Below are 72,089 nucleotides of genomic sequence, written 5' to 3' on the forward strand. Positions count from 1 at the left end.
CGTATGAAGGTATTTTTGAAAACCGACTTCGAAATTCATTTAATAATAAAATACGGTTTTGTAGCTCCTACGAATTATAATGGAGAAGAAAAAGAAGAATGTCTTTGGACGAAAAAGGAGCAGAATGATTCCGTAGCAAACAACCGAGCGGAGTATCACTTGCTGAGCGTGCAGCCACCTTAAGAAGTCAACCGCATCGGAAGCTACTCATCAGCCAAAGAACTCTAGGAGAAGTTCCTAGAACTCCATAAAGGCACATCCCAAGCCAAGCTTACCAGAAGAGACATCCTTCGGAACAAACTGACAAACATCCGTTTGGAAAAAGGTGAGAAGTTAGTCGATCTACACACGAAGGTAAAGGAATTAATTACCAGTCTTGAGAACCTCGGTGAAACGGTAACCAACCGGGACACCATATGCTATGCACTCAACGCATTTCCCAGAACTCCAAAATGGACCTCAGTTATCGACGCCTACTATATTTCAAAGGATCTGGAGGTAAGTACCTTAGAAGAATTATTTTCTACTCTTGAATTACATGAAACCAAATGTGCAGGGACAACAAAAGACTCAAGCCAGATTATGCCGTTGAACGCAACCAAGAAGGATGAACCCGAGTCAGACTCAGAAGAAGACCAAGAAGCATATATGGTAACGAATTTTAAAAAATTCTTTCGATCTAATAAATTTAATGAAATGCAGAATAAGAAAAATCCAAGAAATAAAAGAGGAGTTCATTGCTACCAGTGTCAAAAGGAATGACACTTAAAAGAAGATTGCCCAGAATTTAAGAAGGACAAAGTCAAGATACCCAAGAAGCACAAGATTCTAAAAGCCACTTGGGACGACACTTCACCATCTGGATCCGAAGTACAAGAATATGCCGGACTAGCATTGATGGCAAGCTATGAAGGGCAAAGTTCATCGAAACCCAGCATCAATGAAGGGAGAGCGACTTCAGATGACTACAGTGAAACAGGGGGGGCTTCAAGTCTGATATGTTAAGTGAGGTATGCCTTTTACCTCCTGATCAGCTTTATTTTGGTATTAAGGCTATGGAAAAATCCATGTACAAATTAGAAAATAAAAAAACCAAATTAAAAAATAAAATTTTAGAAATAAAAAGAATTTTGGTAAAATTTTGTCTAATAGAAGACTTTGATAAAATAAAATTTGAAAATAATAAATTAAAAGAAGAAATAAAAAATTTGAAAAAGTCTACCTATTCAAATATTTCTCCTTTTAAAAAATATAGAGGATTAAACTGGTACTATAGGTTTCACTAAAATCAAATCAGAAAAATATCAAAAGTCGATGTGCCTAGAAAATACTTGATTAACCTTGTAGGAAGGAACCTCTATTGGGGTCCAAAAACTTGTCTAATTTAAAAATTAAAATTAGACATAGCATTTTCATCAAGAAAATTAAACATTTAATTTCTTTATGCGGCTTTGTCTATAAAAGTAGTTGTTGCTCCAATAACCAAGAAGGTCTAGTTCCTTGCCACTGCCTAGAAGCCAAGTGTCAAAATAGGAGTTTATTTGACTAACTAAAAAAGCATTAAATTAATTTTTTTTTCTTTTAAAAAAATAATAAATATTTTAAAATATTTTTAAGTTGCACAACAAATTTTATTGTTAATTTAAAGGTTTTTTTTAATTTTTAGAAACTCTTCCAAATGCTTAACAATTTCATCTTAAAAATTCAATAGTTTCTATTAAAATGTTCTTTCCTTCAAAATTTTTCCTTAGAAATTTTTTTTTGCTTCAACACTTATAAAAATTTCTTCTGTTGAAAATATGTTTCTAACTTAGAAATTTAAACTTAGAATTTTTTAATTTTTTAAAGTTAACCTTAGACTTGTTAAGGAACCCCAAGTTTTTATGTGATCAAAGGGGGAAAAGAATGTTAAGTCTAGGGGGAGGTATAATTTCATTGAAAATTCAAATTTGCCCTTATTTGCAAACTTAAATGTTTTTACCTTATGTTTGTTTTACCCTAGCTTAACTTGGGTTGCTCACATCAAAAAGGGGGAGATTATTGGAACCCCAAGGTGTTTTAATGTAATCAAACAAGTTAAGTTATGTCCTATTTGTTTTAACCCTTGTGTCTAGGTGTGTAGGAGCTTAGGAGCACAGGAAGTCGAGCGGAAGACGCGGCTAGCAAGAAGGACGACACGAGGAGAGAGTCGATGGGCTCGGTGCATTCGAGGGATGAGGTGACCGCGGAAGAGTACACCGGTGGACGAGAAGAACGTACGCGACGTTCGAGGGACGAGAAACCAAGGAGGAAGGTAGCTCGAGGAGAAGGCGGGAATTTGGGTTCGGGTGAGCCCTATTCTGGATGGCCGAGATTACCCAAGCTAGCGGAGCCGAAACGAAAGACCCAGACCGAGACGAGCTGAACCGGAGCAAAGGTCCCGGACCGAGAAAAGTCAACCCAGTTGACTTTCCTGGTCCGGGTGCCCAGAACCATTCCGAGCGCTCGGACCCGACCTTTTGACCAGATCAAGTTTTGACTCGATCTGAATGTTAGGGGATAAAATTTATCCCTCTCAGGTTGCCCGGAACCCGTTCAGGGAGCCCCGAACAGTGCTATAAATAGAGCACTGATTTCCACAGTTCAGAACAATAACTTGTAATCCAGTTCATTCATTTCTGCTTTTTCTTTTGTGCTGTCAATGCTGTAAGAGGCTACTCCGCCCAAAGGAGATCATCAAATAGTGCGCCATATTTTCCTTGAATTAGTAATCCTCTGATTGCAAATCAAGTAAATCCTCTGTGTCTGATTTCATTTAATTAGTCTCTTTTTGTTTTGATTACAAGTTTTATCATTAGTTGAAAATCCGAGAAAGGTTGTTTTTTTTTCAGGACAACTCACCCCTCCCCTTTTGCCGACCTCCAAAGGGATCAACATACACAAGACTCATCTGGATACTGAATGAATCCATAAGACTGGATCACTTCATCAAACTGGATGTTCCAAGATCTCGAAGCTGGCTTCAGTCCATAAATGGATCGATTGAGTTTATATACAAGATGCTCTTTGCACATTGCAATGAATCTCTCTGGTTACTTCATATAGATATTTTCTTCAAGACTTTCATTAAGGAAGGCTTTCTTGACATCCATTTGCCAAACCTCATAATCCATATGAGCAGCAATAGATAAAAGAATCCGGATAGACTTAAGAATGGCTATCGGTGAAAAAGGTTTCCTCATAATCGATCCCCTCTTTCTGAGTATACCTCTTCGCAACAAGCATCACTTTAAAGGTTTCCACCTTCCCGTCTATTCCTCTTTTCCTTTTGGTGACCCATTTACATCCAATGGCTTTTACACCATTTGGTGGTTCTACAAGCTCTATGACTTGATTAGAATGCATAGATTCTATTTTAGAGTTCATTGCACTTTGCCAAGATGCTACATCTTTATCTTGGAGTACTTCATCATATGTCCAGAGATTAGCTTCATGTTCACCAGGGATCAAGTCCGAAGATTCTTCCAACAACATGAATCTTTCAGGTTGTTTAACAACCCTCCCACTATGACAAGACACTACCTGTAACTGTGCATCATTTGTGACATGTGTTGCAGTTACTTGTGGTATCTTATCTTGTACCGTTGGTACCAAAGTAGAAGTGTCTTCTCTTATTTCCTCAAGAACAATTTTACTCATGGGCTTGTGGTTCATTACATAGTCCTCTTCTAAAAAACAGGCATTGGTTCTAACAATGATCTTCTGATCTTTAGGACTATAAAACAAACCACCATTCGTTCCTCTAGGATATCCCACGAATAAGCGAACTTCTGTACATGATTCCAACTTATCAACGTCTCCTTTCAGCACATGTGCTGGACTACCCCAAATCTAAATGTGTTTCAAACTAGGCTTACGCCCATTCCATAATTCTGTGGGAGTAGATGGTACTGACTTAGAAGGTACGAAGTTCAGAATGTACGCCGACGTTTCCAGAGCATATCCCCTAAATGAATTTGGTAATTCTGAGTAACTCATCATTGATCTAACCATTTCCATAAGAGTTCTATTCCTTCATTCCGCCACATCATTCTACTGGGGAGTACCAGGTGCAGACAATTGGGATTGAATCGCGGCCTCTGATAAATAACTCCTAAACTCTCCTAAGAGCTACTCTCCACCACGATTATACCGTAGTGTCTTGATACTTTTACCATGATGTTTCTCCACATCAGCCTTGTACTCTTTGAACTTATCAAAGCACTCAGACTTACGGCGCATCAAGTAAATGTACCCATATCTCGAATAGTCATCTATAAAAGAGATAGAATATTCAAAACCACCTCTTGCTTGGATAGTCATCAGCCCACACAAATCAGAATGAACCAATTTCAACACTTCTTTGGCTCTATACCCGTTTGCTTTAAAAGGCCTCTTGGTCATTTTTTCTTCTAAGCAAGACTCGTAGGTCGGAAAGTTTTCCACTACCAATGGACCGAAAGGTCCATCGGCTATTAATCTTTGAATCCTACTTAAGTTTATATGACCCAACCTTAGATGTCAAAGACATGTTTGGTTCATTTCTGAAGGTTTCTTTCTCTTATTAGAATTAGAAGATGTGTTATTAATTTCCATGTGTTGTATCATGTGAGTTATTGGATTAAGAGTATACAAATTATCAACCAATGCACCAGAACAGATGACCACCCTATTTTTCTTGACAACCACTTTGTCATCAAAAGAAACAGAATATCCATCCATAAATAATTTAGAAATTGAAATCAAGTTCTTTCTCAAACATGGACAGGTCTTTCTAAATCAGGGAGGTACAGTTTCCTAGCTGGCTAGCTAATGTGGTCTTAGTCTCTAAGCCAGGAAACAAATGGTGGGTATGTATTGATTTCCGAAATCTCAACAAAGCTTGCCCAAAAGGTTATTATCTGTCGCCCCGGATCGATCAATTGGTAGATTCTACCGTTGGGTGTGAATACATCTCTATGTTGGATGCTTATCAGGGCTATCATCAGGTCCCCCTAGCTAAGGAGGATCAAGAAAAGGTTTGTTTTATAACATCTGAAGGTACTTATTGCTATAATGTTATGCCCTTCGGACAAAAAAATACAGGAGCGAATTTTCAAAGGCTTATGAATAAGGTCTTCCAGAGGCAGATCGGAAGAAATATGGAAGTATATGTCGATGATATATTAATTAAGTCTCTTCAAGCTATTGATCTGTGTAGGGATGTAGAGGAGACCTGCAAGACATTGAGGCAATATAGGCTCAAGCTATACCCGGGCAAATATCTATTTGGAGCAAAAGGGGGAAAGTTCCTAGGGTAGATGGTGTCCGAGAGAGGAATAGAGGCCAACCCGAGCAAAGTCAAGGCACTTCAAAACATGAAACCGCCGCACAACATGAGGGAAGCTCAAAGACTTACCGGCCGGATTATAGCCTTGTCTAGGTTCATTTCCAGGTCGGCCGATCATAGCTTCCATTTCTTTAAAATACTCCGAAAGGCGAACAAATTTCAATGGAACGAGGAATGTGATAAAGCCTTCCAGGAATTAAAAGATTACTTGTCTACCCTTCCTGTATTAGCTAAGCCTATAGTAGGAGAGACCCTCTGGGTGTATTTGTCAGCCAATGAGAACGTTGTGGGCTCTGTATTAGTTAAGCAAGAAGGGAAAGAATAACAACCTGTATATTTTTTCAGCCATTTATTAAAAGGAGCCGAGCGTAGATATACTACACTAGAGAAGTTGGCCTATGCATTAGTGTTGACTGCCCGGAGGTTGCGCCCATATTTCTTAGCACATGAAATTGTTGTATTGACCAACAGTACGCTCGGACGGGTGCTACTCAACCCAGAGGCATCAGGTCAGCTGATCAAATGGACGACTGAACATAGTGAATATGACATACAGTATCAACCCCACTCGGCCATCAAGGCACAAGCTCTAGCAGATTTCATTATAGAAGTTCAAGGTCCCGAGGAAGAAAATACTTGGAAAATTTATGTGGATGGCTCCTCAACCAAACAAAGTAGCGGAATTGGTGTCCTTCTTATATCTCCAAGGGAAGACAGACTCCAACTTTCTATCAGGTTGAATTATAGAGCCACTAACAATAAAGCAAAATATGAAGCATTGATAGCCGGATTGCAGGCCGCTCGGCATATAGGGGGCAGCTCGGGTCCTAATCTATTATGATTCTCAATTAGCAGCCCAACAATTATCAGGTAACTTTGAAATTAATAATGATAGGCTCAAGTTATATGCTGAGGCATTTGATAAGTTGAAGTCTCAGTTTCAAGAAGTGAATATACAAAAAGTTCATCGGTCTGAAAATCAAGTAGCGGATGAATTAGCTAAATTGGCCTTTGCTATAACACCATGGAATTTGGATGCCAATAGAAAGACTGTGTAATATCTTGTATTGAAAGAAACCGCGAGAAATGCATCGTGCGAAAATCATATTGTACTTACTGATGATATTCTACCAAGTGATGCGAACAAGCAAGGATATTTAAGAGGTCTCAATATACTATAGAGAGCATTATAAAAGAGCTTCTCGATGTAAAAATACGAAAATAATAATATTAATAAGGAATTTCTGGATTTTGAATTTTCGGAATTTTTGCTCGAATGCGACGAGTTGAGCGGGGATAAAGCAGATCCGAAAAGCCTATTTAAGCCTACCATTTAAGTGAAGAAAAGTTGAATTTAATCTTTCTTTATTTTGCCTTTTCTTTATTTTCTTTATCTCTCTATTTTCTTCCGAGAATCCTTTCTTCCGACGTCCTCACTTCTTATGTCGCATCTCCTTGCCCTAATCATGACCTCCTCCTCACCCGAGGCCTGGCGACCGTGACCGGAGCCTGCCACGCCACCGCCGCCACCCTGCTAGCCGAGCTTCCTCCTGCCGAGGTCGCCTAGCATCCTCTCCACCACAGCGCTCGAGGACTCGGCTCAAGTCTCTGCCCCAATCTCCAGCAACGCCGTCCCTCTGCCCTACTGTTGGCTGCCAATTTTTCCTCTTGTGCCGATCACCACCGTGCCCTTGCTAGTAGCCGGCGTCGCCCGGAGCAGCTCCGCTCCTCACTATGCCGCCTCTCCTCTATTCTTGAGCAATCCTTCGTTGTGGTGGAATTAGGTCACGGTTAAGGTAAGGCAGTGATGAGAAGGTTAGGGATTTGAGGATCTTGATTGATCTCGGATCAGTTTCCTGTTCTGTTGGTTTGATTTGTAGGTTGTTTTAGTAGTAGGATGTTAACAAATTATGTTTGATCAGTGATCTTCTTACTGGCAGCACTCAAACCAGCATCACCAGTGGGTTGGATCAAGAGCAGAGGTTTGAATCAAGGTAAGAAGTAGAGTAATTGTTACATGTTGATGAGTTAGATTCATGTATTGGATTAGGAATATATTGGATTAATCCATGTTTAGGTATGATCTTGATACCTATTGATAATTTATTCATCATTAGGTTGTGTAGAATAATTAGGTTATATGGATTTAGGTTTTGGATTTTTATCAAAAGGGTTGTTTGGGGTTAAGGTAATTAACCCTAATTAATCGTTAGAAAGGTTGAGGGAAATGGTTTAGGGTTTATCCCTAAATTTCTATTTAGGATTTATTTAGCTGTTTGTTTGTATTCTAGCTAAATAAAAATGTATATTTATTGGTGACACAGGACTTTGACGCGAGACGGGTATCTCGGAGTCAGATTTGGACTTTTCTTATCGGAGGCGGGTACTTTTGACTTATGTCATTTGATATACATAGTAGTGAATTTAACAAGTTGCATTAATTATGTCCTTTATTTGTTTCGGTTAGTCACTACCCAATATCTGATACATGATTGATTGATTGCTTGATTTGCATCTCATGTATACTTTATTTGTTTATACATGCTTATAGGGGGTAGTGATATACCATGCTTCACCATGTTCAGGACCTAGGTTTTATACCTTCTGTGTACCTTTGATTCGATAGGATTCGTTGACCTAGGGTGCACTTTTCTATATATATGGATTAGGTCAGGATGTTTTTATGGTTATTGCCATGCACCATTTGCATGATTGCATGCTGTGCGATAGTCCGCTCCATTATTGTTGAGCACATCGCCAGTTACATGGATCTGCACACACCACCACTCATGGGTTAGTGGTCGATTCAGGCAGAGTGTGTTGCAGCAGGGACTCTGTTAGGCACCGTTGGTCCGCTCATGGGTAGTGTGACACAACGTGTTATCCGGCAGGGATTCCTCCCCGTCATCGTGTACCGGGAGTTGAGAGCATTGCGCTCCCCCATTTATGATTTGGGGTAGGAGGATAGGTGTACTCCGACAGCATCCTGTCCACTCGGTTACTCATCAGGAGTAGTGACGACAGAGTGCACGGTTGTCACAGCCCTACCCACTCGGCCTCACTATTGTGTGAGATGATCGACTGGCGTCAGGGGTGACCAGGACGCATCATTGGCATCATATGCATGATTCATTTATTGCTTGTATTTGTGTTTGCTGCATTTATATGCTGCATATTGTTTGGATACCTATGTTTGACATGCATACAGGATTTTCATATCTCTCGGACTGCTTGTCTTTATACTCAGGTCCTGGTTAGTACAATATACTCCTGTTATTTCAGTTTGCATTTACCTTTATTACATCAGGAGACTGTACGCATGATTTGTGCTAGGTGTTATTTCCTTACTTTGTATATCAGTTGTACCTGCTGAGTGTTGGACTCACCCCGCCTCCATTGTTGATATTTTCAAGTTGATGCTGTCAGGAGAGAGTTCCAGTTGCTGGTCCCTGCAGACCTCGAGGATATGATTGGTTTTTCTTTTGGTTTCTTTTCTGTTCTAGACTGTTTTGAACTTGTTATGTTTTGGATTATTTTACTTATGGACATTGTATGGATTTTATTATGTCGATGGATTTGGATTTGGATTTATTCTACTATTTTGGACCGTAAGAGGTGAGTTGAGCGTGAGTTTGACGAGTAGGGTTGGATCTGGGTATTCCTCTTGTTAAGCTTGGAATGCGGTTATATATTTTTATTGTTTTATTATTCCACGCCATGTGAGTATATGTGTTATGTAGAAGTTTTCTCCGTAGTACGTGGAGAAAATTTTCTCGTGGGACTCCTCCGCCAATTTAGGGCGCTTACGATCTTTGTTTTCGTATTTTGGATATTTGGGATAACTCATACCAAGATTTGGTGATACTTGGTTGATTTGTGTGTGTTGGATTTGATTTATCGATACCAATTTATCGGGCGAAATTATATTTTGCTTTTGGTGTTACGGAGATTTTATCGGATCTGTTGTTGGTATTACGGATATTTGGGTTAACGGGTTTGCAAATCAAATTTGGGCATTTGGATTCGTTATGGTTATGTTTGATTTCCGTTTGGTTATATGGATTCGTGATGTTTCCTCGTTGATTTTGAGTCGAGGTTAAGAGACGGGGCGGCGGAACATCTCCAGACGACCATGGTATGATGTTGTTGTGATTTTGTACTTATAGTAATATACGCCAATTTAATTTAACGAGATGGGCGATCTACTCGTAACTGCGGGCGTGTTGTTGGGCGACCGTGTCACGAGGACCGTGGGATCTGGATATGCGGAGATGCCCGGTAGTAGTGCATCGGTGGGGCCCGGCTCGGCATCTTCTTGGGCCGTTGGGCTTCGGAACCGGCAATGCTTATAGAGTACCTACCTCGGTTGTCTTAGGCGTACTATCCCTCTGATGGTTCGGTACCGTGAGGTACCATTGGTACCCGTTATCTGCTCGGTGACCTGATGCCACCGCCATGGATCTCTGATGTATACTGCAGGCGCAGGCACTGTGCCCCGATTGCCCTCTGATGGCGGCGCACCATGTCCGTGCCGTTACCTCCCGTACCTTGATGCAGCCACTTTTTGTTCACTGATTACCACCGTGGCTTATGCCGGTATATCTGACGTACTTAGGAGTTCCTCCTCAGTTTATTCCTTGGTACCACTGTAGTATCATTTCTAGTGTTTGCTTGATTCTATGATAGTCGAACCACATTCCTTTGATATTGTTCTTTGCCACGAGCTAGGATTCCAACATTAGGTACAGTCGATGAAGACTCGTTTCACTCTTTCGCGGAGATCTCAATCAGTATGGCTACTGTCATGGATAGAGACTATGGAGCAGACTTTCTTCTATGGCTGAAGCCTCGAAGCTTCCGAGAGAAAGCAGAGGCAAGTGCCGGCGGGTCACTACCGTGAAGCACGCTACTGAAGCGGGTTGTAAAGCGTTCTATTATCGCATACATGTCCTGGATGGACGTGAGAGACGAGGACTGAGCAAGTTTGAGGCCGTACCGGCTCTTATACGATCGGATGGCTCAGCGGCAGGACACCGAGGTTTATGAGTTTGAGGCGGAACAACCGCCAAGAATCGCACAACGTATAATCTGAATTCCACCGTTTGGCTAAGTTTTGTCCAGAGTTAGTTGCGGAGGATAGAACTCGCATGATGCAGTTTATTCAGGGACTGGATGGTTATCTACATGTACGGCTTGCTTGAGCTTTAGGGATCGGAGAGTCTTACTCGATGCACACCTTGGATCGAGCTTTGAAGCAAACTGAATAAGGTGACAAACGACCTGACGGGAGGAAAGGCATTCGACATCGGCGCATCGGGGCGACTCGTGGCGATGTGCCGCGTGGGTGAGACATAGTGACTGAGAGTAGTCGCGCATCGACGTGTCGAGTTCTTCTGGGTATCTCGTAGGGCCGTAAATGTCAGAGTATCTAGGCGGCGGACGTCGAGAGAACGCCCTCTCGGTTTTTCTCGCAGAACTCTTCTCAGGGACGATAGCCAAGCTGTTTGATGATCCGATCACATTTAGGAGATCCCGAGAGATCACCTTATCTCACTTGCTTTCTGCCACTTGCTTGCAAGCTGGCAGAAATTGGGCAAAGCTGAGCCAATTGCTTGCAATCAAGAAGGCTCGGCCTGCTTCGGGAAGGTCCTGTCCTCAGAGGTCTAGTCGTCAGGTCTAGGGCTTCAAGATCGAGTCGATCGCAATCCCATTCGAGGGTCTCTACGTAGCGAGAGTCTCCTCTCAAGAGCAGCGCACAAGGTCTGGAGTAAATCGAGTCACCATCACCTATACAGTACCCTGGACTCGGAACAAAGTATTATCTGTCATACCCACAACAACCATATCCAACGGTTCCACCATAGCCTTATTTGTTGCCCCAGCTAATCCTCATCAGTTGACTTAGGCACGAGCCAATTAATCGCAGCAAGGATTTGACTAGACATATGCACCCTTGGAACCCAACAACCCAACCCAAATGCTGGCCAGATTTATGCCATGACTTAAGAGGAGGCACAACAAGCAGGAAGTTCGGTCATACGAGGTAAGATCTTAGTTTACAATATTCCTGCAGATATATTGATAGACACTAGCAGTTCCCATTCTTTCATATCTTGTGTATTTGTCGGTAAGATTAGAAGAATTCCAACACTTAAACTGTGTGTGTTAGTGGTAACTATACCCTCAGGAGAGGTACTGACAACTAACCAAGAAGTTAAAAGTTGCCCCTTGGACTTCAATGGCCACACTCTCACAGTAGATCTATGGATACTCGAAATTGTAGAATTTGATATAATTCTAGGCATGGATTGGCTGACCACTTACCATGCTACAGTTGATTGCCGAGCAAGAGTGGTTACCTTCCAACCTCCAGATCAACCATCATGGGAATTCATCAGAGCTAACGATGATGGAATATCTATTATTTCAGTATTACAAGCAGAAAAGTTATTGTCTCATGGATGTAAGGGATACCTATTATCATTAATAAGGGCAGATAAGGAAGGTATACCATCACTTCCGGATGTGCGTATAGTTCGAGAGTATCCTGATGTATTTCTAGATGAACTTCCAAGCTTGCCCCCACAAAGGCAGGTGGAATTCGCAATTGAGATATTTTCGAGGACGACACCAATATCAAAGGCCCCATATCGTATGGCACCAAAGGAACTAGCAGAACTAAAACTTCAACTACAAGAGTTGTTAGAAAGAGGATTCATTCGCCCTAGCACCTCAACATGGGGAGCCCCAGTGCTATTTGTTAAAAAGAAAGATGGATCACTAAGGTTATATATTGATTATCGACAATTGAATGCGGTGACCATTAAAAACAAATATCCCTTGCCACGGATAGAGGACTTGTTCAATCAGCTTAAGGACACTTGTGTATACTCTAAAATCAATCTAAGATTGGGCTATCATCAACTTAGGGTAAGGGATGTAGATGTATAGAAGACAGCCTTCCGCAAACGCGACGGATACTATGAGTTTTTGGTGATATCGTTCAGACTTACTAATGCTCCAACTACTTTTATGGACTTGATGAACTGGATATTTATAGAATATTTGGATCAATTTGTTATCATTTTTACAGATGACATACTGATATACTCAAAATCAGAAAAGGAGCATGAACTTTGAGTCGATCCTCAGAAGATCGAGGCTGTCACCAGTTGGGAGCAGCCGAAGTCAGTTCAGGAGATCCGCAGTTTTCTGGGATTGACCGGATATTACCGACGTTTTGTCGAGGGTTTTTTCACGTATTGCTATGCCGCTGACACGTCTTACCAAGAAAGGCGTGAAATTCACGTGGTCCGAGGATTGCGAGACCAGCTTTCAGGAGCTGAAGCGGAGATTAATGTCGGCTCTAGTTTTGGTTTTACCTTCTGGAGAGGACGGATTTGTACTATACACCGAGAGTAGTCTCTTATGCTTCTCGTCGGTTGAAGGAGCATGAGAAGAACTACCCATTCATGACCAGGAGTTAGCCGCCATCATTTATGCATTGAAGATTTGGCGCCATCATTTATACGGTATTACATTTGAGATTCTCACGATTATAAGAGTCTCAAATATATTTTCACTCGGAAGGAATCTGACGGAGGAGATGGATGGAGTTCTGAAGGATTACGATTGTACCATTAGCTACCACCGGGAAAGCTAATGTGGTTGCAGACTTAGAAGTCCAGAGGACTTTGGCTTGTCGAGTTTCGATTCACTTGATTGGGGTTTCTCAGTTAGATCTTGAGGGCGAGGGCGAGGCCGGGGTATTCTTGTTACCATGGTTGATCGATCACGAGGATCCAAGAGGCCCAGGGATCAGATTTGCGATTCATTAGCGATCGAGATAGCAGGCAGCGTGACCGATTTTACACGAGACGAGGAGGGTGTTATATAGACAGTTATCGTACCTCGGTACAGAGCTACTTTAGGAGGCTCACCGTTCTCGATTTGCGATCCATCCGGCGGGACCCGTATGTATCGAGACTTGAGGCGTTCCTATTGGTGGAACGAGATGAAGAAAGACATCGCAGATTTTGTAGTGAAAGCTGAACACCAGAGACCCGCAAGATTACTTCAGCGGATTCCTATTCCCGAGTGGAAGTGGGATCACATTACCATGGACTTTGTGGTAGGGTTGCCGAGGACACGACGCGATTTGGGTAATCGTTGATCGATTAGCGATCCAGAGGACCGATTCCCTGGATCGATTGGCGGATCTCTATTGTCGGAGATCATCGGACTACATGGTGTTCCGTTGAGTATTATTTCGGATAGAGATCCACCACACGTCTGCCTTGGGCACTTGACGGTTTGCCCATCCGACGGATGGGCGATCAGAGCGGACTATTCACTCTTGAGGACTTCCGAGATCATGTGTTATGGATTTTGGAGGCTTGGGAGGACCATCTGCGATGGTAGAGTTTGCCTACAACAATAGCTTTCATTCGGCTATCCAGATGGCACCGTTTGAGGCGTTGTATGGTAGACCTTGTCGGACACCCGTCCTCTGGCCCGTTGTTGGGACCTCATAGAGTTCAGCAGATGCGAGTTGGTCCATACTATCGACGGAGGATGTCGAGGCCTTGATCGGAGACGCAGGAGTTCGTTGGCGACCATGTGTTTCGAGTTTCACCCACCTAAAGGGTGAAGAGATTTGCCTCGAGATAAGCTAGCTCAGACATTGGCCCTTCGAGATCTTGGAGAGGATCGGGCGGTAGCTTACCGATCAGGCGTGCACGATGTATTTCATGTGTCCATGCTAGATATGTATCCGACCCGACGCATGTGTTGGCAGATATTTCAGTTCCGGTTCACCGACATTACATATGAGGAGGTTCCGTTGCGGAACAAGACTATCCGGCTGATTAAAGTCGGATGGCAGCATCATTCGGACGAGGAGGCTACTTGGGAGCTCGAGGATACTATCCGAGCTCGATATCCCCATCTTTTCACTTGAGGTATGTGATTTATTTACCGTTCAGCATTTATACTTAATATATGTTGTTAGTATTTGCTGATGGTAGATAATGAAATTTGGGGACCAAATTTTTATTAGTGGGGGAGAATGTAAAATATCGAAAATAGGCGAATATTAATAAGGGAATTTTTCGAAATTTTTGAGAATTTTTCGGAAATTTTTCGGAGCTCGTACGGAAGAGTTGACAGGGATAAAAACGGAGTCCGGAAAAGCATGTTTAGGCTACTCCAATTAAGTGAGGAAAAGTTGAATTTCTTAATTCCTTTTCTTTATTTATTTTGCCTTTTCTTTATTTTCTTTTCGCCGTTTCCTCTATTTCTTCTTCCCGAAACCGTTCGCGCGCCCCTTCTTCCCTGTCGCCGACTCCTTGCCCTAATCGCCGACGCCCCTCCTCACTGCCGCCGTGACGCCAAGCGCTACTGCACAGAGCCGGCGCCACCGCCGGCCACCCCGTGCCCTAGCCGAGCTTCCTCCTGCCGAGGCTGCGCCCTAGCATCCTCTCCCACCACCACAGCGACGCCGCCGAGGACTCGGCTCAAGTCTCTGCCCCGATCTCCATCAACGCCGTCCCTCTGCCCTACTGTTGGCTGCCAATTTTTCCTCTTGTGCCGATCATCACCGTGCCCTTGCTAGTAGCTGGCGTTGCCCGGAGCAGTGCCGCCCCTCACTGTGCCGCCTCTCCTCTGTTCTTGAGCAATCCTTCGTTGTGGTGGAATTAGGTCACGGTTAAGGTAAGGAAGTGATGAGAAGGTTAGGGATTTGAGGATCTTGACTGATCTCGGATCAGTTTCCTGTTCTGTTGGTTTGATTTGTAGGTTGTTTTAGTAGTAGGATGTTAACAAATTATGTTTGATCTGTGATCTTCTTACCGGCAGCACTCAAACCAGCATCACCAGTGGGTTGGATCAAGAGCAGAGGTTTGAATCAAGGTAAGAAGTAGAGTAATTGTTACATGTTGATTAGTTAGATTCATGTATTGGATTAGGAATATATTGGATTAATCCATGTTTAGGTATGATCCTGATACCTATTGATAATTTATTCATCATTAGGTTGTGTAGAATAATTAGGTTATATGGATTTAGGTTTTGGATTTTTATCAAAAGGGTTGTTTGGGGTTAAGGTAATTAACCCTAATTAACCGTTAGAAAGGTTGAGGGAAATGGTTTAGGGTTTATCCCTAAATTTCTATTCATGATTTATTTAGCTGTTTGTTTGTATTCTAGCTAAATAAAAATGTATATTTATTGGTGACACAGGACTTTGACGCGAGACGGGTATCTCGGAGTCAGATTTGAACTTTTTTTTTATCGGAGGCGGGTACTTTTGACTTATGTCATTTGATATACATAGTAGTGAATTTAACAAGTTGCATTAATTATGTCCTTTATTTGTTTCGGTTAGTCACTACCCAATATCTAATACATGATTGATTGATTGCTTGATTTGCATCCCATGTATACTTTATTTGTTTATACATGCTTATAGGGGGTAGTGATATACCATGCTTCACCATGTTCAGGATCTAGGTTTTATACCTTCTGTACCTTTGATTCGATAGGATTCGTTGACCTAGGGTGCACTTTTCTATATATATAGATTAGGTCAGGATGTTTTTATAGTTATTGTCATGCATCATTTGCATGATTGCATGCTGTGCGATAGTCCGCTCCATTATTGTTGAGCACATCGCCAGTTACATGGATCTGCACACACCACCACTCATGGGTTAGTGGTCGATTCAGGCAGAGTGTGTTGCAGCAGGGACTCTGTTAGGCACCGTTGGTCCGCTCATGGGTAGTGTGATACAACGTGTTATCCGACAGGGATTCCTCCCCGTCATCATGTACCGAGAGTTGAGAGCATTGCGCTCCCCCATTTATGATTTGGGGTAGGAGGATAGGTGTACTCCGACAGCATCCCGTCCACTCGGTCACTCATCAGGAGTAGTGACGACAGAGTACACGGTTGTCACAGCCCTACCCACTCGGCCTCACTATTGTGTGAGATGATCGACTGGCATCAGGGGTGACCAGGACGCATCATTGGCATCATATGCATGATGCATTTATTGCTTGTGTTTGTGTTTGCTGCATTTATATGCTGCATATTGTTTGGATACCTATGTTTGACATACATACAGGATTTCTATATCTCTCGGACTGCTTGTCTTTATACCCAGGTCCTGGTTAGTACAGTATACTCCTGTTATTTCAGTTTGCATTTACCTTTATTACATCAGGAGATTGTACGCATGATTAGTGCTAGGTGTTATTTCCTTACTTTGTATATCAGTTGTACCTGCTGAGTGTTGGACTCACCCCGCCTCCATTGTTGATATTTTCAGGTTGATGCTGTCAGGAGAGAGTTCCAGTTGCTGGTCCCTGCAGACCTCGAGGATATGATTGGTTTTTCTTTTGGTTTCTTTTCTGTTCTAGACTGTTTTGAACTTGTTATGTTTTGGATTATTTTACTTATGGACATTGTATGGATTTTATTATGTCGATGGATTTGGATTTGGATTTGGATTTATTCTACTACATGCCTGCCTGGACGGAAGAAGAGGTGAGTTCATCGGATTTGAGCTTTACGAGTGTAGTGGAGTAGAGTTGATTTCGAGTCAGGGTATTACCTTTCTGTTTACTTGTTATATAAACTGCGTGGAATGTGTAGTTATATTTTTTTTATTGTTTTTATTATTCCAGCCGCCTATGGCTGAGGTATATGTGTTATGTAGAAGTTTCAGATTGTCCGCCGTACAGGGGAGATGCTGCCGAAATTTTCTCGGACAGGGACTCCTCTGGGGCGTGACACCAGACCTTTGCTCAAGTGTATTGGCACAGAAGATATACAATTTATTCTACAGGAGGTTCATCAAGGCTCGTGTGGCAGTCATATAGGAGGGAGATCCTTAGCTCGTAAAATTTTATTAGCAGGACATTTCTGACCTACTCTATACGAGGATGCTAACAAATTGGTAAGAACTTGTATTTCTTGTCAGAAACATCAGAATATTCCGCATCATCCTACGCAATTATTAAGGACCTCTATAGTCTCCTGTCCCTTTGATCAGTGGGGCATGAATATAGTGGGCACATTTCCTATGGCAACTGCATAAAGAAGGTTTTTATTAGTAGCAGTAGACTATTTCTCTAAATGGGTAGAAGCGAAACCACTTGCTCGAATTACTGAAGATGCAGTTATTAAATTCCTATGGAAAAATATCATATGCAGATTCAGTATTCTTCATAAATTAGTTTCTAATAATGGAAGGCAATTTCAGGGAGACAGAATCCTAGACTGGTGCAGAAGTTATGGTATTATTCAGGAATTCACCTCCGTGGCGTATCCACAAAGTAATGGTCAAGCAGAAGTAACCAATAGAGAAATTATAAGGGGTTTAAAAACCAAACTGGATCATATTGGAGGTAGCTGGGTAGATGAATTACCCAGTGTTCTTTGGGCATATCGTACTACACCTCGAGAAGCTACAGGAATTACTCCTTTTCAATTAGTTTATGGAGGAGAAGCAGTAATTCCCATCGAAGTGGGAGTAGAATCTGATAGAAAACAGTTATAGGATGAGGACAATGCTGGTCGACGACTCATGGAGCTAGACCTGATAGAAGAAATTAGAGACAAGGCTGCAGCTCGTCTCACCTCATATCGACAACGAATGAGGTAAAATTATAACAGAAGAGTTATCCCAAGATTTTTTCAAGTAGTAGATCCAGTATGGAAGCGTGTTAAACCCATTGGGGATGTCAGCAAGTTAGCACCACAATGGGGAGGACCTTTAAAAGTGGTAAAAAAACTCGCATCGGGTTCATATTATCTCCAGGATACTGAAGGAAGAATTCTCGAGCGTCCCTGGAGTGCAAATCATTTGCAGCCTTACCGAACCTAATAAGATCATATCATTCAAGAATACATCTGAAGGAACAAATCAAAATTATTTGAAGCAATTTCCCGGCGAACTAATGACAAGTATGCTTATAGTTTATGTACTCTACTCCTCTCAATAGATACAATGCAAGACAAACATCACCGAGAAATAAATGTGGTTCAAATAGTTTGACAATTATTAGGCAAACATTTGTAATCTATTCAAGCGATCAACAATTGGGAACCTTAAGGAAGGACCTATCCAATTTCCTTAAGAAAAGCTCAGAAACATTAAACCATTACAAGGTTAGTGCAAGCATTTTAGTTTTGCATAAAAACATAGTCGATCGGGAAATCTCATGAAACAGCCCGGACGAGTGTTCATGGGAGAAACCGGAGACTTTAAACTATCATAAAAGTATAGTCGATCGAGAAATCTCATGAAACAGCCCGGAAGGGTCTTCATGGGAGAAACTGGAGACTTTAAACTATTATAAAAGTATAGTCGATCGGGAAATCTCATGAAACAGCCCGGACGGGTCTTCATGGGAGGAACCGGAGACTTTAAACTATCATAAAAACATAGTCGATCGGGAAATCTCATGAAACAGCCCGGACGGGTCTTCATGGGAGGAACCGGAGACTTTAAACTATCATAAAAGCATAGTCGATCGGGAAATCTCATGAAACAGCCCGGATGGGTCTTCATGGGAGGAACCGGAGACTTTAAACTATCATAAAACTATAGTCGATCGGGAAATCTCATGAAACAACACGGATGGGTCTTCATGGGAGGAACCGGAAACTTTAAACTATCATAAAAGTATAGTCAATCGGGAAATCTCATGAAACAGCCCGGACGGGTCTTCATGGGAGAAACCGGAGACTTTAAACTATCATAAAAGTATAATCGATCGGGAAATCTCATGAAACAGCCCGGACAGGTCTTCATGGGAGGAACCAGAGATTTTAAACTATCATAAAAGCATAGTCGATCAGGAAATCTCATGAAACAGCTTGGACGGGTCTTCATGGGAGAAACCAGGGACTTTAAACTATCATAAAAGTATAGTCGATCGGGAAATCTCCTGAAACAGCTCGGACGGGTCTTCATGGGAGCAACCAGAGACTTTAAACTATCATAAAAGCATAGACGATTGTGAAATCTCATGAAACAGCCCGGACAGGTCTTCATGGGAAGAACCGGAGACTTTAAACTATCATAAAAGCATAGTCGATAGGGAAATCTCATGAAACAGCCCAGACGGGTCTTCATGGGAGAAACCGAAGATTTTAAACTATCATAAATATAAAAGAAGGTTTCGTGGATTTTAGTGCTGGTTCTTGGAGACTTTGAAAGGAATTGCTGCTACATTCCAAACTTTCAGAAAGTAATTCAAAGAAACCAAATAACGAGCAAAGCAAAGACCACTTGTGTAAATTATTATTTACATTATGTTTCTCTTTTCATCTTTATCTTATTTTCTTTGTGTTGCTTGTATAAGAACAAGTTTGTAAAAGGTTTCTCTGTCTCCGGAAGGTGTCCGAGAAGGAGAAAGTTAGTGATGATACCACTAGAATGCTAGATCATGGAGTAGGAATAGAGGATTTTGAACCACATAAAATCGAGGTGTGCTTATATTTTATTTCTATATTTTTGCTATATAAGATGAACACACAATCGAAAAAATCAAAATAAGTGAATCATTATTTACCCTCCTCTTTTAGCCACTTAGCCATATAGCCACATAAAATCAACTTGTATAAATGTTAGATCTTGCACTACTTACACATTAGATGTAGCAACAAATCTTAACTTCAAAACACATAACTATATAAATGTTGATGAGGACAAAAGTTCCAACACAATATACCATGTCAAAGGATGATCCCAATTAATCGATTGGAATTTGAATTGACTACCGGAGTGAGCAGTTGATTGATAGCAAGGATTGAGTCAATGAGATGAAATAACATCGAGCAGCTATTGTTGTGAATAGGGATTCGATAATAGTGGATCAGTTGAGTATTATGGATCAATCAATCAACTGACCATGGCTAGTTTGAAATACTAAGTAAATGTACTATGAATTAACAACATCTGAATTATTTACTATGATATATTGCGATCCTCAACTCTAAAATAATTCTTCTATCAATTTTTTTAGTTTTTATAGTTTTCTCTTTTTTGTGTGCGTCTTTAGTTTTAATTTCATGAGTTTAAGGGCTTTACTTTTAAACTCAGTATTTTACAATCTCTATTATTGCACTTATTTTATTATCTTCTATAATAATTTTTGTAAAAAAAAAAATTTTTTACCTTCCAAAGGGTTTTAAGAGGGAGAAATTAATGGTTTTTCATGAGTTGACTCACCTAACAAGTCTATAGGAGAAATTTGATTTGATTTTTTTCTCCACTTTCACCTTTTCCACTCTAGCACCCGTATGTAAGTTGATTTAAGTTGTTCTAACACAAGCTACTCTGCCAAAACTGAAAGGAATCGGGTCAAGGTGAGTTGCTCTCTCTCAAAGGGGTTGGGTTGAGTTATATCAAGGTGATTTTGAGATGGAGGATATTGTTACTTTGAAGTAGTCATTGGTTGGGCTTAGTGTTTGAGTTGTCGTGGCTTCTTGGTTACGGTCTATGGACTTGATCAGCTAAGACTCTAAAACTAACTATGGCTTCTTGGTTACGGTCTTTATAAATGTAGCGCCTAATTTTATCCGAATTAAATAGTAATATGAATATTATAATTGTTTATTTACAAAGCAAAGATGGAACAAAGTACATTGCATTATTGCTATGTAAATTTAATTAATCTTTTTAGAGAAAGTCTTGATGATAAAATTTCAGGATTGGATAACATGTTTTTGTCATAACTATTTTATAAAATTTATGATAATTTTTTCAATTACAAAAATAATAAAGAAAATTAACTATTTGACTGGACACCATCCTACCCTTCTTATATAAGCCAACCCAATGGCGTGGGAGGCTTATATAAGCCAACCCTTCTGAACAACTCAACCTGATTGTGGTTTGATCGAAACCGATCAAATTGATTGATCACCCAATCCGCGCACACACCATCAACTGAAGGACATGCTAATCCACCCATCCTACTCAACTCAATTTACCTACCCAACCCAACATGATCTATCAGTCTATTAGCTACCCAAACTGACCGGCATATATCCAGGTATACCTGACTTGAAATGTAAATATTACGAAGAAGGCTAGGCTCTTCTTCATTAAAAAAAAAATTATTTATTAAATAAAACATTTTGGTTAAACCAAAGGGAGCCTTAACAAGAGATAGAACTGGATTCGCCAAACTGCTAAAGGCCTTTAAAGTAATTTATTGGATTAAAACTCTAATTCACAGAAATAAGAACTTGCTTCGATACCCACCACAAAACGAATAAACGAACTCACATAGAAGAAAAATTTACATATCAGACAGCTTGAAGATGCATTTAATTAATTAACTACAGGGCAAAGATTTGATTCAACTAGTAACTGCCTTTCGTATAAGAATATCAGTAGTTCCCATATTACATACACAACACAAATAAATAAATAGACTACAACATTATTTGTTCGTTTGTTCAAGGATAACATGAACGAACCAATGTATCATTTCTATCTGTTCAGTTTTCTTTGTAAAAATCAAATATTGAAATATAGGAAAGGATTTTGGCTACCAAATTGGCAACGTTAATTTTTTACAACAATGCTGCTTCGCTAGTTAGGGGTTCACTAGCTTCAAGAAGCTCGTTGGTCAGGCCGGTGAAAACGCTGGCTTCCGTCTCTGCAGGTTTGAACTTGAGTAGTGCCGAGGGAACCAACTCTTCCTCTTCTAACGTTGATTTAGCTCCTGGTTTTGGGAAATGAGGGATAACTCTTAGCTTAGGAACAGCAGGACGGAGGAGCTCAAATTCCAGAGTGGGGTCCTTTAAAGCTGAGCTCACAAACTACACAAATCAAGAGTTTAGTAGTCTAGAAGTAAAAGTTTAACCAAAATGTTTTAAGAACTTCAAAATATTGATTGATCTAACAAAAGCAGAGTCAAAAAAAAAAAATCCAAAGATTTTCAGTGATATTTGCCCGACCACATACTCGTAACAACAATGTGGAGCTAATGGATCATTTTCAAGCCATAATTGATTATCTGTGGTCAGCTACACTGGTCATATCATCCTCCATCGATACCTTACTAGTAGAATGAAACTAAAGGATGTCCACCGAATTTGAAATACAAGTTGCATCTGGCAAAACTGCTAGATGAAGAATAACAATCTCAGTCACTACATGCTTGTCAGGAGACTCCGATGGCTCCAGGAATTGACTCATACAAAGCCATTAATAAGCTACCTTGTCAGAGGATGTTATTTACCATTTAAGTTGAAATGCAGTCTTGAGCTGCAATTTGATTAAACTGGTTACTCTTAACTTAAAATTGATCCGCTGGCAGCAAAGTTATTTATTCTTACATCATTCAACATCTCTTGGTGTAATTAGTTATTCTAAATAAAAAATTAATAGATTGGTGGGACGCTAGTGATTTGTAAATTTTTCAACTTCTGGTTGTTTAGTATAAGATGAACTTTGATGTAGGTGAAGGGGAACATGCTTAAATATCAAAGCATAAATATAATCTTGATAAACGGCATAACAAATTAAAATTGTAATCTGTTGCTCAACCAATAGGGGACGAAGGAAAATAAACAAGTACGAAATGTTGATTAAATTGAGAAAGGTGAGAAACAAATCCTGCTTCTTTTTGGATATTTTCCCTAACTTTGTTCCATTATATACATAACTTATTTACATGTGAATAATAATCTCACTTTTCTGTCACAGCTCCTTCCCGTTTAGAGAGAGATGCACTCCCTTCTCTCTAGAAGATAACAGGAAGGAGCTGTGAGAGCTCTTCCGGACACTGGCATCAACCAGCGAGTATGGCGCATGTATAGAGGGCATCATCACTGTTGCTGGATCAGCGGCAGTGGAGGAAATCAAAGGTTGAATGAGGCTGCTGTTGCTGCCCTATCAGACAAGAGGGTGGCCTACCTCCTTCTCCCTTGAAGATGCTAGGATAGGCTGTGAAGACACCATCGGCACTGTTGGAACAACAGTAGTGGAGGGGTTTTTCAAGGCTGGAGAGAACGGGACACATGCTGGTTGCATCATACGGCGGCTGTGGAGCATGCAAAGAAAAGGCCATTGCCACTGCTCGGGCGGAGGCGGATGCAGAGGAGAGAACTCAACGCTAAAGGTCCATTGTCACTGCTGTCCAAATGGATAAGCAGGCAGAATACCTCCTTTGAAAGACTGTGGAGCAAGAGGCACATGCCTCATCAGTTGCCATTGTCGGCGATGGAAGGAGCTGGACTAAATCACAACAGAGGAAGTTGTTGAATACTCCGGTCTTAGCAGGGGCACAACTGCCAACGACTAAAGGGTGTGAGCTGTCAGGGGAGGAATGGTAACCTCACACTCGTCTCCGGCTAGTGGAAGTGGTAGCTGAAACCTCACACTCATCTCCAATCGGTGGAAGGAACACATGAGCAACACAAGTGGTTGGCTGGCAAATTAGTGCTGGCTGGCAGTGGGAATTTGAACCTCAAATTAGTGCTGGCTGGCAAAGGCAAAGGGCGGAGAAACTAAGGATTTCAAATTCTGGTAGGTGTTGAAACCAAGGAAGGCCATTTGCACTGACACCTGGGGAACCGATCAACAGGTACATGGTCACATGGGGGAAAACAAATGGCAGCGAGCTTTGAAATTTGAATTTCAATCTGGGATTCAAAATTTGAAACCACCAACAAAAGTAAAAAGGTTTGCATGGAGGGCAAGAGGTGGCCGGTCTTTGGGAATTTGATTTTAAAATTGTGATTCAAATTTTGGAAGAAACCAGCCAAATAAAGCCAGTCCTAGATTAGAGGCAGTGCTCCCTATGATACAACATCCAGCATCAATTCCTAGTGACCACCTGACCAAGCCATGTTGATGGCAAGCACAGTTGTGGTCGTGTAAGTGAGCTGCCTCCATTGGCAGCATCCTCAGCGGAGTGAATGGCAAGCGAGTGACCTGGTGTGGATGCCTAATACACCAAGGTTGGCACTAGGAGTGGCAAACCGGGAAAACCAGGCAAAGGCGGCATAGCTGTGGTGGCACATGAGCTGCCTCCACTGGCAACATTTCTGCAGTGGTGTGAGAGACAAATGTGCTACCTGAAGTTGTCCCCATTCAGCAAGGCCTGGCGCTAGGCGTGGCAATCAGGACAGGAGGACAGGAGCAGGGCCACACCTATGATGGCTGGACATGGGGCTGGACATGGGGCTGCCAGGAGGCAGTTAGTTGTTCTGGCAATGGCACAGAGCTATCACTACCAAAGTCATGGTGATGGAGTCACAGCAGTGGCGAAACATGAGATACCTCTGATGGTGGGTGGACTGAAAGGCAAACAACCAACATGGGCTGATGATGACATACACTGGCACCAATTATGCCATGGTAATGAAAATGCAGCTATGGTGCAAGGAAGCTACCTTCATTGATGATTCCTCCAGCGGAGTGAGAGGCAACCCAGCAACTTAGGGCCCCCGATCATCCACCAAGGCTTGGTGTCAGGCATGACTTCTTAGAAGAGTAACCCTGGGGTTCAAAAGGTCAGATAGTGTTGGAAACAAGCACAATTTGAATATCTGCTTAGCAGATTACAGTTGGGCAGTTGCGCAAGGCTGCTCCCATCCTAAGAAAATTCTTGGTAAGTAGAAGTTGTCACTAAGGTATAGACCCCTAGCCGGTCAGGATAAGGAAATAGCTCGGGTAGACCTAATCAAGATTGTAATCATTTTTCATTTGGATAATATTTATTTATCTATCCAAAAAGTTCTGACTTTTCTAACAAGTAACATGCATGAGTTCAATTAACTTGTTAACTTTAGTTAAATAGATTTCTTGTGGAAAAAAAGTAGACCATATGGTTTACAAGTAATTGGGTATTGATTGAGAAAATAACAATTTGCTCAGCGTTAAGGGTGTAATCGAGCTGAGCCGAGTCGAGCCGAACTCTTGAATGTTTGAGCTTGGCTTGTTTATAATCGAGCCGAACTCGAGCTTTATTTAACGAATATATTCATAGCTCACGAGCTTATTCGAGCTTTTATCGAGCCTAAACGAGCTTAATAAATATAAATTATAAATTTAAATATTCATTAAAAATTAAATTATATATTTAGAGAAAATTATAATATTATTATTAAAATTTATAATTTTATTCTAATAAATAAATTTAATATATTTGTCTATATTTTTCATAAATAGAGTATAAAATCTATAAATTCAATATCAAAACTATTATTTTTTTTATTTAAAAATTACTTAATGAGCTTAACGAACATGTTCACGAGCTAACGAGCCGAATATTGCGAAGCTTGAGCTTGGTTTGTATATCTTAACGAGCCTCATTAAACGAGCTCAAACGAGATTTTATCGAATCGAGATTCGAATAGCTCGTGAGCGGCTTGGTTCATTTACACCCCTACTCAGCGTCTTTCAGTTGAAGTAGCTTCAGACTGTTCGCTCTGTCACTCATAAAAACCATAAGATGGAAATGGCACACTATCATGTCCCACATCTTGCACAAACCTAGTATGGAGACCACATCAGATGTGTCCATATGACCAAATATGGTGAACACCCATTGTCTCCTAGCATTGATGGATAATAGAAAGTCTGGAGGATCAGATAGAGCCCCTCCTGCCCACAAACTGAACTAATTCTTCCATAGTAACAAGATCAAGGGCGGAGATAACATAAATAATATGTGAAACATTCAGCTGATAGCCACCTGCCAGTAGCCTGTACCATCGAAAAAACTAGAAAGAGGTAGAGGTTACAGACACAATGAATCTGAATTGATATGTTTAATGAGAATAACTAAGTCTATAAGCACTAAAAGTATACAAGTGGTTGGCAGTGGGAATCTGAATTCATTAAGAACTCCGTTAGTGGAAAATGTACAATGATCTATGTCAAGTAAAATTCACTAGACAAAGATAAAATGTTACTGTGTTGCCAGAATGAATACATTTCTATTACAAATCATATATTTAATCACCTCTCAAACAACAACTAAATCCTCTTACTTTGATACGAGCATGGCACACATGGACCTAGGTATCACACACATTTTGTAAAAAATGGAGACAAGGGACTCGAGTTTGGACCATCAGCAGCAAAGAGTGATCGTAATCTGAGAAATCAAGATATATCTATATCTTGTACTTATGAATGTTCCAATTCTAGTTTTGTTAGGTTAAATCTACCTCCCAATGGTTAACCAAGATATTTATGAATCTAGAAAGAGGTAGAGGTTACAGACACAATGAATCTGAATTGATATGTTTAATGAGAATAACTAAGTCTATAAGCACTAAAAGTCTACAAGTGGTTGGCAGTGGGAATCTGAATTCATTAAGAACTCCGTTAGTGGAAAATGTACAATGATCTATGTCAAGTAAAATTCACTAGACAAAGATAAAATGTAACTGTGTTGCCAGAATGAATACATTTCTATTACAAATCATATATTTAATCACCTCTCAAACAACAACTAAATCCTCTTACTTTGATACGAGCATGGCACACATGGACCTAGGTATCACACACATTTTGTAAAAAATGGAGACAAGGGACTCGAGTTTGGACCATCAGCAGCAAAGAGTGATCGTAATCTGAGAAATCAAGATATATCTATATCTTGTACTTGTGAATGTTCCAATTCTAGTTTTGTTAGGTTAAATCTACCTCCCAATGGTTAACCAAGATATTTATGAACCTGTGGAGATACTAATTTCAATGCCTAGATGTTGTGAAACCATTATTTAAGTAGATCTTGGAAAATTATAGGTTTTCATTTTGGTAATCTTGAGGAATAATCATTTTATATTTTGGTAATTTGTTATTCTAAAACTTTAATTCAATTAACTTTTGAATTATTATGTACATATTTGGAAGCAAACAATTAAAGTGGAAGAGGTTTATAGATTAAATCTCATTTGAGTTGATCTCAACACATTTTGAAATCTGTGGAAGCATACAAATGTCAGCATGGAATTGTACTCAATTCATACCATTGAAACTAGAGTCTCTGGCATAAAAGAATACTTTAAAACTGGACGTTGACATACATCTATAGTTTAGTTAGCGAAAATTAGCTGCAAGTCGATGATATCGGATGAAAATCACAAAAGAATCAAATACGTGGATTCTAAAAGTTAAAATAGATTTATCCTAAAGAGAGGATAGACTTCTTATATATTAAACTATAAAGTCTAAAGTATTAGATATATTTCTTAATTTTAATACTATGAAATAACTAAATATTTCGAATGGCCAGTGTAAATTGAAGAGATGAACTGCACATTATGTTGAGTCTGACAAAATTCTATTGAAGAATATTTATGAAGGCTAAACAACATTGTCATAATCCTAAGGGTGCGTTTGGTTCAAGATTATCATGCATGACCTTTGTTATGTGATTACTTAGTAATCACATAACTAGCTTATGGAGAATAAAATATAACCAAATGTTGTTTGGCTCAATTTTAAATAATGTAATAAAAATTTATTTGTTTGGAGGTTTTAGTGTATAACTTAATATAGGTAATTTTACCACTATCCGAATTAACTAATAAAACAAAATAAATAAATAAATATATATAATAATAATATTAATATTAATGGTGATTATATAAATAATTAAATTCAGATAATATTTTCGAATTTTTTATTATTTTAGAAATTTTTTTAGGATAATTTTGTTGGGAACTAGATCTATTTAATTTATCCCGACTATAGTCGCCACTAACAGAATCGCCGCTTACCGAGTCACTACCACCGCCAGCTTGAAGAACCGCCTGCAACCTCTGACACGACCAGCCAGTGGCGAGCCGCTGCCATTGGAACGACGACGACGGCAACAGCTTGTCAAAGGCTCGTCGAGCCAGAGGTGAGCCTTCGACGACTGCGTTCGGCGGGCGGCGTGTGTGAGCTTCTCGCTGGAACGGTGACAACGGGCACAGCTTGTCGGAGGCTCGTCAGGCTGGAGATGAGCCGCTTGCTGCGACCTCTGACCTACGACTGGCAGGTAGGCTGTCTTATGATCTTAGGCCATGGGATAGCTTTCAAAGGCTAGTGCCGCCTACTGCCTCCTCCAACCCTGGCGAGTCCTCCTACCCCCCCGGTCGGCCCGTCCCAACGAGTCTTTGGTGTGACCTCGATGTGTCCTCACGAAGGAACGCGAACAAGTGCGCCGATTCTCGATAACCTCAAGAATACATAGAAACCTCCAAAATGAGAGGTAATTTCATTCCGGGTTTCATTCCCGAATTGATGTTGTTTGCTAATGCTAGCGGGTATATATGATTACTTGGGAATAGTTGATTCTATAAACCAAACACGATTATCATTGATAACTTTGGATGAATAACCAAAGTTATCACAGATGACCCTCAACCAAACAGTCCCTAAGTGATATGACACAATGTATCACAATTTCAATGACCCATCATCTGGCGGGCCTAAACTGGTTGAACCATGGATTGAGTAGAAAAAAAATATATAAAGTGGAATATTCAATGGACTTGTGGGTTGGCTTCCCACTCAATCTGCAATCCAAATTTAAAAATTCCAACCATTTCTATATTTTATTATTATTTTTTGGTGGGCTTGTGGGTGGGGCCCGTCTAACCCATAATCTACCTTGGGTTGGGTTGGGTTGGAAATTTCCCAGCCCGCCAAGATATAGGGCCGCCCCGCCAGATGATGAGAACTCTATTAATGACCTACATCATTTTCATGTCATTCCTTTTTGGCTATTTTTCTTCCTCATCTTCTCTAGGTGTATTCTCCCTCTTCTCTCTGTCTTTGCTTCACATTTATTGTTAAATTTTCTATCATTTAATGTCAATACAAAACATGATTTTAAATCTCGTACCATGTCGGGCGAAACTTTCGAAACATATCATTTTGGTAAATCATGGAAATTCAATACCACTTGCTATCAAGTTTCAAAATCTTGAGTTATATTGTAATTTTGATCTTTGACTAGAAAGATTCTGAGATTATGGTATCATGTCGACGCTAGATGCATGGTGTCGGTCACAAATTGAAGGTTGAAGGAGGAAGAAGATGAAGCAAAGAAGAAGACATTGTCTATGTTGAGTGATATCGTGTTCGATAATCTATCGGAATGATATATTTTGACTGTTTCAACATGTTACAAGATTTAAAACTATGCTCGGTATGCTTCATATCCTTCCTTTTTCATCTCTAATCTATTACCGACACTATGCATCAAAACATTGGTATAATACCAAACGTAATTGTTCCAATCAAAGATCGATGCTTCAATACTGTTCGAGATTCTTTGATACAAATAGAATGTTTCTATTTTCATATTTTAAAAATGGTTTTTTTGTTGCAACATGAAATATTTCACTATAGTTATTCATTTAATATTTATCAATTCTCTAACATTTTGATGGATTAGTGCTTTATAATATATACCCTAAATAATATTAGTTATTCTTAATTAAAGGTAATTCTCTATTTTGATATTGTTTTAATGATATCCACTTAGGCATTTTATAGTGAGTCAATTGCATATCATCAAGAATTGGCATTTAATACCTTGTTTAAGAGTTTTCACCTACCTGTTAGATGTGTATTTCAACTTATATATTTTGGGGAACTTGCCACTTGATTGGCAATTCAGCGCTCTAAGCCAAACTGTTATCTGAAATTGCCAAATTCCAAATTAACCTGTGCTTTAAAAATTAAAAATAATAATAATAATAGAAAGAGATTGTTTTAGTGCCCTCTTAGTTTAAGCACTTGGTGGCCAACCAGAAGGCCATCAAATTTAATCATAGTGTCAGAAAGTTTGAACAAGGCATGAACATTTAATTATTAAGCAAGACCGTGAACAATAAATATAATCATGCTAGTTGACCCAAACTAGAATGCAGATGACTATTGTTGAAAGAACATATACCATACTGTAATCAAACAAGATTTCAACAACTATGTTTTTCAACTGACCTACACAACTAAAAGATTGATGTAACACTATTCAGTATGTGAAAGAGCATACAAAACATGCCAATACCATCATTAGATAGTTAACAGTTTCAGGAATAATACCTCATAAAGAACTGTAGTAGGTTCCCAAGGAAGAAATACAGCTTGAAGAAGTACTCCATCTGGAAACTGAACTCTTACTAATGCTCGTTTGTATTTTCGTCTAGCAGCCATAGCTTGCTTCTCCCGATATGATTTAGGAACCAAAAGCTGAGAATCTGCAAATTTTTTCTTCCTTAGATCAGCTTCTCTCTTCAGCTCCCCAGCAGAAAGGCTATAGAAAGAACCCGGCAGGTCAATTTTTGATGCTTCACTTTCAGGAACAGGGAAGAATACACGGACCTGTAAAATTTAATTCTTCATAAAACCTAATAGGTGAAAATTCATACAAACATTCTACTATGGACTATGGGCAAGCCCATGCAACAAAAGAGAATCTAAAACCCATCAAATACAAAAGATACACACACGACATATTCAGAAAGAAGGGAGCATATCAAGAGAATTAATTTAATTTATTTTTATTCAAGTCGAGTATATTTTATTTTCAAAAGGATTGAATTCAGTATCTTTTATTTTTAGTAAGAATAAAATATTTCTTATTCAGTGTTTGTTTTCTTCCTTTGTCACGAAGGAATGTCACTAGTTGTATTTAAATGGCTGGAACAATGTAATACAAATTATGACTGAGTTTATAAAAAGAAATCAAACCCCCTAGGCCGAGAAGTTTTCTAAATCCCAACGAGCCTCAAATTATCCCTATTAGGCTGTCAAGGTTGTATAACCAAGAAGACAAAGATTGATTCCACTAATCAACCTGTAAACCATCCCATTACGCGATCCATATCCAAGCGCCATAACAAATTGGTATCAGAGCTCATCGTAATGGGTTACTTACAAGTACTTCAACAACGCTTTGATATTTTTCTTAAAATTTACCAAGAAGATAAAACTGTCAATGAAAAGCGGCAACAGCTCATCCATGCTCAACTAGAGGAATTGTCCAAAGACTTCTCTAAGCTACACTCACACAACAACCAAGTGAAGAGGGCTGCAGCAACCATCCTGACCCACAATGGCACCGCTCAAAAGGGTACTGTGACCATAAAGAGAGATCCTCATATATACCACGGTATTCATAACTGAATTTCCCACGTTATGATGGACAGTATGATTTGTTGGGATGGCTCATGTGACCATTTTTTTTTTTTTGCCATCAACGCACTCCGTAGGAAGAAAAAGTTAGCCAAGCCTCGTTCCATCTAGAGGGAGATGGCCAATTACGGCTCATCAAATGAGAACGTGATCGACCTCATATTCAATGAGAGGAATTTAAATATTTGTGTAATCTGAGGTTTGGGCCGCCTATTCGCAACAACAAATTGGGCGAGTTTGCTAAACTTGAAGGATCAAGATCCGTGGAAGACTATCAACAAAAGTTTGAACAATTGATCTCCCATCAGTTGAATTTTGTCTATCTTTATAAATGCTAAGGTTTTAAAATTCACTAGGCGCTAGCAAGGGCCAGACCAGCACCTAGCGCCTAGACCGTCTAGGCAGGGACTAGGTGCCACTAGGCGGATTCAACGATATCAACATAAATTACATAATAATTAAAACAAATTATCTTTCAATTTACAAGTATCAAATTTAAAACAAATTACCTTTCAACTTCAATGAATAGTGCGAGTGTATGATGAAATGACATTTTCAAAGGAAGATACTTTGGCTAACCTTCAATTCAACCCCTTTCAAGTCACTAGGAAAGATCAAACAATAAATTTTTCTTCAAATCAATTTCTCCATCCTTTTAACTTTCTGATTTCTCCAAAATGTGATCTTCTTCATAGGATGAGGCTTTGGCTAACCTTCAATTCAACCCCTTTCAAGTCGCTAGGAAAGATAAAATAATAAATTTTTCTTCAAATCGATTTCTCCATCATTTTAACTTTTTGATTTCTCCAAAATGTAGTCTTCTTCATTCGCTCTGAAGATGAAGTTTGGTGCTAGCTGCTAGGGCAACCAACAAATCGATTTTTTTGTTGGACCAAAGTTTAGGGCTTATAAAACCTAATAAGCCTAATACAAAAAAAGTTACATTTTAATTTTTTTTAATTGGGCTTTAAATTTAAAAACCCAAACTAAAAAAAATCATGAAAACCCTAATTTATTTCTACTGCGCTTAGACGATTCAACCAATTAGTCGACACCTATGGCCACCTAATCCCAACAAGGCCTCCTAAGCTGGCCAACTAGCATGTTTTTTGTGCGATTAGCTGGCGCTAGGTGGCCACCTAGGCTAATTTTTATAACACTATTGGACACCACTCTATACAAGTGTCACACCGCAATGCACCCCCATCTAGCCACCGAAGCAACCATTTATCAAACGATTAAATCAGGAGGAAATGGAAGAACGACGTGCCAAGGGCCTTTATTTTAATTGCAATGAACTTTACACTCTCGATTACCATTGCAAATGTCTTTCCTGGCTTGAAGGATTAGAAGATTATGATGAACAAGATCACATTGAGGATGTTGAAATTTCCCTCAATACGATCACATGCATTCGTGCCCTCAAACCATCGAATTCAAGGAAGAAGTAACTATCATATTACCAATCATTCATCTCGGGAAAAACCCAATTTTTAAAAGGAATTGCATCAATCGTGAGCAAACCCATGCAACAAAAGAGAATCTAGAGTCCATCAAATAGAAGAGATACACGCACGACAGATTTCAGTACATATCAACAAAATTGATTTAGCTATAGTAATTGATTTTTATTTAAGTCAAGTATCTTTTATTTTCAATAGGATTGAATCTAGTATCTTTATTTTTAGTAAGAATGAAACCTATTTTATTCGGTGTTTGTTTCATTCCTTTGTTGAGAAGGAACGTTATATTTAAATAGCTAGAATAATGCAATAAATATTATGAGTTTACAAAAAAAAAACCAAACCCCCTAGATCGAGAGGTTTTCAAATCCCAACGAGCCTCAAATTATCCCTAACATCATAGGTCGTCAAGGTCGTAAAACCAAGAAAACAAAAATTGATTCCACCGATCAGCTTGTAAACCGTCTCATTACGCAATCCATATCCAAGGCTCATAATACATTCGTGTGAAACTAAAGAAAAAAATAGGTAGATATCTTGCCCGCCAAATAATAAGCAACTGATGCATTAAAGCAATGTTCAAATTTGGTAAGATATTAATTGACTACCTCCGAACCTCTTGAAAACTAGGCAAACATAGCAATTGGTTCAAATGTGCACAAGTTTAATGATCACAACTGAAAATTGGTGTATCATTAACAAAAATATTACAGAACACTAATTGTGTTATTAATATGTCACCTATTTCTGTCTGTGTTTCCTATACAATAATATATTTTTCTCTTTTGTCTTTGTTGAATTACAAAAATTCAAAATGTTAATGATGCACTTTGTAATAATTCATTAAACAGTACAATTTCATTTTTAGTATCAATAAATATAACTCTTATATGCAAAGTGGAGCTCTCATTTTAATATATTGAAGCAAATAAAGAAACCAAGTAGTTGATGAAAACATTAAGGTCATAAGGAATTATGTCAAAAGTGATATACAGATACTTAAGTCATATACAAATGTCTAAGTTGATATATTTAATTACTATTTTATATTGCTTTTCCTGTTTAGTTTCTTCTTTTAACTTCCCTAGATAAAATAAATGATTTATGTTCTACGAGCCTAAGATATAATTAATAGCCGACTGATCTCTAAAGAGGTCTATGTCAATAAAAAAATTCTCCAATTGAATCCTTAAGGGGCTCATATAAGATGTCATTTGAGGGCTCTTTTAAATTGTCACCCAAAAGTTCATTTATTAAGGTTGAATTATCAAAAAGTTTATTTAAACTAAAATTTACTTAAGTGAGATAAGGTATATTATTTTAAGTGAGATGGTTTTGTGTTTACATACTTGGCCATCTTTCAAAGTTTGGTGGGGCATGTCTTTTTATCAATTGTTTTTTCTTTCTTTTTTGTCAATATGTGATGGCTTTCATCCATTTTTGGTACTAATGGTTAGAATAAATTGTCAATATTTTCCAACAGATCCATTAAGTTTAATTTTGGCAAATCGTAGTTATCGAATGAAAGTTATGTCAAGGTTTAAAATTTTGATGTTTCGGTACATGCCGATATGATTTCGATAAATATATTTATTATATATAATTTAAAAATAAATTATATATTAATTTTATGTAATTTGATAATATACTTTTCTCAAAACTTCTGAAATAAAGGATAGGTAATCTAAAGTATTTCTAGGCGTAAAGATCAAACATTCATATTAACAAAAATATGTATTTCATATGCTTATGAAGCAAGAATCTAAAACTAGAGAGATAAAAAAAAAGGAAATTATTATCTATAATAATTATATAAATTAATCCTAATATATATATAATAATTAAATAAATTATTTATTTATTTATTAATTTATCAATTTATATAATATATATTTATATAATTATAATTTATAAATATTCTAATTTATATATATATAATAAAATTTTAACAATTAAATTATTTAGAATTATTTATAAAATTTTAAAATTATTTTAAATAATTTTATAAAATTTTAATCTATTTTTAATTTATAAAAATAATTTAAAGTTTGATTTTAAAATTATTTTAAATTATTAAAAAAAAGGGCAACCGGTGCACGAAGCACCCGTCATGCGAGGTCCCGAGGAAGGATCCATTGTACACAACCCATAGTTGTCAAAAGTGCGAAGCACAAAAAAACACTCAAGGGGTCTTAGGGCTTAAAGCGCAAAGAGCAATGCGAAGCGCACGTTTTACGAAAAAAACCTAAGAAACAAAAGGACTAACATATCTATTAAAAGCCTTTTGAAAATGTCTTTAAAAATCTAAATGGTCATAAATAAAATATTCTTTGATGAAGCGGTAGATTATTCAAAAAAACTAAAAATAAATCAAAAATCGTTGAAAATGCAATAGATAAAATATCAAAATAATCATCTTCTTCTTCATCTTTATTGTCCAAATCTACGTCACCAGCTCCATCGCATGGATATGTATCCATCAGTATCTTCATCAGTTTCATCGTCAAGGTTAATCTCTTCTTCATTAATAAGACTAATTTAAGCTGAAGATTTTGCTTTCTTTTTGCTGATGCAGATAATAATGCCTCTTTTGAAGAAGACGCATTTTGAGATCAAAAGTCATATGCATTTTCACTAACCCTAGATGCCCGTGCTACATCACTCCAACGCAAATCTTCACCTTCATAAACAAAATCATTGTCTTTGTTAAGAGAAAATCGTGTATTAGACACCACGGAGTTATTGACTTATATAGAGAAGGATATACAACATAATTACAATAATACCCCTAGTTATTATGTTTACAATATTATAACACTCCCCCTCAAGCTAGAGAATATAGATCATATATACCGAGCTTGTTACATATATAGTCAATTCGGAAATCTCTCAGTGACTTAGTAAATATATCTGCTAGTTAATCATATGAGTTGACAAAACTAATAGATATTTCTTCTGATATTATTGGACGAAGAAACTCCGAATTATTCAAGAAACACGAAAAGACCTCTGGAGGGCATCCAATGCCTTACGTGACGTTTATCGTGTAATACAAGAAACTCCACCATAGCAAAGGAGCAAGTGGTGAGCCCATGATCTGACAGGTGTAAAAAAGAAAAGATTGAGCCTTGGGGAGTCGTCTTTTCGCTAGTCACTCTTAGCTATAAAGTTACTTTATGAAAAGTAAAGGTGTGCTGAGTTATGTAAAGTATGGGTGTGCTGAGTCAGTATGTGTTGTAAAGTCCATAATAACCGACAAAGATGATGAGTAGGAAGGACGATGGGGCTAAAGAAGGGCACCTGCTTCTTATCGTTACAACTTTGTTGAAGCTATATAAGGACTATGAGTGTAGAGGTTTAGACACACTTGAGCAACACCAAGGTGTTTATTCCTAAGTAGTAGTTTAGCTTTCTCTCTAACAAAGTGCAGTCAACTTTAATATGCTTTGCCCTCTCATGAAAAACTGGGTTCAAGGCAACATGCATGGCAGCCTGGTTGTCACATATAAGTGACATTTGTGTAACCTCCCCAAACCTAAGTTCCTGAAGCAACTCTTGACTAGTTATGGTTATAGCCTGATACTCTGCCTCTGCACTGGATCTTGCCACAACATTCTACTTTTTTCTTTTCCAAAAAACAAGGTTACCTCCGACAAATATACAAAATCCATAAGTGGATCTTCTATCAATGGGAGATTCTGCCTAATTTGCATCAGAGTACCCTATGATTCGAGTATGTCCTTTGTCTGCATATAAAAGACCCTTTCCTGGTGCGCCTCTGATATATCGAATAATGTGAGTCACAGCATCCCAATGTTCTTTGCATGGAGAGTTGAGAAACTGACTTACTACGCTTACCGCAAATGAGATATCCGGACAAGTAACAGTAAGGTAGCTTAGTTTCCCTACTAATCACCTGTACCGTTCAGGATCTAGAAGAGGCTCCTCCTAATTTGGCAAGAGTTTGACATTATGATCCATAGGACTGTCAACTGTCTTTGAGTTTAATATTTCTGTTTCTTCCAAAATATCCACTGCATACTTCCTTTGGGATATGACGATCCCCTGTTTAGACTGTGCTACTTCTAGCCCCAAGAAATATTTGAGTTTGCCGAGGTCCTTTGTTTGGAAATGTTTAAAAAGATGTTGTTTCACCTGTGAAATCCCAAGATGATCACTACATGTGATGACAATATCATCAACATAAACCACTACGTAAATGCAACAAGTAGATGAGTAGCGATAAAAGACAGAATAATCAGTCTCGCTCCGAATCATGCCAAACTATTGAATTACAGTACTAAATCTACCGAACCATGCTCTGGGTGATCGCTTGAGGTCATATAAAAATTTCCGCATGCGACATACAAAACTAGAAGACTCCTGAGCAACAAAACACGGAGATTCCTCCATGCAAACTTCCTTGAGCAGATCACCATATAAGAATGCATTTTCGATATCCAACTGATAAAGAGGTCAATGGCGAATCGCAGCAATTGACAGAAATAGGCGTACAGAAGACATCTTGGCAATAAGAGAAAAAATATCCCCATAATCCAATCCGAAGAGTATAGCCTTTAGCGACGAGATGCGCCTTAAGTCTGTCAACCATACCGTCTGGACCAACCTTCACCGTATACACTCATCAATAACCAACAACAGACTTCCCAAGTGGTAGAGGAACGAAGTCCCAAGTCTCACTACTCTGTAAAGCACAAATATCATCGAGCATAACCTGTTTCCATCCTAGATGGGCAAAGACATCACCTACAGTCTTAGGAAGAGAAACAGACAACAAGGAAGAAAGACAAAAATAATAGGAAGAAGAAAGACGATGATAACTCAAAGAAACATAGTGAGGAGAAAGATTACGAGTGGAACGCATACTCTTTCGAAGTGCAATAGGAATATCAGAGTCAGGAGATGGGATCGGAGGAAACGGCGAAGGACTTAGCTCCAAAAATGTGTTCACAACAGTGCCAGGTTAGTCGGCGGCAAAGCAGGACGAGGACGACGCTGATAAACTCGCAAAGGAGGAAACAAGGCTGGGGATGATAGAGGTGCCTCCGAAGGACAAAAGATAGTCACTGGTGCAAGTGGAGAGGGAGAATCCTCGAATTGGGAAGCAGGAAGCCCAAAAAATGAAATTGAATCAAAGAATGTGACATCAGTAGATATGAAGTACAACGAAGAGTTTATACCCTTTCTGAGACCGTGGGTACCCAAAGAAAACGCACTTATGAGACCGGGGAGAGAGTTTATCAATGCTAGGATCAAGATCATGAGCAAAACATATAGAACCAAAGACCCGAGGTGGTAAAGGATGAAGAGGATAATGAAGGTAGAGGATATGATGAGGTATTTTACTCTGGAGAGTGGAGGAAGGCACACGATTGATGAGATAGCACGCAGTAACTACGACATCACCCCAAAATTGATGAGGAACATGAGAATGGAGAAGAAAAGTCCGAGTGGTCTCAAGGAGATAACGATTCTTGCGTTCTGCAACCTCATTTTATTGAGGGGTATAAGGGCAAGACGTGTGATGCAGTACACCATGAAATGCCAAGAAGGAACGAAACTGAGTAGAAAGATACTTGCGTGCATTATCACTTTGCAAAGTTCGAAGAAAAATACCAAACTGAGTTTTGATTTCATGAAAAAAAAAATTGAAAAATAGAAAAACAATTCTGAACATTCCTTCATCAGATATAACCATGTACAACAAGAAAAATCGTTTATAAAAATAACAAAATATCATGATCCCAATGTACAAGAAACATGACTCGGACCCAAAATATCAGAATGAACCAAAACAAAGGGGGGCATAGCCCGACTCACAGTGCGAGGAGAAAAAGAACTACGAACATGCTTACCTAACTGACACGACTCACAAGACAAAGACTCTAAGTGAGAAAGACTAAGATGTAATTGTTTCAACTTATCAAGACCTGGATGTCCCAACTGAGCATGAATAAGAAGTGGAGATGTCCCCGCCGAACCAACAAGAGAGAATTGTTAAAGCCGATAAAATCCATGAGACTCACATCTGAAGCCAATCAACCTCCCCGTATTCCGGTCCTGTAAGGAAACAAACGTTTTAGTAAAAAAAAAAATAACACAATCAAGAGACCGTGTAAGTTGACTTATTGACAATAGATTAAAGGGAGCTCCGGGAACACAAAGAACATTATGAATAAAAAGAGACAGAGAAAGATGAACAATACCAATACCCTTGGATTCAATTTGGGAACCATTAGCCATGGTAATAATTGGTAAATAACCATAAGTAGTGAGAGAAGAAAATAAAGATTTATTACCAGTTATATGATCAGAGTGGCCCCAGAATCAAGAACCCAAGGACCTGAAGAACGAGATATGTAAGCAAAGAGTGGAAATAGAAGACTAACAATCCTCAAACCATTTCAGAAAGTCATTATAGGAAGGTTGTGGGGTCGGATCCGGTGTAACTGAAGTGAAGCTGAAAAGCGACAGAACTCGAACGACCCGAGCAACGCAAGGAGGTCGACCATGAAAATAAAGATTTATTAATCGTGTAATCCAGTGGCCCCAGAATCAAAAACCCAAGGACCTGGAGAACGAGATATACCAGCAAAGAGTGGAATTAGAAGCCTAACAATCCACAAACCATTTCAGAAAGTCATTATAGGAAGGTTGTGGGGTCAGATCCGGTGGCGGCTACGCAGCGGAAGCCGAAGAAGCGACAGAACTCTGAACGACCTCAGCAACGCAGGGAGGTCGACCATGTAGACTCCAATACTTATCAATCGTGTGTCCTGGTCGGTGGATCACACAAAGGACGTCCTTTGCCACCCTTACGAGGTGGAGGTTTGATGTTGTTTCAAGATACCAAAGCTGACGAGTCACTAGGAACAGAAGGAGGCAACGGCAGGGACATGGAGGAGAGTCGCCCAGGTACTATCTATGGTAGCTTGTGGGGCTACCCAGGATCTGATCACGAACATGAGAATAATCTGAGGGCAGACCATATAAAGCCAGAGACATAAAAATTTCTTCCGATTTTCAAACTCTGCAGCAGGAGTGGCCGCAGGTGGAAGTAGTTCATTTTAGTCACAAAGAAAGTTAGAGACCGAACTCAGATAAGTTGACACTGAATCCTTAATTTGATTAGCATTGAGGATGGTCATGAGATCTTCACAAACTTGATAGAGTTGTCGAGAGGTGTTTGTAAAGAGTTATTGAGCTTGTGTCCAAACATCTTTCCAGATTTTGTGAGTACAGAAGACATCCCTAAGAGATGGATGGTGGCTCGGATAATGCAACACAACTGGGCGTCAACCTTTCTCCACAGAGGACGATCGACGACTTGGACATCCTCTTCTGTTTGAGAGAGGTGTCTCATAACCCTGTCTAACAAGCCAAAGCTCAATGTGAGAAGCCAAGAGGAGTAGTTCTTACCATCCAACTGCTCGGAGGAGAGTGGTGCAATTATGTGGTTGGTAAAGATCGAAATATCCAGCTTTAGAGTGATGGAGGTAGCCATTGATTAGCTCGGTGAAAGAAGGCAGTAGCCCGACTCTTCGGCGATGTCGCAGCACCTCGGAGAGACAGCAGGAGAATTAAGGGTTTGCTGCAGCGTTGGAAAATTTAGGGTTTGCTGCAATGGCACTGGAAAATTTAAGGTTTGCTGCGGCGCAAGGATGCTACGACGCAAGGATATTCCACGCTGAAAGAAGAGCAACGACGGCTTGTGCTCACGATCGGGAAAGAGATGCCCTACTGCGCAAGGAACGGAGGCGGCGCTTGTGCTTGCGAGCGACACGAGAGGGAGAAGGAAAAGAGGGTTTGATGCGGCACAAGGATTCTACGAGGCAAGGATATTCAAAGGAGGAGCAACGGCGGCTTGTGCTCGCGATCGGGAAAGAGACGCCACGAGAGGGAGAAGAGGGATCAGGAGATATTTTCTCCCGTCCAGGCATGACTAATGGCGGCAGGAATTGGTGGCTGCGACAGAAAAATTAGGGTTTGGCTCTAATACCATGTTAAGAAAAAATCGTGTATTAGAAACCACGGAGTTATTGACTTACATAGAGAAGGATATACAGCATAATTACAATAATACCCCTAGTTATTATGTTTACAATATTCTAACAGTCTTTATCTGTCATCCAATTTTTCCAACAATCATTCGTTACTCTCATCTATCTCTGACAATAATAGAATCAATCTTATCTTGCATGTCATATCTTCTTCTCAAACCTCTATTGTACTTGATATATACTAAATCATTCAATCATTATTGAGACAATCTATTTCTTTTCTTAGAGCATCCACATCAATTACCCTATTCAAAGATTTTACCTTAAATTTTGGATAGGATAACTAAAAAACTTTTACATCAACTACCCTATTCATTCCCAAAATTATGCATTTATGAATAGTAGTTTTCAAAATTTAGGGAATGAATTATATTCCCTAGACATTATAGAGACAAGAGAAGAAATAGGGAAGCTAATATATGGTGTATTGAAAAATAGATATCTAAATTTAATAAAGTAATTTTTTTACCCTAAATTATGCATTTTGAATAAGGAAGCTATGATGCAGATGCTCTTAGAATGTATCTACAAAAATATTAAAAAGTAAAATAAGTTAAGTCCACAATATAAATTTTAATATATATTAAAAAATTCTAACTTACATGTTCAAAAACACTCCAATTATGTTCACAGCCTAAAGAAAACCATATGAAATTTAAAATCTTCATTGCAAATATTTTTAATTCAGATGTTGATGCACCATAAGAAGACCATCAATCAACTTGAAACACAAAAATATATAAGATTAACTTTATTACTGGAATATTTATAATGCATAATATATTATTTATGAATTTACTTGGTGATTTTGAAGTTCTTTGTCTAATAGTCATTGGCAAACCAAAAAGTCCTTATGTTTTCTTATATTTTTTTAATTGATTTGTGATCTTATCCTGTAAATCCTTACCTCTCACCAATCTAGATATGCACTTGTACAAACCCTCCATCACTTCTATATCATTTTCTATATCAAGGTTTGAATAAAAACACTCTAGATTCAAGAAATATCTGGCCGCATGCAAAGGTCAATGGAGTTAAACATTCCATCTTTTGTCAATGCTACGACATTTTTCTTCCTTATTTTTAAATGACGCAGCAATACCTTCTTTAGCTCTGTCTATTGACTCACAAATATAACTCAAAGGAGACTTTTTTTAACCGTCTACCATCCATAATACTTTTACAAACAACCAACTTTTAATGCAAAAATCATATTTTTTCAAAAAGAAAGCATCAATATCACTTCTGCTACACGTTTTCCAGCAACCTCTTTAAAAAATCGACTATTTGCCCACTTTTCATATGTAAACATTTTTCTCAGATTTGCTTGTTGTACGTAAAACCGATTTAAAGTCAAAAAAAGTGATTGCGAAACGTGTCTTTACAGTTCTTACCATATCTCTCTATCCAATAAACTTTCTCATCATGCTAATACTTATGGTCTATTATAAATATAACCATTACTATCAACGCCCGTTCATATTATTTTTTGAGATGTGGAATTTTGAATATATCCTCGAACAACAAATCTAAACAATAAGCTACATAGGGAGTTCAATACAAGTGTGGAAATCGGTTTTTCAAAAGAGGACCTAAAAAAACAAAGTAAATTTAGTCAAAAATAAAAATAAAAATATGATCCAATTCTTAATTGAAAGTAACATAAATTTAAAATATTACTTGCACTGACACTGTAACTTGAACCACATTTTTTTCTCCAATGCGATACACAAATTTAGAAAGTAACTCAAACATCTTATTATGAGAATAGCCTGAAGCATCAACTAATTCAAAAATGCATTTCCTTTAGGACCATTTATCAAAAAATTTATAAGGGCCCTGTCCTTTTTATCCGTCCACCTATCTGCCAATATTGTGCACGCAAACTTAGCATGATTTTCTTCGTGGGATTATTTGGTAACTCCTTCAAATACTTAATCCTAACTTCATGATATGATGGAGGCTTCATCCCCAATCCAAATTGCCTAATAACTTCAATACAAGACTCAAAAAAATCATATTTAACAGCATTGAAAGGAATTCCAGCATCATACATCCATCTAGCAAATTTCTCTACCGCAATATCCCTTAACTTCTTTTTATTTTTATCAAAATTTTGCACGTCTTTAATTGACAATTTCATCGACATCTTTCATAAAATAAAGATTAATAGATCTAGTTTGTTACACTTTTTACCTTGGACCGTAGAATAGATGCTTGGATCGGATATTGGTCGTTTTCCTTTCGCTTTATTTTGAAGATCATCTTCATGTTCTTACTAATCTTATAAATCATCAATATTATCAAAATGAGGAATATCATCCATTTAATTTTTCAAAGTACTCTCTTTTTTTTTTTGCATGAACTCTCTAATTTCTTCTTTGACATGCTCGAGACATTTTGGACAAGCTTTTACATTTCTATTGTCTCCAACTAAATGTAGCTTGTGTCAATAAATTCTACCATTTGTTACTTTACCACAAAAAATACAACCGACTATATGATCCGAACATGTTACCTAACTCCAAACAATATTCTTTCAAGTTAATAAAATCATTGTATTTAACATGATTAAGATTTAAGACCATTGAAATCAATAAATAAAAACAATATAAAATAGTAGAAGTGTAAAACAAGATTATCATAATGACAAAATATAAATTTGATTTATATGAATTAATAAAATTTATTTAAAAATTATTATTATTAAATAAAAAATATTTTTTAAATTTTAAATATATAAATTATTAAAATACAAATATGATTTATAAGAATTAATCATATTTATTTGATTTTTTAGTTTTAAATATAAAATTACTAAATATAAATTAATTAATAAAATTTATTAGAATTTTTTTTAAATTATTATAATATAAATATGATTTATATGAATTAATAATGTTTATTTGATTTTTTTAGTTTTAAATATAAAAGTATTAAAATATAAATTAATTAATAAAATTTATTAGAATTTTTTTAAAATTATTATAATATATTATGATTTATATGAATTAATAATATTTATTAGATTTTTAATTTTAAATATAAACTATTAGAATATAAGAATGATTTATATTAATTAACAATATTTATTAGATTTTTTAATTTTAAACATTAAATTATGAGAAATCAGAATATAAAGAATTAATAATATTTATTAAAAAATATTTTAAATATAAAATTAGAATATATAAAATTTATTAAAAAATAATTTTAAATATATTTTTTATACATTTTATTGGGATTATTTAATTAGGATTTATAAAAACCTATTTGAATTATTCCTATTTAAGTAAAGAGTTGTTTGAATTAATTAATTAATTAATAATAAATCCAAAAAATAATGAAGCCACGGACCGCAATCATCACGACGAGTCCGATGAAAAAGGGTCGCGTCACCGAACGAGTCTAGCGGCGCAAGAAGCGTTGTCGAACGCTTCCGATGGTGCAAGAGGTGTTGGCGCCGTCGGGTGCATCAAGATGCCCGCGGCGATGCCGAGGGCATCACAACACGTCCAATGCCACCGAAAGTGTCGCAGGACACTTCCGACAGCATCAGACGTGTCCCTCGACGCTTCCAGCGTCGCTGATGCCAGAAAATACAAAAAAAAGAAGAAAATGTGAAAATATAAATCTTACTGATTGAGGCGCGCCAAGAGGCACGAGAGGCAAACGATTCCAGAGGCACGAGAGGTAGATGATTAGGCGGTGAACACGAATCACAGTATTGATTAGGGCTTTAAAGAAAAATAAAATAAAAAAGGTAACTTAGCTGCACCTTACGCAAAAGCGCAAGTGTGCGCTTTTGCACGAAGCGCAGCGAGCGCTTCCGAGACCTCGTGCATTTCCAAGGTCTCAGAAGCGCAAGGCTAGCGCCTCGTTGCGCTTTGCGCTTAAGCAAGTGCTTCATTAGCTTTTAATAACTATAACGTAGTCTCACCCTGTTTTTTTTGCAAGAGATTGTTTCTAGAATTCGAACCTATGACCTTTTTAATCATAAAGCAATAATTTTACCGTTGCACGAAAGCTCCCCTTCAATTATATAACTATATATTATATAAATTATCTATTTTTTACTTTATTTTTTTATTTATATATTATAATTATATTAATTAATTAAAACTTATTTAATTCATTATTAATTTATATAATATACAATTATAATTTATATAATAACTAATTACAAATTAGAAGTCATATATATAATTTAATAATTTTAATTAAAACTTTTAATAAAACTCTACTTTTCCTCGCATATTCCCCAATTCCTGATTCCGCTTTCTTCCTTCACGATTCTGCCGCCTCCTCCCCTTCAACGGGATTTTTTCTTGCCTCATCGTTGCCTCCCATTACCTCACCGTCTTGCTAGTGGCCTCGCCAAGCTAATCTTTCGTCAATGCTTCAAGGTAAGTCTTCATCCCCAAATCGATTCCTTCTTCGTGTAACGCGTATGTGACACACGCGATGGCACACGTGAAAGTGTTGCACATGCTATGCTAGTGCCAGTCTTGTATCAAAACTATAAAAAAACGTCCGTTTCGAATGGCACGGCTCGAGATTTCATTCCTTGGGTTATGTTATGTTAGTCAAAATAACTTTTGAAGTCGTCTAACCAATAAATAAATGTTTGATTCCATTCTATCATCAAAAATAGGGGCATGTATTCTAAAAAGAATTTAAACTATTCTGTAGACATGGAATAACTTGATTCTGTATGAGTTTTCATGGAATTGTAAATATAGGAATAATTATTTGGATGGATTGTTCTAGTTCTAATGAAATTAACTCATTGTTCATATGAATGTAGTTTGGTTTATATCTCTCCCTTCTAAAATTTGAATCTCTCGTCAATTTAATAGTAGTTGCGGTAATTCTTCACATTGTGTCAATCTTAATAATTACTATAAAAAAACAATTTAATAAATATAATGCAAGGAAATATAATGGATGAGAAATAAATCAAAATGCAAGTAAAAGAGAAGGTTAGTGATGGTATTATTTTCTTATAGATGATGATTAAACTAAATAGGAAACAATAATATGTTGGCCGTAAAAATTATGAGAAAACTAATTAAATTTAAAATTATCAACCAAATAGAACAACAACCAAAGACTTATTCAACTAGATGGGGTCGACTATATGGATTTTTCTATGTCATTGGATTTTAACCCTGCTATATCATCACATATATTTAAATAAATTTTATCTTGTTTCATTGTTACTAATCAAGAGTCATGATCTTTCTCTCCAAGTATAGAACGCAGAACTGAACTGCCGTGGTGGGCTTCCTTGCTGGCTTCCCCCTGCTTTCCCGTGAAAGGCTTCCACTCCTGAATCTCTTTACCGTGGGTGGGATTAGCGAATGCCGATTCATTCCGAAACTTGAGCCGCGTCACATAGTTCGCACCTTGTGAATGGATGGAACTCGCAGCCGAGCTCATTAACTTTATATAATATAGTAACCATTACTCAGATAACTTTCTTTTTAGTAATACTCTTATGTCTTTTTACGCGATGACTGAAAGAATACTGAATCATTCATCTATAATTCTCAGATATTCATAACTCATTTACAGATTGTCGCTACAACATGTTGAATTATGTTCATCGTTCATCGATTATTGAGAGAATTTCGATTCCCTGATTATTGATTCTTAATTGATCGATGAATTGACGATGACGATTCCTCTGACCGGAATTATTAATAATAATATTTTTTTCTTTTCCTCACATATCGATCAGAGAGGTCGTTGACATGGAGAGAAGGCTGAGTCGGAGTGCGACCTCCAACCATAGGCTTCACATCAGCGTCGCGGCACGTCCCCTTTCGCCTGCCGGCCGCCGCTGGGCCTACCCTCGCAGCGGCGCGAGCGGCGCTGGCGTTGCCGTCGTTCGAATCCACACCGAACGTTTCCGTTTTCTGGGGCACACACACCGTCTAGCGGTGACTCGAACCACGACCGCTAGGGATGGAATGCAGAAGTGGAGATCAGAGTATAGGAAGAAGAGTATAGTTAGGACATATCTAAACGATCGAACACCGATTACGAGATAAAAAATTTTCTTTTTCCATCAAATCATTTTAAAGACTAAATTTTTTTTTCAACCATTTTTATTTAAGGGCTATATATAGTATTTTAATCTATTTTTTTAATTATTTTATATTTTTTTAATCGATATAATATTATATGTTAATAATGCTAAGAATGGAAGAAGAAAAATGTGTGTTGATGGAATTTTAGGGTATACGGTAATTTTAAGAAGGTAGAAGATCCTCCTTTAACTAAGGCAGAACGAGCCGTACACTTTAATGGAAGATATGTAACCTAACACCCTATATGGATTGGGTACCTCTCGGGAAGGACCTGCGAGGAGCGGAGTCATCATCCATATCGAACCCGACCCATCGAACCAGGACACCGTCCTTCAACCTAACTGCAAAGGCTGATGGCGATGCCTCTCTCAACCGTCTTCCGAGAGGATGGCGGGGACTTCACCGGATGGCTCACCTATTGCAGCTTGGCGGCTAATTTCCAGTCCGCGCCCTCGGAGCCTGATCGTGGCTCCGAGGCCTGACTTCCACCCTCTCTTGCCGACCACAGTCTCAGGCCTCAAGGTCTGTCAAAATGATAAGGGTGGATTGGCTCAGATGTTGGGCCGTTAGTTAATGAGATTCGTTGGACCAGTCACAAGTTGGAATGTTAATGTTAGCAGGATGGAGGATAACGCGATGTCTCCTCTACGAAAAAAGGTCAGCACGGTATTCGACACCCATTATCGTCCGTCGTCATCTCAAATCACACTCTTTCCGCGCCGTGTACATACACACCTGAGCTCAATGACAACAACAACTCTACAACTCTTCTGAAACACCTAACTCGGCACTACTGTGGGGTGGGTTATGAAGATCTACTCACATGGCCGTCCTGTCATCGGGTCGGGTTAAGGTTAAGTTCATACTCTATCTAGTTCGATTCTAGCTTTCTTTTGATCAATAAACTAGTTCCACATGCCACTCTGGGAGCTCAAGATTGAAATTTTTTCGTCCTACCGTTTTATATGAGTGCTGAGATTATTCTCTGGGCATTACCATGGATACTAGCCATGGACAGAAGCTGTAGAAACTGTATTCAACACCTTTAATTTGGAGGTTACGTTATGGCTTAAAGGTTACGTACGTACAAGGCTTCACCTTAAGAACTTTCAAAATTGGCTGCATAATGGACCACCCACCGGACTTATTATGTTCTCGGGACGCAATGCTAAGCGATCGCGGGCGAGAAAGCGCCAAAGAAACCAGTCAGCTGTGTTCCGCTCTGATGGTGCATGCACGACCATGACCGTTAGATAACTTGGGCATGTTCTCGGTCGGCACGATTTTGGCCCCGTCGGAGCACATCCATCGGCTTTGACATGCCGACGCTTGACGCTACTGTGGATATGTACATTGCTTGGAGGTAAGGCACCAGTGCTACCTCGAGACTGGCGAGAGAAGCTAGGATTTGGCTATATGACAAGCGAGATTCGGATGGTTCTGTGAGGCAAGTGGTTGAGGATTCGGTTGGTCTTAAGGGTGACCATTAGTCAATACCGTGCTCGGCTTAAAAGGTTGGGATGGTACGGCAGATCCTTCCTTCCTACAAGCGTTAACCTTCCTTCGATGCCCACTAACTCCCAATGGTTGGGATTTCCGATTTCCTCGTAGGTTTCGAAGGATGAAGTGTAAGCAGCGAAGATTTGCGACGACGGGTTGTTGATTCTAGGAAGTTTTCTAAATCGTCGATCAGTTTCACTCACGATATGCCATACAACATACACTCGGTAGGCCGGTATGCTGGCTGCCCGTAGGGCCGCGTTCTGCATACAGCGCAAGGCGACTCTCCTTTCCTGCCTGACTGCCGAAAGTCTTGACATTGCCTCCTCCTTCCGCATTGTTTCTCAACACAGCGCACAGACCCTAAGGGTGTGAAGGAGGCAGCGCCACCCAGCCCGTACGAGGACAGATGGTGTGCGAGGTCTCGCCCAGCCTCCCCGCCATTCAGCTCGTACAATAATCGGCCACCTGCCTGCAGAATCCACCCACCGCCTTCAGCCGATCTTCTATGATAACTTTAAAATAGTATGAGGATCGCTGACCGTATTCCTAACTGTGTGGTAATCTGCTCCATATCTCGCTCTTGAATCCTTGGTTCTTTACTCGGGGCCACCGATCATATCACGGTAATAAATCTTTTTCTTCTCTCTTTACTTTCGATTATTTACCCTTTGTCACCGTGACCATGTTTCCCAAACTTCGTCTCGAGGTGTTAGTATTGTTCATCGTTCCAGTCTCTTTTATCTATAATGTTCTTTATGTCCCGAGTTCCCTTTAATTTATTTAAGCTTATTGGACCTTTGTTTATATCATCTATTTTACTAAAACTTTTTTCCTTGGGATCGATCTGAGGGAGGATGATTACTTGGATGTGAGTCTCACTTATCTGACTTGACATTTCTTGTTGGTCTCTGATATCTCCACTTCTTATTCATTCGGTTAGGCATCCAGTGTAGATAAGTTGAAACTATTATGTCTAGTCTTTCTTTAGTCTTTCTTGTGTTGTGTAGTGTGATTAAAGTTCATGTTCTTCTCTTTTCTCCTCGCGATCCTTTGCTTTTGGTTCGTTCGATGTTTGAGCTAAAGTCGCATTTTTTCTCTGGGATCACATTATTTTGTTACTTTTATAGGCGATTTTCCCGTTGTACTTGGTTATATTTGATGAAGGATCATTCGAATTATTTCTATTTTGATCTTTTTCCATGAAATCAAAACTTCGATTTGATATTTTCTTGAATTGCGCAGTGATAATGCTATGATGTCTATCTACTTAATTGTACCTTCTTGGCATCTTCTGATGTGTTGCATCACATCGTCTTCTCTCATACCCCTCAGGAATAGGGTTGCGAGCGTAAGAATCATCTCTCCCGAAACCACTTGGACTCTTTCCACTTCCTACATTCCTCGTCAGTTTTGGCCAGGCGATTTGCGTGTTATCTCATCAATGGATGTCTTCCTCGACTCTCAGTAAAATACCACATCGTAATTTATCCTCGTGATCTCTTCATCCTTTACCACCTTGGGTCTTTGGTTACATATGTTTTGCTGTTGCTTTCGATCCGGCATTGACAAATTCTCCCCGTCTCATAAGTGTGTCTTTCTTGGATACCCACGGTCTCGAAGGGTATAAGTGTTATTCCACACATCCATCCTTTATCTCTGCGATGTCGTGTTCTTCGATTCGGTTCCCTTTTTTAGGCCTCGCGCTCTCTCCGAGTTCTCTCGTTCTCCCTTTGCACCGTTGGATGCCTTTTTATCCTCGAGGGGCCTATCACCTCTAGCCCGCTCCTTTGCGGTTATCGCTGCTCGTCTCCCTACTTTGCGCCACCCATCACGTACAACATCTTTGAGCCGAGTCCTTCACCTCTTCCTCCGGTCCCGTCTCCTTAGTCTGATATTCCCATTGCACTTCGAAAAGGTATGTGTTACACTCGTAATCCTTCTCCTCATTATATTTCCTTGAGTTATCATCGTCTTTCTCCTTCCTACTTTTCTTGTCTTTCTTCCTTGTCGTCTGTCTCTCTTCCAAAGACGGCAGGTGATGTCTTTGTCCATCCAGGATGGAAACGGGCTATGCTCAATGAAATGTGTGCCTTGCAGTGCAGTGGGACTTGGGACCTCGTTCCTCTACCACCTGGGAAGTCAATTGTTAGTTGTTGATGGGTGTATACAGTGAAAGTTGGTCCAGACGGCACGATTGAGAGGCTTAAGGCTTGCCTCGTCACTAAAGGCTATACTCAGATCTTCGGATTGGATTGTGGGGACACTTTTTCTCTTATTTCCAAAATGTATTCTGTGCGTCTTTTCTTGTCTATTGCTGCAATTCGACATTGGCCTCTTTATCAGTTGAACATCAAAAATGTATTCTTACATGGTGACCTGCTCGAGGAGGTCTACATGGAGCAACCTCCGTGTTTTGTTGCTCAGGGGGTCTTCTGGTCTTGTATGTCACCTGCGGAAATCTTTATATGGCCTCAAGCATCACCCAAGGCATGGTTCGGTAGATTTAGTACTGTAATTCAACAGTTTGGCATGACTCGAAGCGAGGCTAACCATTCTATTTTTTATCACTACTCATCTACTTGTTGCATCTTCTTAGTGGTTTATGTTGATGATATCGTCATCACAAGTAGTGATCATCTCAGGATTTTACAAGTAAAACAGCATCTTTTCAAATATTTCTAGACAAAGGATCTCGACAAACTCAAATATTTCTTGGGGATATAAGTAGCACAGTCTAAAGATGGGATCATCATATCACAAAGGAAGTATGCAATAGATATTTTGAAAGAAATAGGAATGTTAAACTCAAAAACAGTCAACAACCCCATAGATCCTAATGTCAAGCTCCTACCAAATCAGGAGGAGCCTCTTCCAAATCCTGAACGGTACTGAACGATACAGACGATTAGTAGAGAAACTAAGCTACCTTACTATTACTCGTCCGGACATCTCATTTGCAGTAAGTGTAGCAAGGAACATTGGGATGTTGTGACTCGCATTATTCGATATATCATAGGTGCACCAAGAAAGTGTCTTTTGTATGAAGATAAAGGACATACTCAAATTGTAGAATATTCTAATGCAGATTGGGCAGGATCTCCCACTGATAGAAGATCCACTTCTGGGTTTTGTATATTTGTCGAAAATAACTTTGTTTCTTGAAAGAGCGAAAAGCAGAATGTTGTGGCAAGATCCAGTGCAAAGGCAGAGTATCGAGCTATGGTCATAACCAGTCAAAAGCTTATATGGCTAAAACAGTTGCTTCCGGAACTAAGGTTTGAAGAGCTTACACCAGTATCACTTATAGTGGCAACCAGACCGCCATGCATATCGCCTCGAACCCAGTTTTTCATGAGAGGACAAAGCATATTGAAGTTGACTGTCACTTTGTCAGAGAGAAAGTCATATCTGGAGAAATATCTACTAGCTTTGTCAATTCATATGATCAACTAGCAGATATATTCATTAAGTCAGAGGTCCCCGAATTGACTACATATGTAACAAATTTGGTGTATATGATCTATATTCTCCAGCTTGAGGGGAAGTGTTGAAGATTCCCTTGATTGTAGGGATTATGATTGATTTGGATTCCCTTGATTATTGGGATTGAGATTGAGATTGAGATTGAGATTGATCTTGATTGTATTCCCTTAACTGTGGGGATTGAGATTGATTTTTCTTTTCTCTCCTTATATATATAAATACCTACATGTAAACATATTAATAACAATATAGAGAGATTTTCTCTTTTTCACAACATCTACTATTTCTAAATTTAAATTCCAAACATTCTATTTTTACTTTACTAAATTTAAAATCTTTCACTTCTAGTGTTTCTCGCAAAAGATTCAAGCTTAATATTTACTCCTCAAGTGTATCAATTCTAGTGTTAAATTAGGACAGATTCATTCTATTATGATCATAACAATTGAGATAACATATGATCCATCATGATACAACTTGATACAAGCATCATACTATAGGTCCATTTTTTATTTCCAATGTGATATCACATTTCTTTAAAATATTTTCTAGAAATTAAGAACAAAAACAAAAGTTCTAAAAAATTTCATGAAGCAAACGAAGCCTACACAACTCTTAAAGAAGAGAGTTGTTGCGGTGACGTTGCTCGCTAAGAAGACAAAATCTCTATATATATGGGAAAAATTATTATGGTTAATTCCTAAAGTAATCCCATCTTCCTGTATATATATTTCCTTATCGTCCTTTTTTATTTACATTCCTAAGTTTAGTAAATTTATACATAAAGCCCTAATCTATTTAAGACTAAGTCTATAATAGAAATATTATAGTTTTCATTTTTTACTTGTTAAGTATATACAATTCTTTCCTTAAATTCCTCATAAATTTAACACTTATGAGACGGAATACTGAGTAGGAATATAACATAAAAGACAATTTGTCCAGAAGTTGATAAATAACAAGTTGAAGCAAAGGGTGTGCTCAAATGAGTACTAGATATATCTAAATAGCAAATTGAGGTTTATGAAAATGAGAACCATAATGCAAGGTAGCAGTTAACATTAATGAAATGATGAGAGAGGGAAAGTCTAATAATTTAGAAATAGGATTAAATGTAGACAAGAGGTGGCGTGTAGAAGATAATAATGCAACAACGATGGAACAAATGGATAAAGAGAATAGAAGAAAGATCATATGAGAAAAGCAATAAGTGTGAGTAGAAAAGCAATAACTAACATGTGAGTATTCAAATTGACAAACAAAGTTAGGACCAAATTAAAGATTGAAAAACAAGTAACAAAATGACAAGGTTGATTGCAGTAAGGAAGCAATGAAAAAGCATGAAGAAGATATTAAAACAAAATTAGCTATAAATAAAGGTAAAAAACTACATTAAATATATAACTATATGCACACCATCAATCATCATAGTCTGTGTTAGTGCCAACTATTTGGTGTTTGATTACATTGACCTTATCTCCTAACTTAGACTATACTCAATGTTGTATCACTATTCACTAGCAATATTTAAATATCTTGAATTAGTTGCTATTACATTAGCTAGAGTTTTCTTTGGTAAAACTCTATCTCTTATATGTTCAAGTTTAATTAGTTCAATATGTCTACCTACAAAATTTATTTCTATTAATCCCACACATCATCAATTTTAGCACTCACTTCTATTGCATTAACTTTTCATGTGTGTAGTTTACTACAATTTGATCTATAAAGCTAGGAAAATCATATTAGCCCCAAAAAGTTTCATTTGGTCTAAAGGAAAATAACGATAATAAAGAACTTTACAATTTCCTTTCAATTTCAACCTTCCCTCTTTTCCTATTAATGATATATTTATCAATATCTCCTTCATGTATAATAGTTCCTAGATATACAAAAATTCTTACAAGAATTTCATACCCATCCATCTAAATTATTCTCTCATTTCTTTTCTTTTCATTGAAATAATATTTCATATTATTCAGCTTTAGAAGCATTTAATGTTTTAAAGAAAAATCAAAATACAATTGGACAAAGTAGGATTCTTGTTATGATGTTAACTACTGCAAGAACATATAAACACTGAACTAAGAATTACTAGACTCCAAATGAGTCAACTTACTCCTTTTTACCTTACCACAAGATTTTGTTAGCAATAATATTCTGGTGCTATCATGTCTCTTTTGAACAATATTTGCTTCTGCATATTTTTTTTTTAATAAATACAAGTATTTCAAGAATACAAATACAACAGAAACAACAAATGCAAGTTTAAACTAAGTGATGTTGGCTACATAAATAATTTCACACCCAAAAATTGAAATAGGATCTCTTTCCAAGTTGCACAAGAAAAAGTAGTCAGAAATTAGCAAAACAAAATAAGTTCTAGATGCCAATATAACTAAGAGAAGAGAATGAACAAGCTCAAACCTGCCTATCAACTTCCTTCGGCTCAACCGTCCTATGAAGTTCCACATCAGAGACCACTGCCGGAACTAACCTTTCCAATTTCCAATTCTCCAACAGCAAGACAGCTTCTTTAATCACAGCAACCTGTTCTGAAGATGGGACTTCCATTGTAGCCCAGACCTCGCCCGCTTCCTCTCCCAACCTAAAACCCACATACTCCAGCAGTTCCTTCCCTCCTTTGGCATCGCCCACCGCCTCCTTGATCTTAGGATTTCCCATCCGGATCCGCCGGAACTTCTCGTTGGCAGGATCCTTAGCCACGTTACCCAGCAGCTTGAGAACCACGTCGACCGCCCCGTCAGGAGGCCCAGCGGAAAGGAACTCCTCCACGCGAGCAGGCACGCCCACGTCGCCAGAGATGGAATCAGGTGCGACGCAGCCATCGAGGTGGGTGGAAACATCGGATTCGGAGGAGAAGGGGCGGGAGCAGACGGGGCAAGAAAAGGAAACCGTAGGGTTTCGGTTGTTGATCTGTCGGGCGGAGGAAATGAGAGGGTCGAAGTCGGAGGACAACGAGGTGGAGGCGTCGGAGGCGGGGCGAGGAGTAGATCGAGGACGAGGGTCGGAAGGGCTACGGTGAGAGAGGGAGGAGGAGGAGGAGGAGGAGGGAGGAGGTCCAGAGCCCAAGACGTGGCCTTGGCCTTTGAATTTGGAGGAAGAAGACGAGAAGGGGTTGTTGACCTTCTTCATCAACCCCTTCATCTTCTCCTTCACATCTTCCATCTTTGCTAGTTCAATTTGCAAAGGAGTTGAGTTTTAATATATTTAACGAAAGACCGTCGTTGTTTATTTGTGAAACTAAACATAAATATCCAAAAGCATGGTTGTCTTGCGAGAATACCGTACCACTTTAAAGCAATACCTAATTAATTAAAGAAAAGGTTTTTCTAGTGTTAACTCTTCATCTATTGGTTGTCAACTATTTTGTCTCATTTCTTCGAGGTTCGAGAAGGCCAGGTCAACTAAAAACAACTTTAAAAATAATTATAATAAATAAATAAATAAACAAACGTTTTGACTAGTCACATGTGGGACTGTATTTATTTTTTATTTTATAATAGCAGATAGTAAAACGTTCATTTATTTTTATCATTTGTAAGATAATAAGAAAGAGATCAATTATATATGATTATTAATTTTGAATAGTTGAATAGAATATAAAAAATGACAGACATCAAATTACTAGTTAGAATTTAACCTTTAAATTTTATAATAATAATAATAATATCACCATATGTTATCTAACTGTGCATCTTGAGCGGACTTTATTTTTTCAATGGATGAGAACGAAGGATATTGTTTTTGTTTGAAAATCATATTTCTATCATAAACAATCATAACATATTGTATTTGAATTGTGTGCCTTAAATTCCTTTTATGAATTTCATATTACTGTTGTTAGGAGACTCACTGAGGGTCTGATCCTTGTGATCATGAATTCGTGCATTCTAAAAAGGCTATTTTTACAATTTAAATTCGTGACTAAAAAGATCATACTGTAACAATTTTGTGGGATGCAGCAGTCTTCTTTTCTTTGATTTCTTTGTGCGTGCGTCGCTTAATATGATACTAGTTAAGTGTATCAGGAGAGTTTACCTATTTGATAGTGACTCATCTTGCATGATAGGAAAGCAAGTACAAGAAATGAAAGGAGGAAACAGCACCAACCAACAATTATAGGGATCCATCGGCCAAAGAAGAAAGCTTGTTGGCATGATTATGATTAGATGCGACAATAAATGTCATTTGCATGAATAAATATTAATGTCATTTTCTAATTAACTGCTGCTGATAGAAGATGCAGATGACTTGTAAATTAAGAGCTAAAATATAGTCCTGGCTTGTGAAAAATACAACGACAAATTATTAAATGGTGCCTGCAGAATACAAAATTTATTAAAAGGTATATTATGATTTTATATTTATCAAAGAGCACATTAAAATGTGTAAAATTTTGCTTCTAGCCCTTCCACCAACCGCCCCTTTTTTCACCTCATTTTTCAAGGCATCTGAACTACATCTTTATTTTAAAATTATTTCTATAGTTCGGATGTACGTGGTGTCACCCTCTCTTTTCATCCATACCTTCTTCCTTCTCTTATAAACATAAAATCATCATGAATCTCCTCCGGTTACCAAATCTCCTCATGCAGTTTGGCGGGATTGCAAAAGAGTAATTAGAGTGGGATATTATCATAAAGGTTTTAAGAGACGACTTCAAAAGATAACAGCGTTCAAGAATAATGGCGTTGAAGAACATCGCCATTGAAGGATAAATTTTAAGCAAGAGTGAAATTGGTAAAAGAAGACATATAAAAATTTAGCGATGTACGATCAATTTGTTATTATAAAATTGGTCTCTAATGTAAAAAAAATAGTGTACACTTTTGTAGCAAAAGGTGATTACAAAAATCATGTTTATAATGTCAATAGATGTCTAGGGAAGAATTATGAAACACCACCTGCAATATGGTATCCTCCATTACTTAATCGAATTGCGAGGTACTCCATTGTGATACTAGATTTCAGTTAGACCTTGCTCATACATGTTCAGCTGATATAGTAGGTATCAGCACGTTGGGTCTGATATGCGATCATATCAGACCCACTTTGTTCCTTGATTAAAATTTTAGTTTGATATCATATCTACGTTCTCCTCACTCAACCCTTTGTAGTAATTGGGAGTTTGCATAAATCCAATTACCCTAGGTCTTTAAGTGGATTTTGACCAAAATCTATTGATGGACCTAGACATGTTTTATTGCACACATTTAAAGTCTTGTGAGTTTCTGATATTGTAAGGACTCAAATCTATTACTTATTTAAAGCTCTCTAGAGGTGCTCCAATGTTACAATAAATTTCAGCATGAATGCGAGCCTGATATGATCTCATATCAGGCCCAACGTGAGATCATATGAGGCATACTTTAATTCTTGGTTAGTGTGGGATCATGAATGTGGGATTCTGTCAAAACCACTGATAAATTATGAAAATATAGTATGTACATCATATCTATCATTACTTGCTCTTTGAATTACATCACCACTTGATTATGTAGTTGCAACTATGCTAAATTAGTTTGTAATTTATTTTTTAGGTGCGATCATATTCCTGAAGAAATTCTCTCTGAAATATGGAATACGCTTAATGCAAATTCTATCATAGAACATGGAGCTAATGCAGTAGAATTGTCCAGAACTAATATTCCATCGTCTTCTGAGTATAGTGGTGTGCGGAACACAAATAGAAATGCAAGAAATTTAACATTTGATCTAAATAAAGAAATAAGTATTCTAGAAGATGAGGTTCTGAATCCTTCTACAACACTTGTTGAATACTTTGAGCCTACTTGGAGTGAGGAGGAAGAGTATTATATCCAAATTATAAAGGAATTACAATGCAATACAGATATATAAGAATTCTTAACTGATGATATGTACATTGAACAATATGAATTTCTCCCAGAGCAGTATATTGACTTAGAGGAGAAGTTTCCAATAGTTGATAATTCATATATTCTGAATCCTCGATTGCTATAAAAGTCAATTGAAAAGACAATATATGAGCATGAATTTTTTATGGGACAGATTTTTCCGTCTCAACAAGAGTTCAAGAATGCACTTGTGAAACATGTTATGGTGTTGATACCCAAACAAATAAAGTTAAAGTAGTCTACTTCAAGTAACGATGTACTTGGAGAGTAGCTGCCCAGAGGATGAAAAGTTCGAAATATATACAGAAACACTAATGCACCATCGTTAGGGGAAGTGTTGATTATCAAGCATGCACTTCCTCATTTCTAGTATATTTTCTTGAAGAGCAATTTGTTTCTAATAAACAGTACAACCCAAGTATGATTGTATTAGATATAAAAGCTAGGTTGGAGTGACCATATCATACAGAAAAGCATACATAGCCTACGACAAAGTGATAAAAAAGGTCGTTGGAGATTATGACCAGACATATAAAGATCTTCCACTATATCTACATGATTTAAGAGTCAGAGATCTTGAAACCTATGTGGCACTACACATAAATGGTAATAATAAGTTTTAGTGTTATTATTGGGGGTTTAGAGGTTATCAAAGAGTATTCAAGTCTTATCTACATAAATTAATCAGAATTGATGTTACACATCTAAAAGGAAAGTATCCAGGTGTGTTGTTGATGGCTACAACAATTGATGCTAATGACAATGTCCTCTTAGTAGCCTTTGGAATCACTAAAGTTAAATGTGAGTCTACATGGGAGTGTTTTTTGGATCATACGAAGAGATTCTTTGCTATCGATGCACATGCAATGATTATAGTATCAGATAGACATCATGACATTATTTCAGTAATTTAAAAAGTCAACTCAACCACCAATCATGTTTTTTGTTGTCACTACATGTCTTGCAATATGGTAACAAATACTGGCGGTAGGGTAGTTTTAGGCTTGTTTTGGGCAACAACACGAGAAAATACAACACTCTAATATGATCTTATAATGCAATACATCCTTGAAAAATATCCAGATGCACATAAGTGGCTTTAGAACATTAACCCTAAAAGATGGGCAAATACACACTTTAGTGGGAGAAGGTACACAATGCTAACCACCAATTGTGTAGAGAGTTTAAATGCTTTGTTTAAGCATACATATGAACTTCCCATAAACAAGTTAAATGATAATACTAGAAGAAAGATAGCTTAATAATTTTTTAACTGTAGGGAGAAAGTCTTAAAATGGTATGTTTCATGCTACCAAATAAATGGATTCAAGGAGAGAGAAAGCTAGACCATATAAAGTTCATCGCTACTCTCAATCTAAAATAGAAGTAGAGACATGGGGTGCTTCATTCATTGTTGATTTGGAAATAAAATATTATAATTGTAGGGAGTTTCAAATTTTAGGATTACCTTGTGTTGGAGCAATCGGTATACCCTTAGATTTTGATATTTGGACAAAGGGTTTAAGTTGGGATTTGCATCTGTATTTGATATGTGCTATTAAGTGTGCAAGTGACAGGTGCAAAGGAAAGTCCAAGTGTGACTTAGTAAAAATGAAGTCCGAAGGTAAGGAGCCTCTTGGCAAAGGAAGACCCGGCAACAAGGACGAGGTCGAAGGAAGCTCTTGAAGGTAAGGCGTGAAGGATGGGAAAACATTCAAGGGGCGCAAGGCTGATGGAGGAGGTTAGAAGACAAGATCTAAGTTGTAAAGGCAATTACTCAAGAGAAAACCCCCAAGTTAGGATTTTGCAAGTCGACTAGTAAAGCCCTCAGTCAATTAGACTAATCGATTGGTATAGTCAATCGACTATGCAGTCGACTAAGAGTGAACAAAAGTATTTTGTTCGCTCTTCCCATGATGAGTAGTCAACTAGTCCATGATTTTGGTGCAATTGACCTCTAGGGTTTCTATGCTTGATAATATACCTAAGTCTGGTCAGTTTAACCAAGGGTTGATCCAAACAAGACTTGATATTTGGAAGAGAGAAGTCTAGTTAGGACTAGATCACTAGTAATGATAAGTCCTAACTAAAGGATAGATAGGTGATAAGACTACTGAGTGACTAATCCTAATTGAAAGTTAGGCAAGTGGAAGTTCTGGTGAGTGAAGTCGGGCCCTAGTGAGTGAAGCTAGGTAGTAAAAGTCCTGGTGAGTGAAGTCGGACCCTAGTGAGTGCAGCTAAGTAGTGGAAGTTCTGATTAATGAAGTCAGATCCTAGTGAGTAAAGTTAGGTGGTAGAAGTCCTGGTGAGTGAAGCTAGACAATGGAAGTCCTAGTAAGTAAAGCTGGGCAACCCTAGAGGGAGGTAACTCTAGGTAATGAGAAGTTTTGGAGGAGTAAACTCCAAGCATGTATGACTGATTAGCGGTTGACCAGATCAACAAATCTTAAAATCTGTTAACACTATTTTACTTTATTATTTTATCTATTGTGCTAACTCAGTGTTGCAGGTAAGTCTTAGTAGATCAGCTTGGTTAGATACTAAACAAGACTAGAGAAAGTCCAAACAGGTATGGAGGACTAGATGTTTGGCAGGTAAGTGGAGGTAAGTCACTAGATGAGAGTGACTTAGTGAGAATGCATCCTAGTTGAGGGGGCAGTATGTGTTGGTCCAATTTAGGTCCATTTTAAAAACTTAAATTAAGACTCTAACTAAATCCTAGTATGGAGGATAGGGTCTATGTTATAAATTAATCATATTATTATTGTGCTAACCTTATTTTATAAGTTAAATATTTTTATGTTAGACTAATACTTTTTACAAGGCAAAGGGAGCAAAAAAAACCTCGAGTCAATAGTACTTGAGGAACCTTTCAAGAGATGAAAGGTGCCTTGAGTACTGTTCATGGAAGACGTCTTTGAGTGCTTGGAAGGCGCCTTTGGTTAGATATGGTAGAGACATCATCGACGATAAGGAGTCGCTTTTAAAGTGATTGAACTTGGCATTGAAGACGCCTTCAATACTATGAAAGGCACTTTCCATCCCTTATAAAAGAAGCATTCGACCAAGGCTTCTTCATCATCAATTCTACAAGCGTCTACGCATCTGTTTGACGTTCTGACTGCTCTAGTTTCCTACTGCTGCCTTGCTACGAGTCTGCTACGCTCAACTATCGCTGAGAAGTCGTCCAACATTAAGCGCGATATGATCATCTTCAAAAGTGTTGGGTAACAAGTTTTAGTATTGTACTTAATTATTGCAAAAGGAAAAGTATAGCGTGTTATATTTTTTCCTATTATCTTTGTACTCGATCCCCTTTTCCGGTGGTTCTAGAAGAGGTTATTAGTGGATTACCCATCAATAGGTCTGCGAGATCTGAGTCTTGGAGTAGGAGTTGTTAAAGGCTCAAAACCAAGTAAAATTATTCGAGTTTTTGTTTTCGTATTTAATTTTTCGTGGCGTACTGATAACCAAAACTAATGTCGTAATTGTTTTAGTTTCCAAATAATACCTCAAGATCTCTCTTAAACTAAATTGGTAAGGTAGACCCTAGAATCGATTCTCAAGGACTTCATGATGTCGTTAAATTCCTTAATTTGATTACTACGCTAATTAATAGGAATATGCTCTATTTTATAAATGAAAACTATTGAAGACAATTTCTGGAAACTTTCCTTAAAGCTAAGTACATTACTGACTGAATTTAACTGCGGAGTAAAAATGGACCTACGGATTATGAAATAAAAGATTACTAGTTTATCTATTAGTAACTGTAAAGAAAGGTAACGTAATTCAAACAAAACAATTCAAATGTAGTACTCTTTTCAATCAGAAACAAGAACACATTAATCGCATTATTAATCACACAAAGTCTCTAATGAATTCAACAGAAAGCTTCAATTAAAGAAACAACAAAAGCTTGATAGAAGAAGAAAAAGGGAAGAACAAAACCCTAGTAAGCTAGGAACTCCCAAGCACTTACTAGACTTGACCGAATGCCACTGAATTCCAAACAAAAAGAGAACTGACTCCCAATCCAGAATCTGAACAACTTGCCAATTAACGCCGCAAGATGTCGAATGATTAAGAAAGAATTGACTACCACCAATCCCCGGAACCAGCGATCCAAGTAAAAAGTTACCGAAGTCGACAACAAGCTTCAGATCTACTCGTTATCGTCCCTTTCCTCCTTTGCTCCTCGTCTTCTCTTCAGAATCACCGATCTCCCCCAATTCTCGCTTACTCCTCCCACTTTATTTCCCTCCTCAGATCTCAGATATAAGCTGTACGATTTAGATCCTTCCAATATAGTTTCAACGGTCAAGATCCGCTTCAAGTTACAAATCTTGATCAGCAATTCATCCATGGTCCATGTTAAATCCTGACACTAATGTAGAGCTATGATTTTCCCTGGAAAACCTTCAACGAACAACAACAATTAGTTAAAAAAAACTCCATATTTGCTAAAGAATTACCAAAGTCCAGCTGGCAATTAAAATCACTTATCATGGATAAAAGCGCCATTAAAGCTCAATAAACACTAAAAATCTGGAGAATCAACCAAAAAATATTACAGTGAAATGAACAATATCAAAAACCCCCACACTTGTTTTTTTGACCGTCCCGACAATTAAATGGTTAACAAGAATGCTCCATATCATTTCTTCGAACACTACTTAAGTATATTGAGAAGTGTAAAAGGAGTAATCTATATCCATCAAACCAAACCAGGACATTCAAGTTCAATACCTTCCATAATTCAATTAGCAAGGTAGTTTCCATTACTCAAATAGCTAAGAACAACTCACCCTTTCTAGTTGGGACTTGATCCCTTCCACTCTCCTAATCTAACATTTAAATGGAGTTCCTCTCTATGCCACTTAACACTTCACTACCATATGTTTGCTTTTTTTCTAATTCTCCACTACTGTGACACAGCATGCCATAGGTCAAAAAGCTCTTTAGAGAGAGGAGGAAAGAAATAGGAATTTAGAACAAGCATTACTAGAACAATAAGGAAAAATGAAGAATAACTATGCTGGAATTTGTACTTGATAAGTTCCATATTTGTTCTAAACCAGTCTATTAGTCAAAATTGTCATTCCTCTACCAATCATGGTCCATTTGTGTTAAATATCCATTTCCTTCCAGTATTCTATTCACTACAATTCTGACATTTAGTTAATCGAACAATACCAACTGTCAATGAAAACTCAATCAAAATTAATTTGCTGAAGGAATGCATCTCCACTTGTAACTTTTTTTCCTCCCGAAATTTGCATTCCATGATATTTCACAGTTGCTCAAACCTTTTTCCTCTATTTCTATTTTCCAATTTAGCTTTTATCCTGTAAAGAATTATAATTCAAGACATTACAAAGCAAAACTCACCAAAATTTGAACAATCTTTACCAACCTACTAGCCTACTGTACTCAAAATATTTGACCAAGTTGACTACTGAAAATTCACAATTTTTTTTTAATTTTTTTTTTGAAACAAGAGTACCCCTTGGTCAAAACTTAAGTCCACACTCTAATCCTTCAATTTGCTACCCTACGTCCTCCAATACCAGAATTCATATTCCCAGGAATCAAGATCCTTAAAATTTCCAATAGTTCCTTATTAATAAAGGAAACACTTCCAATATTATATAAAACACGACTTGAATCACTTGCCTTAGTAATTACAAAATTCCTAAACTTCATTCATGAGCATCTATTTTGCAGTAAATTCAGCATCAATCAACAACTCTTCATATTTCAAGCTCATCTCAGAATTATGAAACAAAATTCTAATAACACATCCTGCTTCCATAACTCTCACATTTCCAGTGACAATGCTCATCTGAATCCAACTTGTAACATACAATTGCTGTCACTAATCTGGGACTACAGCACAAGAATTTCCACAACACTCCATTAAAAATTCTAGCACACCAACTTCCTACAACACAAGCTCTACTACAAACAAATCACTTACCTCCCCCCACACGCACACACACACACTTAAACTATTGTTCGTCTCGAACAAAGGAATTCATCAAGACACTTCCAGCACAACAAAAGAATTTGTGAAAAGAGAGAGAGCCAAAGAAATAATGGAAATAAACAATCAGGCTAGGGAAATTAATGTGGAATGAAAACCAAAGAAAAGAACTTCATCATCCCCATGCTTAATGTATGCCAACTGTAATTTTGAATAGAAATAAAGCAAATTCTAGAGTTCCATGTTGAAAGTGCATTTCACACAAATGGAAGTAGACAAAAGTCCTGATATGATTCTCACTAGGAATTTAATGAACTGAACTATTCAAGTTAAGATCCACCACCTTACTAACAGAATACATGAAATTATCTAACAAGTCATGCTAAAATTTGAATGTCAATGAACCATAAACAAAACCCTTTACAAATCCGAACACAACATCAGTATTACCCAAAGAAATTAATAGGTTGGAGATTCAAGGCAATCATTATTGAATCCATAGAAAACAACAAAACTACAAAACCACAGAGCAGTTGTTAAAAGAAAATATTAACAAAATTTCAAATAAGAAAAAAAAACAACACATACTAATATAGAACACACGCCCCTTTTTCAAGTCGAGTAGATTGCCTCCTCCAAATTCAACTTCTCCATCGATCCTCCCATAACACCTTCGTGGAACACTTTGAGACGATACCCATTAACCTTGAAAGTTCTTCCGGCAGAAAGTTCTTGAATTTCAACAACACCATAAGGAAAAACATTAGTAATACAAAAAGGACCTTCCCATCTAGACTTCAACTTACCTCCCATCAATCTAAGTCTAGAATTAAACAATAAAACCTTATCTCCTACATGAAATTCTTTCCTCAAAATCTGCTTATCATGAAAAACCTTAGTTTTCTCCTTAAAAATTCGAGAGCTCTCATAAGCTTTCAATCTAAGCTCTTTAAGCTCTTGCAATTGCAACTTTCTTTCACAACCGGCCTCTCCCAAATTCATATTCCATGATTTCACTGCCCAATATGCTTTATGCTCTACTTCCATGGGCAAGTGACAAGCCTTACCAAAAACAATCCGATACGGAGACATCCCAATAGGTGTTTTATAAGTTGTTCGGTAAGTCCATAAGGCATCATCAAGTCTCCTACTCCAATCCTTTTTATCCGGTCTTACTGTTTTCTCAAGAATTTGCTTAATCTCTGGTGTTGGCCTTTTTGCATATCACGAGGCGCATCAAATTTTTAAAGATTGGAAACTCACATTAACTAAAATAACACGTGTAGTAAGGAGTCCCAAGTCGTATTTTTCCAAGAATAACTAGTATGTGTGCGCATTCTAGAATTAGTTCCAATCAAATTATTACATCAACAAGATTCGTATATCAATTCCATTTGATTCACATAACAATTTGAATTCATCCATTAAAATCAAGAATAGAATTGAAAGAAGGTAAATATCATCTAAACATCATTCTCTTGCATCTCATTAAGCTTATTACAATTAAATTCTGATTCTAATGCTTCATTGAATCAAATGAGTCAATTTCCACATCTTCAATTCACACTCATAGTAGTAACCAAACTCAAGAGCTCCAACAAAATAAAGTTGAACAGAGGCAACATTCAAGAGTGCAAATTAAACATCCATCATGCAAACTAAATCACAGTCATGACATATGCTATGGATAAGTAACTAACACAAAACAAACTCTTGATAATAAGAACATCTAATTCAAAACACAAACTGGTTAAGTAACTAATACAGAAGTTAGACTAAACTCAGATTGCTATGGTTCAAAGAAATCAGATGACAAATGCTAAGTATCAAAATCAGATTGTAAACTTTGTTAGTAGCTAAACAAGTTCCAGATTGCAAAATTTAGCAAGAAATCATAAGTTCAAGCAAACAAATAGAGAACAGTACTGAATTGCAAACTAAACCGAAACAAAGATGAAATTGCAAAGCTAATAAATCAGATCTAGTGATCTGAGCATGTTCATAAGAATTCAAACTAATTGCAAGAAAAGTAAAACCCTAAATGTTCCACAAACAACAGACCCTTGCAGTAAACCTTCTTCTCCCTGTTGTCACTACAGAATTGTTGTTGAGAACGACCTTCAGCAAATGGTTTTGAATCTTGAGCTTCCAACTAATCTATCTGGATGATCATAGCCTCAGAGAACGCCTTCTAGCTCACACCCGAGCGGAATCCACATCGCACGAAGAAAATAGAGGTTGAATCTGGAAGATGCTTCACTCAATCGATTGATCAGATCGGCTAGAGATGTTGATGGAGTGGCAATCGAGAATGCGATCGGAAGCTTCTGGGAATGCCCTCGAGCTCCGATGCTGATGGAGATCACAGATCTGGGAATGCCTCTCGCTTGTGATCCGAATGTGAATCAGAATCAACTCACGGATTGGGAACGCCTCTGCTGCTCTCTGTACCCTTGGACGATGAACCCCGGAGCTCAGGAATCTCTGTCGGTGAAGAACGCTAACATCTCGATCTGAAGTGGAGAACGGGAGCTGCGGATCGCGCGAAGAAGATGAAGACACTGTAGAAGAAAATCGCGACTGAGCCCAAGAACACTGTAGTTCCTCACAGTATTTAAATCAGCCTCAGATTAAATTGGACGGCCAAGATTTCTCGGGCTTGATCAATGGATGGATGAACTCAGATCTGGATCAAAACCCTTAGATCTTCATCTACGACTGTGATGTGCTTCCTTGTAGCTTGGATGGACCATATCCTAGACGAATGACTCAGATCTCTCTGATCTTCAATGGATGTCCAAAATACTCCAAGGCTTGATCGACTTGATTAGCCCTTGATTTGAGCCCAAATGTGGCCTGATCTGATCGGATCCATGACCCTTTTGATGCCTACAAAATAATAAACAAATATTAACATCATTAAAAACATGCATTATGAATGAAATTAGGCTAATTTGTAATTAGGTCCAAGATAGAATGAAATTATGAAATATAGAGTAAATATGACTTTAAGTTATTAAAATATCATTAAAAATATGCATTATGAATCAAGATAATATAGCCACAATCATGGTTATCAAATCCCCCACATTTAATCTTGGATGTCCCGTTCAAGTCAAGAAAACTAAAAATCATCTCCACACAAATTCACTTATATAGGTGACCTCCTATAAAGAGTATCCTACCATACTCTACTTTTTTAAATATAAGAGTCATTAAAAGTTTATAACTTAACATCACTACATATTATAGGTAGCACTTTTCCATCCTAGGAATGAGAGGGGAATTAGTCCAAGTGCTTACATGAACTTTCATAATTTTGTTCTATTGAACCAAAATCTTGGGTTCTCCAATCAACAAGGTTGGATTACCATTATGAATATTTTTATTTATAGATTTTTAATCTCATTCCTCTTAATGCGCAATATATTTGATCTCTATTCAAACCTTTTGTAAATGGATCTGCTAAGTTATCTTTCAATTTAACATAATCAACAGAGATAACTCTGTTAGAGATCAACCGCCTAATGGTATTGATTATTACAATGTATCATCACTACAGGTACTAGCTTTTTCCAACATGAGATATCTTCTAAGAGGTTACGAAGTCATTCAGCTTCTTCTGTGGCTTTATCTAAGGTTATAAATTCAGATTTCATGGTTGATCGAGCTATGCACGTTTGTTTCATGGTTTTCCATAACATTATTCCACCACAAGTGATAAATACATATCCACTGGTGGATTTAGAGTCTTTTGTATTAGATATCCAATTTGTATCACAATAGCCTTCTAGTACCACTGGATATCTTGTATAATATAATCTATACTTTAAGGTGTATCTTAAATATTTAAAAACCCTTATTAAAGTCTTCCAATGGTCATCATTTTGATTATTTATAAATCTACTTAATTTGTTGACCATATAGGTAATATCCGGATGTGTTATCATTTCGAGCCGCAAAAACCGTTTTTTGCGTTGCGGAAACCTCAAAGCTAGCCACGGATCCGTGTGAAGATAAATAAAATATTCATGTACATGTTTGTCTACACTAGATCTACCTTAGATCTACATGAAAAGAAGGATTACCCTTCTAGCGATGCCCTTCGATTATCCCGCTCGTCCAAGTGGTTACCGGATCTCGTAGAGTGTCAAGTGTATACTCCTCTACACGTATCCACATGGACAAAAGGTGGAGAAAACCACTTAGAGTGTGCTAGCACTCTTGAGAGTTCTCGACAATGGAGGAGAAGGAGAGCAAGAGAAGAGAGGAAGAAGAAGAAGCCTTGAATTGCCTTGATTCAATGTGACTGGCCACTTTTAGAGCACTTATACCTCCATGTAATACCAAGAGTCATGGCTCTTGGTCTTCCTCATGAGGTGTCACACAATGATATAGCCTTGATGATGTGGAACATCATTATTGGCCAACCCATGCCAAGCCACAATGAAGTGACATTTGGTTAAGTCAAACTTGACCCTTCATCGTCCCTCTCAAGTCAAGTCAAACTTGACCTCTTATCTCCCATGGCTGATCAAATCTAACCTTTGATTCAAATCAATTTAATTTAATGAATCTCTATTCATTGGTTTAAATTGACTCAATGAATCATATTGAGTCCAACTCAATTAGTCTAATTTGGATTCCACTTAATCCAATTTGGTTCATCACATGAACCTAATCTCCATCTAATTGCCCTTTGTGTGTGACCCTATAGGTTCTTGTAATGTTGGCGATGCTCCTAAACCCATTTACAAACATAAGCAATGAGCGGTATCTAGCAACACATCATTTCTACCCAAGTTACAAGAATGTTGAGATCCAACATCACCATTGTGACTACTAATTGTGACTCTCACAATATGTGACAATGTCCTTCTATCCTTGACATCTAAATCGATCAATTCAGGCATAGACTGTGTCATCCTTTGATCAATCTATGTTTTGAATTCTAAGTAGATTTACTCTAATCAAATGAGCTCAATATCTCATATTGACTTATTTGGGCAAGGTCATGCACTTAGTGGTCTCACTCTATCAAGAATCATGATATCACTCCCGTCATATAGGAGGGATAGATCCCTTCTACATCACTCACATCCTTCCGCATAATTTATTACATACCCAGTAGTCGCCTTTATAGTCCACCCATTTACGGGTGACGTTTGACTAAGCCAAAGTATGCAACTCCTTATGTAGGGAACCATGGTGACTTCAGGTACAAGGACTGATAGTCATACTAATAGTCATATGAGAAAGTATATGCCACTCATATAACGATCCATGATACTTTCTCATGGCAGGTCATTTAGTATACATTCTCCAATGCATACCCATGTGTCAACTTGATATCTAATATCCATGACTTGTGAGATCAAGTCATCGAGTTGACCTACATGCTAGTCTCATCTCATTAACATTGTCCCTGAATGTTAATACTTGACTAGGAATCATTAAGAGTAGTGTTCTCTATATCATCTCATTATTAATTCAACCAATCGATTGATATAGATAAGAACCTTTTACTCAAGGACGCTATTATACTCAGTTATTTGACACCAATACAAGTAAGTATAATAACTATAAAGAAATGCCTTTATAAATATATATAGGAATATGACACATCGAGTCCATACAACAATCATCATATATCGGCTCTAGGGCTCTCACTAACAATCTCCCACTAGAACTAGTGCCAATCAGGGTAGGCTCTAACACCCAATGACCTAGTGTGACCATCATGCTTTCTCTGTGCCAAAGCCTTGATTAAGGAATCAACGACGTTAGCCTCTGTGGGTACTCTGCAAATTTTCACATCTCCTTTATCGATGATCTCTCGAATGAGATGGAAGCGCCGTAGTATGTGTTTGGTCCACTGGTGTGAGTGAGGTTCCTTAGCCTGCGCAATTGCTCCATTGTTGTCACAATAGAGCTCTATAGGATTGGCTATGCTAGGAACCACCCCAAGCTCAATAATGAACTTGCGGATCCAAATTGCCTCCTTTGCTCCACGCATGGAATATACCGACCTGTTGTAGAATCACCCACTATGTCCTGCTTCAAACTCCTCCAGCTCATAGCACCACCATTCAAGCAAAACACGAACCCGCATCATGATCAGTCTGGAAGCTGGCATCACCGTAATCCTTTATAGCTAGCTCGCCATCGTTCCAATATCAAGAAATATTCTTTAGTCCTTCTCAAGTACTTAAGAATATTCTTGGCCATCCAACGACGCCCACTTGGATCCGATGACCGCCATGTAAATGCTCAGTAAACACGTGATCTGAGGTAGTACATAGCATGACATACATGATAGATCCTACATTGAAACATAAGGGATCTTATTCATGCCTCTCTCTCTAGAAGAGGGACTTTGAGTCTTGAAGATTCACACCATGTGACATTGATGTAAATTCTTGGAAATTCTTCTGGCATGGCAACTGTGTAATACGTGTCAATATACTACTTTGACTTAGGCAACAATCTCTTAGATCTATCTCTATAGATCTTTATGCCTAGAATACAATTGCTTCACCTAAGTCCTTCATTGAGAAACAATTCCAAAAGTTTTTATAGGCTGCGGGGATGTCATTTCAATGAGTAGTATGTCATCCACATACAATACAAGGAAGACAACGTGTTTCCCAACAACCTTCTTGTGGTTCATCTTCATTCTTGATGAAACCAAACTATTTGATCGCATCATCGAATCGAAGATTCCAGCTCCGAGAAGCTTGCTTTAGTCTATAAATGGACTTATATGCGGCCAGCCGTAGTGAGGGATCTAAACCCAAAGTTGTGTCATGTACACATCCTCGAGCAAGTTTCCATTCAAACGTGGTTTTGACATCCATCTGTCGGATCTCATAATCGTGGTATGCTACAAAGCATGATCCGAATGGACTTAAACATCGCCATGGAGAAAAGTTTCATCATAGTCAATACCATGAATTTGCTTGAAACCTTTAGCTACCAAATGACCCTTATAGGTAATAAGTCCATCCATGTCAATCTTTCTTAAAGACCCACTACCCAATGGGTTTGATGCCATCAGTGGATCAACCAAAGTTCATACTTGGTTGGTGTACATGGATTCCATCTCGGATCTCATGGCCATTCCATTCTAATTTGGTCTCATCACAACTTCCCGATGAGGTAGGCTCATTCTACGAGCATAACGTCATCATGGTGAGATAAGAGAAAAGAGTATCTCTCAAGTGATCGCGATGCGACGATATAGGTCGGACTGCCAGTGACTTTGATGTTGTTCCTCACTCCTGTAACAATCTCATCACACAACATTTTGTGGTTCCGTTCAACTTCCATCAAGGTTTCATGCTATGGTCCATATCTTGAACTTCTTAAGATCGGATACCACTATTTTCTAGAAACAAAGTCATTTAGAAATATCCCAGTTTATACAAATACTGTGTGGAAGAATGAAATAATATCCCTTCATTTCCTTGGGATATTCTATAAAATAGCACTTATCGATTTGGGTCCTAGCTGCATCGAGACTTGATGTCGTAGCTGCCAAATCCTAAGATATCCGGGCATATCCCCCCATATCCTATATGTCTTTATCACCGATAGAACACGGATAGTGAAACACGGTTCTAGCGTATCCCTAAAAGATATAAGATCTCTGTGACCATATCATAAGTGTGCATTCTAGTACACGATTCCTTTGGATCTTTCAACTGTGGTGTTCGGGAGGAGTGAGTTGGATAAATATCACCAAGTAGATAGTTACAAAACTCAGGCTAAGGTATTCACCACCGATCGATGAGTATATTCTTGCCTTAATTCATTCTGAATTTTGAACTTTCAAAGGATTGTGACTTATGTGTCATCGGACACATAACCATATCTCGTCATCCGGTCAAATGTATTGAAGTACCATATACCACCTTATTGAAAGGCGCCATCATATGTAGTATAAGTCCTAACAAGTCAATTGCTCTTTCACTATGTCCACTAAAGGGAGTCTTGGTCATCTTGCCCAGTAGGCATGACTCGCATGTCTCATATGATTCAAAATCAAATGAATCCAG

General features: G+C 38.1%; 2 protein-coding genes across 2 annotated transcripts; both read right to left on the bottom strand.

Annotated features, from left to right (window-relative positions):
* Positions 1-21,715: 21,715 nt before the first annotated feature.
* On the bottom strand, positions 21,716-55,401 carry LOC122029836 (plant UBX domain-containing protein 2-like). The gene is made up of 3 exons (XM_042588966.1): positions 54,574-55,401; positions 30,430-30,708; positions 21,716-22,187 (listed from the first exon to the last, which is right to left on the bottom strand). Exons 1-3 carry the CDS (start codon positions 55,333-55,335, stop codon positions 21,939-21,941), a joined length of 1,290 nt encoding a protein of 429 aa, XP_042444900.1. The 5' UTR covers positions 55,336-55,401; the 3' UTR covers positions 21,716-21,938.
* Positions 55,402-64,644: 9,243 nt separating this feature from the next.
* On the bottom strand, positions 64,645-65,124 carry LOC122029140. The gene has a single exon (XM_042588089.1). The coding sequence runs from the start codon at positions 65,122-65,124 to the stop codon at positions 64,645-64,647; it is 480 nt and encodes a 159-aa protein (XP_042444023.1).
* Positions 65,125-72,089: the final 6,965 nt, after the last annotated feature.

This window comes from Zingiber officinale, chromosome 10B, assembly GCF_018446385.1.
Source record: "Zingiber officinale cultivar Zhangliang chromosome 10B, Zo_v1.1, whole genome shotgun sequence".
NCBI lineage: Eukaryota > Viridiplantae > Streptophyta > Magnoliopsida > Zingiberales > Zingiberaceae > Zingiber > Zingiber officinale.

Bases quoted from the DNA above. Each gene is read 5' to 3' on its own strand.
- LOC122029836 (XM_042588966.1), bottom strand. From the start codon at position 55,335: ATGGAAGATGTGAAGGAGAAGATGAAGGGGTTGATGAAGAAGGTCAAC. The intron at 30,709-54,573 runs GTTTGAGCTTGT...TAAATTTTACAG, and splicing joins CGAAGGAAGTTGATAGGCAG to GTCCGTGTATTCTTCCCTGT. The intron at 22,188-30,429 runs GTATTATTCCTG...TGATTTGTGTAG, and splicing joins CTACTACAGTTCTTTATGAG to TTTGTGAGCTCAGCTTTAAA.
- LOC122029140 (XM_042588089.1), bottom strand. From the start codon at position 65,124: ATGTCTCCGTATCGGATTGTTTTTGGTAAGGCTTGTCACTTGCCCATG.